This window comes from Meriones unguiculatus, chromosome 16, assembly GCF_030254825.1.
Source record: "Meriones unguiculatus strain TT.TT164.6M chromosome 16, Bangor_MerUng_6.1, whole genome shotgun sequence".
Lineage (NCBI taxonomy): Eukaryota > Metazoa > Chordata > Mammalia > Rodentia > Muridae > Meriones > Meriones unguiculatus.
This window is the reverse complement of record NC_083363.1, coordinates 5338513-5409574: the sequence shown is the minus strand read 5'-3', so window position 1 is coordinate 5409574 and position 71062 is coordinate 5338513. Positions and strand designations below refer to the sequence as shown.

General features: G+C 51.6%; 1 long non-coding RNA gene across 1 annotated transcript; it reads left to right on the top strand.

Annotated features, from left to right (window-relative positions):
• The first annotated feature begins 39188 nt into the window (after window positions 1–39188).
• Window positions 39189–44899, top strand: LOC132648324 (uncharacterized). Its single transcript, XR_009586696.1, has 2 exons — window positions 39189–42409; window positions 44698–44899. It is a non-coding gene; the product is annotated as an uncharacterized LOC132648324 (long non-coding RNA).
• The last annotated feature ends 26163 nt before the right edge of the window (window positions 44900–71062 follow it).

The following is a 71062-nucleotide window of genomic DNA, read 5'->3' as shown; positions in this document are numbered from 1 at the left end:
CAGCCCAGTGAGAGAGCTTACCTAGCTCCATTCCTAGTACTGAAAGACAAACTCTATTTTAAAATAACGACTTTTTGAAGCAATATTTTGTCTTCTTCAAGAAGGTCCTTGCACAGAGTGTGGTGACTCATGCCTCTGAGCCCAGCACTCAGGATCTCTGTAAGTTCAGTGGCAAGCCTGGTCTACATAGTGATACCATGTCTCAGAAAAATACAAAAAGAAGATGCTTGCATAAATTGATTTCCAGATTTCAGGCGTGGGGGTGGAGGCGCATCCCAAGTGTCAGAGGGCTCTTGCCTAACATGTACGAGGCCCTGGATTCTTTTCCCAACACTAGAAATAAGTAACCATAACTAGATGAATGAAAGGATGGCCAGTTTCCTAAAGAAAAGGCCTGGAGAGCAGGTGTGGTCAGATGAAGAAGTGGTGCTACCTGAGTATGCTCCTAGACTTCTGAGGCAGAGGCAGGAGGGTCAGGAGATTAAGATTATCTGTGGCTACAGCAGGAGTTGGTCAGCCACAGCCCAGACGACACAGCAGCACCCTCTTTAAACAAGCAACCAAACAAACAAAACCAGTAAGATCTAACTTTTTGGAGGGTGAGGGGTTGGGGCAGGGTCTCACCTCATTGCAGCTGACCTAGAAATCACTACGTAGACCAAGCTGACGTGGACTGACAGCATGCAGTTCTCCTGTCTTTGCCTTCCCCCGGAATCATCACTGGTTACAGGTGAACGCCGCCACGTCCGGCTGCTAGCTAATATTAGCCGTGCGTTAATTAATCATTTTATACGGCACATATGGCACATGCATATTCATGTGTTTCCATATGGCACATATGTGCATATTTTTCTCTAATTCTCTTAATTGCTAGCATACCTAGAAAATGAAAGAACTTGCCAAAGGACCATAGGTGGGGACGCGGCAAGCTGTCCTTCATCCCTGGGAGATGCCTGGGGTGTGGCTGTTTTGTTAGAAGGCACACGCAGATCACAGACAGCAATGGGGGCACCTTCAAGAGAATCGGAAAGTGAGATAATACATGAAAAGACAATATGGTGCCCAAGGAAAATGGCACCTAGAACAATACCAAAAACCAGGGTGGACACTAACCTAGCATCTGTCAAGCTGTGGGTCCTGGACAATGCATAAGAAGCCTCACAGGGCAGAGGCAGGCAATTAGATCTCTGTGAGTTCAAGGCCATCCTAGTCCACATAGGAGTTCCAGGACAGTCAGGACTACACAGAGAGATCCTGTATGAAGAAGAGGGTGAGAAGGAGGAAAAAGAGAGAAGGAAGAGCTGCAGTGGCTCACGCCTATAATCCCGTGGATCTCTGTGAGTTCAAGGGCAGCCTGGTCTACCAAGTAAGTCCAGGACAGCCAGGGCTACACAGAGAACCCCCCCCCCCAAAAAAAAAAAGCTTAGTGAGGGAGCACCAAGCCACGGAGACACGGGTGACTTGTCAAGGTTCTGCCTATGGCTGCGATGCCATGCCGTAACCATTTTGGTTGCTGGCCCAGGCTGCACTCCCTCACAGACACGCTGCTGGCGAAGGCCAGGGGTGAGATGATGGTGGTACAGGCAGTGCAGGCTGTTTCCGGTAAACTGGTTACAGGTCTGAGAGCGGCGATGAGCAGAACTTTTTCTGGGGAATTTTCAGGTGCGTGGGGACTTTCCAGGCCTCTCCTCGGCTGCAGATATGGAAAATGGCCTTGCTTTGTTCCACTCACCCGCCAGCCTCACCCTGGTCACGGGTGGAGGGGATGGTTCTGAAAGTGTGTGGTTCTCAGAGGCCCCAGCACCTGGAAGCCTGTCAGAAATGCAAATCTGGGGCCATTCCAGACCCACAGGGTCAGAAACTGAAGTGGGGCGGGGTGGCAACCATCTGCTTGTTTTTTTGTTTTTGTATTTTATTTGTTGTGGCTTTTGGCCTCTCGATACAGAATTGCTTTGTGCAACCCAGCAAGGCTGGCGTGTATCTTTCTGGCTCACCCTCCTTAAATGCTGGGATTATCAGCTTGCCTTACTCCTTCAAATAGATTTATTTCTTTTCTTTTTAAAGACTTATTTATTTATCATTTATACAATATCCTGCCTGCATGCCAGAAGAAGTCACCAGATCTCACTATAGATGGTTGTGAGCCACCATGTGGTTGCTGGGAATTGAACTCAGGACCTTTGGAAGAACAGCCAGTGTTCTTAACCTCTGAGCCATCTCTCCAGCCTTTCTTTTCTTTTCTTATTTCTCTTCTTTTCTTCTCTTTTCTGTTTACTAGATTTATTTCTTTTATGTGTGTGCCTGGACACACAGACTCTAGCTCTCTCATGTGTATCAACCATCCTGTTTCTTTTCTTTTCTTTTCTTTTGGGGGGAGGGGAAGTGGAGATGGTTGAGACAAGATCTCACTATGTAGCTGTGGCTTTTCTGGAACTCACTATGTAGACCAGGCTGGCCGGGAACTCAGAGATCTGTGACTGTCTCCCAAGTGCTGGGATTAAAGGTGTGCCACGGTCCTGTGGAGATCCGAGGAGAGCTTTCAAGAGTCAGTTCTCTCCTATCTTCTGGACTCTGACCAAGCCAATGCAGGTCATCAGGCTTGGCAGCAAATGCTTTTACCCACCAAGGGATCTCATGGTCCCCCCTCCCCAACATGCACGTACTTTTAAAAATCTGTTTGTTCAAGACAGAGCCTCAATGTGCCTAGTCTGGCCTGGAACTCACAGTAATCTTCTAAGTCAGCCTCCTCTATTCTGGGATTCCCTAGGTTGTAGTGTTCTTTAAACCCAGAGATAGATGAGGATGGATGTATGGAGTTCAGGGCCAGCCTGTTTAGTACAGGACCTTGCCTCAAGAATAGTGAGGTAGGGGTAGGGTGGAGGGAGGGTTCAGACACAGAGAGACAACCTCGGGAAGACAAGACACTGTCTCCCCACCAGCTGTGGGGAGAGGCCTGGAAAGAAAGCAGCCCTGCTCTGTTGCTGATTTCAGACTTCGAGCATCCTGAGCTAAGAAGGAATCTGGCTTCTGTTGTTCATGGAGCCCAGGTTTCAGCTCTTCATTCTGAAGCCCTCGCAGGCTAAAGAGTTTTCCACAAGTTGAGGCTGGAGGATTGGAGAATCTCAAATTCAAGGTAATCCATTGAAACTCTGCCTCAAGATTCCTATGAGAAAGGAAAGAAGGGCTACAGAGATGGTTCAGTGGCTAAGAGCACTTGCTGAGTTTGCTGAGGACCTGGGTTCTGTCCCTAACACCCACAAGATGGCTTTCATCTCCTAACTCTAGCTCCAGGGGATCTTTCCTCTGGCCTCCAAGGACACCTACACAACACACACACACAGCTAACTACAGAATGAATTATAAGCTAGCCATGGCTACACAGTAAGACCCTATCTAAAAAAAAAAAAAAAATTAATAGTTTATTTATCTTTATTTTATTTTATTTGTTTTTTTAAGACAAGGTTTCTCTGTGTAGCACTGGCTGTCATGGACTCACTCTGTAGACCAGGCTGGCCTTGAACTCACAGAGATCCACCTGCCTCTGCCTCTTGAGTGCTGGGATTACATATATATATATATTATATATATATATATATATTTTTTTTTTTTTTAACAAGGGAAGGTTCTGTAGCTCTGGGGTGGATTACTTGCCCGAGTATATGCAAGCCTTGGGGGGAGGGGGAACGACACAAAAAACAAAACTTGAATTTGAAATCCAGGCCCTTCCAAGGCTATGGCCAGGCAACTTCCTTTTTAGATGACTCGGGCTAGGTCATAGTTGATTTGTCCAGCCTTTGAGGAGTCACTGTTTCACGCTTCCCGTGAGCTCCTATTTCACCTCCGTCCTGACTCAGCCAGTTGGAGGTTGCGCAAGCTGAACCTCTGAAGACTCAGTTTCCTTGCCTGTAATTTGAGGCTAATAATAGCTCCCTCCTAGATACAACTCAATGATTGCCAAGCACATCATCGGGACTCGGCAACTTAGCCTGGTCATTAACAGGCTTGTTCGCAGTGGCATACCCTCACTGAAGGTCTGGCTGTAACGCTTACACCTGTCAAGCACACATACAGTATGAGGATGAATATTTTTTATTTTACTTATTTTTTTACATGTGTTTTATTTTTGTTTGTGTGTTCTGAGACAGAGTCTCACTCTAACTCTTGAACTCACTATGTGGTCCAGGCTGGTCTTGAACTCATAGAGACCTGACTGCCTCTGTCCCCGAGTGCTGGGGTTACAGATACTTGGCACAGTAACAGGCCACAGTAGCAGGCTATAGGATCCTCTTCTCCTTCCCTCTCCTGGGCTGGTCTTGTGCTCAGCCACAAGGTAACGGATGGTTCTACCCCTTCATGGTCCCATCACCCCAGACTTCTGGCCCTGGAAGTGTCCTGTGTCCACTTGCCCCCACCTGGTGGCTTTCTTCGGATGCAGGGAGCGCTGCTGAGAGCAACAATTAGCTTTCCGAAGCACCTTGCGCGCAAGGGTAAGTGATACATTCAGGCCCATCCGTGAGGGAAGATATTTTAAGCGGGGGATTTCCTCAAACCCATCAAATTACACCACGTAGACAGCTGCCTGTCCCACATGACCGGGCAACCTTCCAGACACACAGTTAGCAAGACTTCAGGAGGATGGAGGGAGCAGCTCCGCCCCTCCCCTCCACGAGGCTGAGAAGTGGGGACTGCACCTTTTGAGTTACTTCAGGTGAAATGTCCTCTGCCTCAGGTTGTAAGAATGAGAGAGATGTTCAGTTGAACTCAGAAACCCATTAGTGAGTTCCCAGTTAAACTGTTGCAAAGTGAACTCTCTGAAAACAATGTTTCAGGTTTTAGGATTTTAGCCAAGCTTCGTGGCATATGCCACTAATCCCAGCACTCAAGGCAGAGGCAGGCAGATCTCTCTCTGTCAGTTCAAGGCCAGCCTGGTCTACAGAGTGGCTTCTCCAGAACAGCCAGGCATACATAGTGAGGCCCCGTGTCAAAAGAAGAGGGGGTGGAGGAGTGGAGTGGCTGGGGAATTATCTAGGGAGACTGGCATAGCTGGTACCAAGATTGGTCAAAATGAAAAGAGGCTCACGATTTCCTCTGAGAAGGGACAAGTGTGAATTTAGCGGGTGAAAAGCTCTCAGAAAGGCTGAGGATCCAGCTCAATTTCACAAGACCCTGATTCTTACAGGGAGGGACTTTGAATCCAAGCACTTGGGACTTAGGAAGCAGAGGCAGATGGATTTGTGAGTTCGAGGCCATTCTGGTCTACCTAGTTCCAAACTCAGTCCCTCAAGCTTGTACTGTAAACACTATCCACTGAGCCCTCTGGGACTTTTTGATTTTGCTTTTTTTATTTGTTTGTTTGTTTTGTTTTGTTTTTGTTGTTTTTGTGTGTGTGTGTGTTTTGTTTTTTCAAGATAGGCTTTCTTTGTGTAGTCAGCCTGGGCTCCAACTCAGAGATCTACCTGCCTCTGCCTCCCTCCAGAATGCCAGGATTAAAGGCACGTGTCACTCATTGTTTGTGGCTTTTCTTTATTTTTGTTTTTTCTAGACAAGGTTTCTCTGTGTAGCCTTGGCTGTCCTGGACTCCCTTTGTAGACCAGGCTGGCCACGAACTCAGAGATCCACCTACCTCAGCCTCCCAGAGTGCTAGAATTACAGGCGTGCGCAACCTCGCCCAGCATGTGGCTTTTATTTTTGAGTCAAAGTTTTTTTATTTATTTTAGAAAAAAGGAAAAAGAGCAAAATTGGTCTTATTTGTTCCGCCTGAAGACTGGGGCACTTCAAAGGGGAGATGGAGGCATCTTATGTTCATCTGAAAACTTGAAAAGGAGCAGGAGAAGAGCAGTGGCAGGGGATAAACTCACGTTTCAGGGATAGGGAACAGCACGGGCACAGGCTATGGTATGGATCCCCCTTGCAGCCAGGAGAGAAGGATGGGCTTGAAGTTGCTCCCAGAATTCTTTGGGGCGAGGAGTATAGATCAATTGTTAGAAAACTGCTAGCGTGTGTGAAGTCCTGGTTCCAGTGTCACATAAACTGGGTGCAGTGGCACTCCATATGCTGTATACTTGAGCTACATGGCAACCCCGGGGGCCAGCCTGGGCTACATCAAACCCAGAGAGTCTTAGTTAGGCTTATGGTTGCCATGATGAATCACCGTGACCAAAACAACTTAGGGAGGAAAGGGTTTACGTGGCTTAGGGTTTACACTTCCAAATTACCGTTCATCATTAAAGGAAACCTGGACAGGAACTCAAGCAGGGCAGGAACCCGGAGGCAGGCACTGATGCAGAGGCCATGGCAGGTGCTGCTCACTGGCTTGCTCCTCATGGATTGCTCAGCTTGTTTCTTATAGAACCCAGGACGGCCAGCCCAGGGGTGACACCACCCACAATCAGTATGTAAGAAAATGCCTCACGGCTGGATCTTATGGAGCTGTTTTCTCAACTGAGGTTTCCGACTCTTCAAACGACACTTGTCTGTGTCAAGGTGAGGTAAAAACTAACCCACACAATTGACCCCTTGTCAATCTGAGACACAGACATATCACTGCTAAACTATACTTTTCTTGTTCATCCCCAAGATCACACATTAACATCAACATTACAACGTAAACATTCCAAATTCTTAAAGTCCCACAGTCCTTAATTTTGTCTCTTTAAAATATCCAGTCCTGAGCCGGCCGTGGTGGCGTATGCCTGAAATCCCAGCCCTCGGGAGGTGGAGGCAGGTGGAGCTCTGTGAGGTTGAGGCCAGCCTGGTCTATAAAGTGAGTCCAGGACAGCCAAGGCTACACAGAGAAACCTTGTCTCAAAAAACAAAAACAACAAACCAAACCAACCAACCAAACAAACAAACAAAAAATCCAGTCTTGTTTGTTTTCTAAGCATTTCTCTGTGTAGTCCTGGCTGTCATGGACTCACTTTGTAGACCAGGTTGGCCTCAAACTCACAAACATTGCCTGTTTCTGCCTCCCAAATGCTGAGATTAAAGGCATGTACCACCACATCTAGCCTACAGGTATTTCTGTTTGTTTTACTTCTTGAGACAGGGTTTCTCCATGTAGCCTTGGCTGTCCTGGACTCGCCTTGTAGTCCAGGCTGTCCTGGAACTCACAGCGACCTGCCTGCCTCTACCTCCCTGAGTGCTGGGCTTATATGCGTGTACCACCAGGCTGGGCTCCAGCCTCCAGCCATTTTTTAAAATCTAAAATCTCTATTAAACATAAAACTCCAACATCTCTTATAAAGTTTAAAGTCTCTCAGCGGTGGACTCCTGTGATAACAAAAATAAATTAAGTATTTTTTTTTTACTAGAACCAGGGCGCAGTCACAGTCCTACAATGTAAATAACTCAATGTCCAATGTGTGGAATCCAGTCATGAATTTCTGGGCTCCTCCAGAGGGCCTGGGTTGCTTCTCCAGCTCTGCCCTTTGAAGCACGCACAGACTGTGTCCTGGGTCCAGGCTGTCTCCACTCCACCTGCTACTGTCCTCAGCAGTGTCCCATCGCTAAAATGTGGGGGTCTTCTGTCACAACCGGGCTGCATCTTCATCAGTAGCCTCTCCTTGGGTCCCTTCAGGGACCAACCCTGACACACAGAGCCCAGCCTCGACTACTCTGAGAAAACCTTCCCAGAAGACAGACAGATTTCACCTTAAGGATGTTGGCCTCTATCTATCTACTCTATCTATCTATCTATCTATCTATCTATCTATCTATCTATCTATCTATCTATCTTCTCCTTGAGACAGGGTTTCTCTGTGTAGACTTGGCTGCCCTGGACTGTCTTTGTAGACCAGGCCGGGCCTCTAACTCACAGAGATCCACCTGCATCTGCCTCCCTGAGTGCTGGGATTAAAGGTGTGTGCCAGCCACCAAGCTTGGTGGCTAAAACTAAAGATTCTTAATTGAAAATAGGCAAAAGCCCCAGTAGAGTCATTAAGTGACTCTCAAACTTCCCTCTGGACGTCACAAACCCAGCTTTCATCCCCTTGGAGTCCTCTCAATAGCCTTATCTTCCAGGCTCCCACAGAACGGCTCACCACGCTTTGAACGCTCAATGGCTTTCCTAACTCCGTAATCCAAAGTCCTTCCACATTCCTTCCCAAAACAGCATGGTCAGGTCTGTCACCACAGTGCCGGACTCCTGGTACCAACTTCTGTCAGAGTTAAGGTTACCACTGCTGTGATAAAAGAGATATTTCCTGCTTAAAACTATAAGAACCGCAAAACAAAGAATCAAAACAAATAAGCAGAGGTATGTAGGAGAGACGGGCCAGGCATGTTGAGTTGTTAAAGGCAGATTTCTTTAGTCCCAGTACTTGAGAGTCAGAGGCAAGTGGATCTCTGTGAGTTCCAAGCCAGCCTTGTCTCCATTATGAGTTCCAGGCTAGCCAGGGCTACATAGTGAGATCCTGCCACAAAACAAAAACTCAGAAACCACAAGAAAAAAGAAAGAAAGAAATTCAAAACAACAAGAACAATAAACACACACTCAACTGTAACCACGATGCAACTGATTCACCAAGATCATTATGAGGCAGGCATGGTGGACCACGCCTGTAATCCCATCACTCAAGGAGGCAGAGGCAGGCAGAGCTCTGAGTTTGAGGCCAGCCTGGTCTACAAAGTGAGTCCAAGACAGCCAAGGCTACACAGAAAAACCCTGTCTCAAACCACCCCGAAAGAAGATCGTTACGAAAGCTAATTTCTCTGTCAACACCCCAATCAGAGCTCTGAACCTCCGGCCCCCAGTCTCTATGGTAGTCTAAGGGGCGGTACGTAGGTCCTTCAGAGACCAACCCAGACAGTTGAAGTCCTCCCTCCCTACTCCAGGCCGGTGGGTTTCCACGTGGCACTGGGCAGAATTACAAAGGCAGGGAGCCCCCGGGGAGCCAAGTCGTAGGTGGGCCTCGATGCCTTAGTTTTCTCTGGGCTGTCCTTTTCTCAAGGGAGGATGGCTGGAGCGTTCTGGAGTTGCCCAGGCTCTTTATTATCTACGGGTTTGGTGTGTTTTGACATTCTCCTAATACGGGTGGATCGCAAAGCCCGCTAGACAAAACACGAACCAGACCTGTTCCATGGAACTCTGAAGTCAGTTTTCTTTGGCTTTGCTTTGGCCATCTTAAAAAAAAAAAAAGATTGCTTCATGGGCTCCTGGTCTCTGAACTTTTCCCTTTTCTAGTAAAAGTCCAAATTCCAGCTGGAGTCCTGACCCACAGACAGCAGCACCCTTCTTCAGAAGCTGCTGTCTGTCCCCCACGCTTTGCTGAGTTCCAGAGATAAGATAAATAATTTACCAAATGTAGGTTTCTGGCTATTCACCCGGCTAGCATTTAGAGTGCAGCGCTCTGGCCCCAGGGGAATTTGATTTGTTCAGATTCAATCCATCTGCTTTTTTTTTTTTTCCTGGGGAGTCCCCCCCCCTTGGGGTGTAGGGAGAGGGTTGGGGTTGCCTGGAAAATCCTGGGAGCTCCCAGCATCCCACACATACTTTGGGGATGAGCTGCCCCGATCTTACGGGTTTTACTGGAAATTCTGGAGAAGGCTGTTTTATTACTTAAAAAAACACACAGCTGCTGGGCCCCCACCTCCCCCCATCATACCTCCACCCTTTAAGTTGAGTAAAAACAAAACTCCTGATAAAAGACACCACATCTGTAATCCCAGCACTTGGGAGTTTGAAGCAGGGGGATTGCTTCTACTTCCAGGCTAGCCTGGGCAAAAACCAGGAACAACAGCAACACCACACACACACACACACACACACACACACACGATGTACATGCTGTTTTCAAAACTTCCACAGAAGAAGCTATCAGAAGGGTAATTTCAGTGTTGCGCAATCCTTTCATCCTAAATTCCTGGCGCACAGCATCAGAGTCATTTCAGGGAATTTTAGGGAAGACATCACAGGGTTTCTCCAAAATCAAGGGACACTGGGGGAGAAGGGGGCCTGTGCATTCTGTGCAGGATGCACACAGTTCTCACCCAGTTCATGGAGAGCAGGAAGGTGGAGGGGCAGAGAGTTCCACCTGCTACCCCGAAGCTCTTCCTCAGTGATCAGAGCCCTCAAGGAGCAATCCACACAGAAAATGGAGCAAATTAGCAGATGCTGAGGACCATCCAAGTCACGAGAAGAGAGGAGAAAGCAGGAGAAAACAACTGCATACTGGATGTAGAACCTTCTCTTTTCTTTCCTTCTTCTTCCCCAACCCCTAAGATAGATTTTCTCTGTGTAGCTGTGACTGTCCTGGAACTAGCCTTTAGCCCAGGCTGGCCTGGAACTCCCAGAGATCCACCTGCCTCTGCTTCTCGGGTGCCCGGATTAAAGGTGTGCACCAACGCCCAGCAGTCTTTCACGTTTTTAATGGTTAATTACTTTATTATTTCACTTTAGATGTTTGACTATCCCAAGACAGCCTGGAAATTTCTGTGTCGCTGAGAACGACCTTAAATCCCTGGTTCTTCCAAATGCGGGCAGGTGCGTTAAACACAGCAGCTCAGGCTTTGTCTTTTTTTCCTTCTTTCTTAGTGCGTTTATTTATGTAACTGTGTGTCTGTGCGTGTGTGTATTTGCAGAGAACTGCTCGCGGGGTTCCATTCTGTCCTTGCACCAGAAGTGTCCTGGGATGGAACTTAGGCGGTCAGGCTTGGCAGCAGTCTCTACCCTCCCTGCCATCTCCCCGACAGCTGTTTTTGAAACGGAAGATCGAACGAAGGTGGCATTTTTTACAGCGTTGTGCGCCGATCCGCTGACCCCCAGAGGAAAAGAAATTGGGGCGGGAGTGTGGCCCAGTGTACAAGAGACTGTCTCAGAACTACAAACAAAAGACAAAGTGGGGTTTGGTCTTTAACCCCAGTGCTGAGGCGGCAAAGGCAGGCAAAGAACTCAGTTCGAGGCCAGCCTGGTCTACATATCTGGTTCCAGATTAGCTGGTACTACATAGTGAGACTGTCTCCAAAAAAGATTAATATATATATAAAGGAATTGAGGAATATATCCACCATGCATGTGAAAGGGTGAGGTGAGGACAAGAGGAGGAATCCTTTGCGCTCCACAGCCCTGGGTCTGAAGCAATTAAGGAGTGAGCGAGATACATATTTTAAAGGTACCGCCACCTCTTCTCTGGGAGATTAACCTACTTTCCTAGCTCGTTTTCTCCTCTCTCCTACATCACTGAGTGTAAAGGCTGCGGGAGCTCGCAGCCTCCAAGGGCTCCGGAAGCGTCTGCGACGCTGGCTGGGGCCTCTCGGGGACCCGCAGAAGCCATTCCCCCTTATTCCTCCTGCTTCCTTTCTTCAGCAGGGTTAAAAACAAAACAAAACAAACAAACAAACAAGCCTCCGCCGGGGCTCAGCCACGTTCTCCCCATCTCAAGGCTGGGCCCCGCACAGCCTGGCCTGTCTGGTTCTCTGAGATGGGGAAAGCGGAGAGGCCACGCGGACACCCACCCGGGTGGGCCCAGCGTCCGCCCAGGTCCAACCTTCAGCCTGGAGCTGGAGGCCTCGGGCTGCTCCCGCCTGCAAGGTTTCGCTTGGTTGCAGGGCTGAATGGAACCCAACTACCCCCCCCGCCCCCCGCAGACATCAAAGCCTGTCAACAGCCGTAGCCAGCTCGGGCCCCCAGCCTTCCGTCTCCCCGGTACATTCCAATTTAGCCCAGGCCGCCTTGCATGATAATGAGGCCTAATTATCGCTTTATCCCCCGGTGGAGGTGCTGAAGTTTTGAGACGGCGGGCTGGGCCTCCCTCGCCCTCCCTGCGCTCCTTTAGCACACCCCTGGCCGAGCTTCAGCCTGTGGGTAGGAAAGTGCCCGGCTGGGCCTGGAGGACAGCACGCGGGTTGCACGGAGCCGCTCTCGGCGTTCCCAGCACCCGCACCACCAGCACCACCACCGCGAGCGCGCGGGATGCTCCGAATGCCACGGGAGCGCCAGGAGAGGACTGACTAGGTGAAAGAGTGAACCAAAGGGCCAGGCCACACTATCCTCATTCCCCGAGGGGGCGGCGCGGTTCCTCAGCCCTCCCTCCTCACACATACACACACACACACACACACACACACAGGCATTTCTAACATACCGAGAGCCGACTGCACGCCAGCTCGCAGGAGGCAAAGGCAGGAGGCTCCTGGCCAAGTTCGAGGCCAGCCTGCTCTGCGTGGCTCTTCCGGGTGAGCCATGGCAGCACGGGGGGACTCTTCCTCACAATAAAATAACAAAGATGTAGGGGCCGGAGAGACCGGGATGTAAGCCAGGCGTGTATGGGGGGGGGGTGTGTTCTTTAACCGCTGTGTTCAGACACCTCCACCGCCCGCACTGTAAAAGAAATCAACAGGTGTGAAATTTGCACTTTGTTTTCGTCCTCCAGGGCTGGGGACCCAACCCTGAGCCCCGATACCGGAGGCACGGGGCTCTTCCTGCCGAGCCACGACTCACAACCCGGAATTTACATTTTACTTGTACTTTCACCTTTTCCGGAGGCTGCTGAGCTGAGAGCCCTTTCCAGGACGCCGAAGCCCTTGGTTTGAGCCCCAGCATAGCCACCACCTCCTCCAGAGTGTTTGTGTAGGGAGTGCTGGTAGGTACCACCAAACCTGGCAAGTTCATAGGTGAATATACATGTGTGTGTACGTATATACACACATCATGTATACGTATGTATGTGTGTGTATGTATGTATATTTTTATGTATATATACCATTACACTAATGATCAATGCGACACCACAACATACTTGGTATAAAGGAGGTTTGTTGTGGGAAGGGGGAATGGGGAAGAGAGAAAGAAGAGGGGCACCCGTCACCGAGGGACACAGAGGGATAGAGAGAGGGAGTGAGAGCTGGGGAAGCTGGCACACACCTGGTGGGCACCTGGCAGCAGCAAATGATGATGTCAGAGGTTGCCAGGGCCCTGGCAGGCTAGAACGCCTGTATGCTAACACACACACACATATATTTGTTTGTTTGTTTTGTTTTGTTGAGACAGAGTTTCTCTGTGTAGCCCTGGCTGTCCTGAACTCACTTTGTAAACCAGGCTGACCTTGAACTCAAGGTCTGCCTGCCTCTGCCTCCTTGAGTGCTGGGATTATAAGCGAGTGCCACAGCGCCCGGCTTTGTTATATTTTTAATTTTACATTATTATTTTGGGGATGTTTGGGCATAGATGTCCCACACCATGGAGGTAGAGGTCAGAGAACAACTTTTGGGGATCAGTTTTCTCCTTTCACTGTGGGTACCAGGGGTTTAATTCTGGCCACTAGGTTTTCAAGGCCTGTACTCGGGGTTTTTGTTTTGTTTTGTTGTTTGTTTGTTAACACAGGGTCTCTTCAGGTAGCTCTGGCAATCCTGGAACTCACTCTGTAGACCTGCCTCTGCTTCCTGAGTGTTGGGATTTAAAGGGATGTGCCTCCACCACCACCCAGTTTAAGTCCGTTTTCCCATTGAGCAATCTCTCCAGCCTAGGAAGACTTTGGACTAACCAGTGATCCTCCTGCCTTTGAGTCCCAGTTGCTGGGATTGGAACGGTGGGCCTCCATGCACAGCTGGATTAATATATATATATATAATATATATATATGTATATATATTATATATATATACATATTTACTGCCTTGGTCCCTTGGACCTGGAGTAGTAGGCCACTGTGAGCCATCTGACTTGGGTGCTGGGAATGGAACCTGGGTCCTCTGCCAAAGCAGTATGTGCCTTGAAATGTTGAACCATTTCTCCACCTCTGCTGAAGCTAAATTTTTCATTCATTATTATTGGTTTGTGTGTGTATGTGAGGCTGGGGGTTGAACTCAGGGCTCCGTGCGTGCTCCTAGCCTAGACTGATTAGCTCCTATGGAGTCAGACTTCCGGAGTTAAGACTCTGAAGAGGCAGGAGGACAGATACTTGGTAGAGGACAGAAACGTCCTGGAACTCACCGAGATCAGAGAATTTCTGAGCGGCCCAAGAGAACCTGCCAGATCCACTGTCTAGACCGCTGCATCTGAGAGGCTGTGTGTGTGTGCGGTCTGGTGTGTATGCTTGCATACCGTGCCACAGAGATGGCAATCTAATTTTTGAAAAGTCTGGTCTTGTACCGTGTGGGTCCTGGAGATTGAGCACAGGTTATGAGGCCTAGCTAGAAGCAAGCGTCTTCACTCACTGAGCCGTCTCGATGGCCCACGGCCTGTTGTTTCCTTATTCTTGTTGCTACAATCTCCAGGTCTGGCCCCTGGAATTTTTCTTGAAATTCCACAGGACTTCTTGGGCAATGTAAGTAGGACCGTTGACGGCAGGACCTTCTGTTCTAACAGGAGCCTGCGTTTTTTATCATGTGTTTTTGGTGAAATGCTGGGAGATTGAGCAAGGAAGCTAATTATCCTGAATAGAGAGAGAGAAAAACAAATAACAATATGGATTAGTAATCTATTACATAGACTCCCTAATATCAGGACTGGGGAGCCAGCTCCCCTTAAAACAGGAAATCCTGCTTCATGCAAAGCCGGAAATGCCAGGAACTGATTATTCTGAGCCGGTACAGATTCAAAACAGCTTCTTGGCCCTCCTTGAAGGATGGCTGAGGTAGTTAATCACACCCGGAGAAAAGGAATTCTTGGAGGGAGGTGGGGCTACTTCCTAACCTTTCCGGGTTGAGGTCAGAGGAGCTGTCCCTGATCTCTGTTTGCCTGTCTGTGCCAGAACTTCAGACGGGGCCCGAAAGAAGTGACCCCTGGGCTTGTGCAGTAATAGCTAACTTCCAGGTAGCTGAAACTCAAGAAATTTACAAAGGAAAAAAAAAAAATAGAACCACATTGCCAGGAGGCTGGAAGTTTTGCTGAAGTTAGAACACTCACCTTGCACGTGACCCCTTCCCCTGCCTTTCACCCCTCAGCCCCACAGAGAACAAAAACTATCTAAATCCAAACAAAACTGAACCTTTTTTTTTTTCGTTGTTGTGTGTATATGTATACAAGCTTAAGTATGCAGGTCGGTTGTCTGCTGCCGTGTCCTGGGAAACGCAAGTCAAGTCGTCAGGTTCCTTGCATGAATTTACCTGCACCACGCGTGTTGGGTCCCCTGGAACTGGGCTGGGAGCCCCACCGTGGGTGAGGAGACTTGAACCTGGCTCCTCTGCACGGGCAGCAGGTGCTCTTTAACCGAGAGCCTTTCTCAGCCTTTAAGCCCCGTCCCCCCCTCCCTTTTTAACGTGGCCTGGAAACAACCCTCAGGAAGAGGTGTCCCCAGGTTGGATCACCAGGGGCAGGCGGTGTCTCTTTGAGGCCTCGCTTGTAGCGGCACTATCTTATCCCGTAGCTCCAAAGACACTTTTTTACCCCTCTGAGCCCCTTTATCTGGAAGAACTGAAGAGGAGACGGATGAACGGCTCTGAGGCTCTCTTTACGGGGCAGACCAGGTCTGGTCTGAAAGGCTTGATGGCTTACGGCTTTCCTTAAAACCAAGAGTCCCGGGAAAATTATTATTATTATTATTTTGCCAGAACACAGGGACTTGGGCTTGGGCGAGGGCGAGGAGTCAGGACGTAGCTGGCTCTAGGGAGGTGGGGCGCGTTGGGGAGGGGGCCTCCCAGGAGCTCTTTCAGTAATCTGCTCTGTGAATGGGGCTGGGGGAGGAGGAGGGGTTAGGGGCGCACATGCCTGGAATTCCTTCATCTGGGTGGGCTTCTTCTCTCCAAACTTTCAGGATGTGGGAAACGGAAGATGAAGGAGACTGGATTTCCAGCCTCTCGGGTTACAGCGTGTAAAATGGAAAGAGAGAGGCAGGGAGTGCGAGAGGGGGGCGGGGAAGCCCTCCCCAGAGGGGCCCCGGGAAACCCGGTTTGAGGACTGGCTGGAGAGAGAGAAGAAGAGAGGACGAGAACGTGTGGATCACGTTTCAAATCACATCAGGGCTGTGGAATTTCCTCTCTTGGGTGGGTGGGTGGGGGCTGTGAGGACACCGTCGGTTTAAGGTTGGTTGGTGATGGATGGTGGCCCATGGGCGCCCGATTGAGGATCTGACCGAGGGGGTTGCTGTTGACAAGCCAAGCCGTCCTGGAAGGGTGCTGGGGCCTTTCTCCGGCCGGGTGCTTAGCTAAAGCCGGTGACCCTTGAGCCGCATCCATGTATGGATTGTGTTTGTGTCTGACCTCTGTGGTATGCAGAGAGCGCACACAGGGCCCGGGAAGGGGAGCGGCGGGGACCGGGAGGGGGCGGCGAAGGCGGTGTGGGATCCTGGGCCTGCTCCGTGTCCCGGGTGTCCCCGAGGCGTCCTGTCCCCGAAGGATCTGTCTCTCCTCTCTCTTAACGCCGCCCCGCCGACTCCTGACCGCCCGGCATCCCCGCAGAGGGCAGGTTTTGAACACTCATCCCTCCTTCCCCCGAAGGCCCCTCCTGCAGGACAGACACTTGTGTGTGAAACCCGTGACGCCGGGCCCTCCTTCCTCAGGCTGGCCACCGGTGGAGGACGTCCTGGGATCCAGGCCACCTGGGGCTTCATATCCAAGATCCCGTCTCAAAAGCACCAAACCAAGCAACGACCAAAGCCCCGCGCTGTCATAGAAAGCAGGAGCGCATCTGGGGCAGCCTCCTCTGGCCTCACCCTTAGGTAGCCCGCTGTAGCTTCGAACCCCTCATCCTCCGAATGTGCGGCCCAACGAAAAGGAATCAGTTCTCTGAGATCAGGTCTCACGTAGCCCAGGCTGCCCTGCAGCCCCGGGCTACCCTCAGACTGCGTAGCCACGCGTGATCCTCCCGCCCCCACCTGCTGTTGTGTGTCTGCGTGTGTGGTAGCCGCGTGGATACCTGACACACACAGCGCCGGCCCTCCAACCCAGGGCTGCACACACGCTAAGGCAAGCACTCTCCCCACTGAGCTCCATCCCCGACGCAGAGAAGAATATTTATTAAGCACTCAGTCCCGCCATGATTGGACAATGTATTGTCTTGATGTTACGATGGGCTGGGAGTGACTGAGGCACTCCATAACCCGTGCCACACCGCACACGGCAAGAAAATAAAAATAAAAAATAAATTATATATACATATATAATAAAAATAAAAAATAAATTATATATAACTATATATATTATATATAGTTATATCTTGTTTAAAAAAAATGAGAATACAATAAAATGCGCCTGTCACAGACTAGCCTGAGCTTCTTTTCATCTTCCCTCCACTCCTGCTCAGAAAAGACGCTCGAGTGTGTGTGTGTGTGGGAATTCTCGGTCTATCGGGGTCATCATCTTCAAACATCTATCAGTGCCATCTCCCAGTCGCGGGAGAGAGTCAGTTAATAAAGATTTCTGCCTGATAGAGCCGAGCCGTCTATCAGAGCCGCCACCAAGCAGCCACAACCCGGTCCACGCTCACCGCGTCGCAGAGCGCGTGCGCGTGCGCAGTCCTCTCCGTCCCAGTCCTGCCGCCTGGGAGAGCTTTGCGTATACATTACCTATGTCTTTTTCCTTATTTAATTGTGTGTCTGTGTGAGGGTGTGCGCGCTGGGGGCTACTTAAGGCCTCGGGGTGTCACCAGCTGTGGCTTCTGGGAACCGAACTCAGGTCTTCTGCAAGAGCAGTGCATGCTATTAACGGCCTACGCCACCTCGCGCAGCTTATATGTGTGCGTTTGACAGGAGTTTAACAATGATCTCTCCTTTGTGGTTTTGTTTTGTTTTGTCTGACTGTTTGTTTGTTTCAGGCTGCTCCTGAACTCACTGTGTTGCCTGAGGATGATTTTGAACTTCTGACCCTCCTGCTGAAGTCACTGGCCTGCACTCATCCCTGGCCTAGGGCAAGCTGAGGATGGAAGCCCGGGTCTGGTGCTGCCCTGGGGAGCACAGGACCTGCCGAAGCCCCTCCCTAGCTCTGGTTCTGGTTTGAGTTGACTCTGCCTCACTTCCCAAAGATGACCTGTGACCTTGAGCGCTTCTAGACTTTGTTGACAAGTGGAGTCTTTCTTCTAAGACTGACTTTTATGTTTTTAAAAAATATTTATTTAGCGGGGCTGGAGAGACGCTCAGCAGTTAAAACCTGAGTTCAATTTCCAGCACCCACACAGTTGCTCACAACCGTTCATAACCCCAGTTCCTGGAGGTGTAACGCCCTCTTCCAACCTCCTCAGGCACCAGGTACACACATGGGCACACATACATACATACATGTAGGCAAAACACGCAAACACATAAAGTGAATTTTTATTTACATTTAGTTTTTATTTGTTTTGTTTTTCCTGACAGGGTTTCTCTGTGTAGCCATGGCTGTCCTGGACTCAGTTTGTAGAGGGGACTGGCCTTGAACTCACAGAGATCAGCCTGCCTCTGCCTCTGCCTCTGCCTCTGCCTCTGCCTCTGCCTCTGCCTCTGCCTCTGCCTCTGCCTCTGCCTCTGCCTCTGCCTCCAGAGTGCTGGGATGACAGAGTTGCGCCACTGCACCCAGCTAAAGGGAGTATTTTTATTTCACGTGCACTGGTGTTTTGCCTGCGTGTATGTCTGTGTGAGGGTAAGTTGGACCCTCTGGGGGAGCTGAGCCATCTCTCCAGCCCCCAAAGAAAAGTTTTGTTTTTTTTTAACTGCTCTTTAAAATTATTTACGTGTTCTCAGGAGAAATTCATTCACTGTATGTGTGGCAAAGATAATGAGGTAGAAGAAATAAATGATACACTTTGTGTGGAAAAAAATTGTTTACGTGTGTGTGTGTGTGTGTGTGTGTGTGTGTGTGTGTGAGATGTTTGACAGCTGTATGGAGTCCCTTTCCTTTCCCCCTTTTCCATGTGTCAGGCCGTAGGATTCATGTCTGCAGACTTGCTTTGCAAGCACCTCTCCCCTCTGGCCTCTTTCCTGTTTGGTTGGGTTTTGTGGGTTTTGTGTTGTTGTCCTCGTCTCATTTTGTTTTGTCTTTCGGGGCCAGGCCTCATGCAGCCCACATGTCTGTGCCACGGGGACTGGCTCTGGATGCCTGATGCTCCTGCCTCCCCTGCCTAAGTGTCGGGGTTACAGACAGGTGTGTCACTCTGCCCGGCCTGACTTTAAAAAAAAAAAAAGAGACCTAAGGAGTCAGGGAAAGGCGCAAAATCTGAACTAATCCTCCTGGGATTCTCCGTGGTTTCCCAAGAACAGGGACGTTTCGGAGCCAGAATGCTATTTTCTGTGCATACGAGTAAAATAAGTCAGCGTGGATTTCTATTCTCGGTTGAAATGCAAATCAATTTTTGAAAGTCCGGCAGTCCCTCAGCCCATAGTGTCCTGCTGCTGACCTCAGTGGCCGAGAGCCCGAGGATTCAAATGTTAAAATTAGAATTGGCTTTGGGGACTGTCCCTATTTACCAGCCAGGCAGCCTGTTTTTATTTACCTAACACTTAATACGGCAGTTCGCCGTGGGCCTAGCGCTGCCGTAAGCATTTCTCAAATATTTGCCGGGCTGTTCTTCAAACTGGGGATTCTATTATATAAGACTGCCAGGACGCTGGGCTATCATCTTCGCCTCACCCCACGAATGAGGAACCCCAGACTGTGGGCGTGGGGTGGGGTGGGGTGCAGTGGCTTCCATCAACCCAGGCCTCTGAGCCTCGGCTCCCTTCCACCGCACGCCCGGGGTGAGCTGGGTGATCCAGCCATTTTGATACCAAAGCATTGCCCCCAGGGCAAGGGCGGCAGGCAGGCAGGCAGGCGACAAGGGACGCCAGCCTCACAGGGGCAAGAAAGACCCCAATCCGTTTGGCACGGTGGGTTTAGGAAGTCTCAGGAAAGAGAGAGTTCTCTCCCACCGGCTTCCTCGTGTACTGGCTCTCCAGAACCTTCTTGTTATTCAGCCCACAGCCCCCGTCTCGTGCCGTTTCCTTGAACAGCAGGCATCTAGACATGATGCTGGTCCCCACAGCTTCTGACCTCATTACTCATTCTGTTTACGGCGAAGCCTCACCCTCCAGACTGCCCTGATTTCCCAGTCAGGAATTTGGCTGCCCTTGTTGACTATGATTCAGATTTTCGCCCCAGCGATATTGCAACCGGGCAGGCCCTGCCTCCCTTGTACACACCCCTCTTGACAGACATCCCCGGGGACCCATTCGGGAGGAAGGCAGGTGTCTGTGAAGCGCGGCCCACATCAGAGGTTTTGGAAAGGGTTGGGGTCGGGGAAGCAGGAGGGCTGTGGTGGTGCAGAGCCAGAAGAGAAATTGAGGGTTGTGCCCGGGGACACTTGGCCACTGCAGGTCCCCACACCAAGCACCTGAGGAGCTGGTGTCTTGAAAGGGTTCTGAGGAGAAGCAGGAGAGTGGGGCCCGCCATCCCATCCTCAAGTGGTGGCTTGACAGATGTCGACAGTACTCGGCCTATTTATATCACATCTCTGGATACCTCTCACGCTCACGATTGTTCATTTCCTTTCTTATTTATTCGAGACAGGGTTTTGAGAGAGGCTCAGGTTAGCTGAAAACCCACTACGTGGCCGGCCGACAGTGACTGTTGAACACTTTTTGAAATTACACTTATTATTGTATATGCGTTCTGTTCATGGTGTACGGTACCTGCAGCTGGCAGAGCACAGCTTTTGGGAATTGGCCTGCTTGCACCATGGGGGTCCTGAGGGTCCAGGGGTCAAACTCGGGTCCTCTGCTTGCCAAGCCATCCCTGGCTCCTTCGGCCTCTACTTTCCTAATTGCTGGGAATCCGGGCATCCATTACTTCCTGAGGAACCCCAGTGGTCTAGAATTCTAGGTCCTCAGCCTCATTCACTCATTCACTTGTCTTACTTTCTTCCCTTCCTGGGTTACAAAGCAGTCAGACAAAAAAAAAAAAAAAAAACAGTGCAGACCCAGGCAGGCTCTGACTGAAAGCAGTAGAATTCCAAGCTTCAGTTTGCACAGCCGGGACTCATTAAAGTTGAAAAGAACCTGCTTGTGGTTTGGTTTTGCCCCTGAAGTGGTCTCTGGAAGGGTTAGGATGAGGATGGGGACCCCTCAGATTCCAGCCGATTAGCATCTGTGAAGGGAGGTGCTGGAGCCCCTCAGTGTTGTGAGAACCATTCTGGAAGCTCTCATAGCTCCTAGCCCTGCTGGGGGGTGAGGGGGGGGAGTCCCAGCTGCAGGCAGGCAGCTAGCAGCAGCACCCTCCCCGATCCTCAGCCACCTTGGATGGACGGGCAGCAACTGTGTGACATCAAGGGGACATTTTCTTCTGTGTGAGCTCAGCGCTTCCATTTCAAAATTCCTCAGTCACAAGACAGAAGAAGCCCAGGCACACACTTGTGGCTGCAGCAGGTGACCCGGAGCCTGCTCCAAGCCTTGCAGAGGCTGTGTAATCCCCGGGATTCCAGCGGCCGGCTGCCTGGATGGCCATGTAAGGTGCGGAGGCTGGCCTTCCTTATCCCAGGACCTGACAGCTCCGGGATGGCCTGCCCAGAAGGAACTGGTCCCATTGGCTGGCTCCCAGGAGCCACAGGCTTCCCCAGGCCTAGCAGTTCCTCCTGTTTGTCCCTTCTTGTCTTTATTTTATGCCTGGGTTTGAAGTTACACGAGCAAGTCTAGTGCTTTGGGGCACGCTTGCCATCCGAGCACTTGGGGAGACTAAGGCAAGAGAGCTGCTTGAGAGTTTGAGGCCAGCCTAGGGCTGCACAGTGTGCTCCGCAGAAGCACAGGGTGGGGCTCTGCCTCGAAATACAACCGAAAAGACCCCCCTCCTCAGAGACAGAGAGAACAAAATTTCAAAGTAGGATGCAATTAAGTGGTCAAAGTTACTCAAACACATATTCCCTTGATTTTTTCGATTTACTGATGTGGCTGAGTGTTTCCTGTTCCTATGTCTGGATATCACATTCCTGCCCACGGGATCAGAGAAGATCAGTGGAAGCCCTGGAAGGAGAAATTACAGGTGGTTCTCAGCCACCACGTGGGTGCTAGGGACTGAACCAGGGTCCTCCGTAGGAACAGAAAGTGCTCTTAACTGCTGAGCCATCTCTCCAGCATTCTGCCCTGCTCGCAGTGCCTTTGATCCCAGCATTTGAGAGGCGGAGGCTCTCTGTGACTTTCAGATTGGTTTGGTCTACCTCGTAAGTTTCAGGACAGCCAGGGCTATGTAGAGAGACTCTTGCTTCAAACAAACAGGCAAAACAAACAAATAAATACACAGAACATTCTAATATAATCTAAGAGAAAGATGAATTCTTTGTCTGTGCTGGGGGAATGACAGTTGGAAAGTGAGAAAGACTTAAATCTTACTCTTCCATTGGAGCAGAAAACATGTCGGTACAGTGAAACACTGCAGTTCACCAGGCACAAAAGCGTGGATCCAGAGCGGAGGGGTTTCAGGGAGGGCTGGTCCTAGCGGGACAGCCTCAGCGCCAGGACGCTGCTAGGAATGGAGGATGAGTGAAAACATCCACTCCAGTGGTTCCCCGGCGTGCTTCTGGATGGAGTTTCGGTGGTTGTGCCCTCAGAAACCTTCCACTGTAGCCTGACTTTTCACGACACCCTTCCCCCACACACACCTTTCCTTAGTCAGTTCCCGAACCCCACATGCTGTCCTGACTCATGATTTAAGAAGCGTGGCCCGGAGCTGGAGGGATGACTCAGTGGCTAAGAGCCCTGGCTGCTCCTCCAGAGGACCTGGATTCCATTCCCAGCACCCACAAGTCAACTGACAACCTTCCCAGTGGCCCCAGTCCCAGGAGACCCTCCCGCCCTCTGAAGGCACCAGGCACCTGTGGTGCACAGACACATACGCAGGCAAAACACTCCTACACATAAAATGAATGAATAAAAATAAACCTTCAAAAACAAATAAGATTAGGCCAGGCACGGAGGCACACGCCTTCGATCCTAGCACTCCTGAGGCAGAGGCAGGTGGATCTCAAGTTCAAGACCAGCCTCATCTACATGGAGTTTCAAGCCTCTTCCAAGGCCACAGATTAGATGCCCTTGAATTTGACCCTTGTCTCCCAATGAATGTTGGGGGTCGGGGCTCAGTCTGGGGAGAACCAGGACGGACGCACCTTTCACAATTACAAATAAAGACTCCAAGTGGTCAGTTGAGGGTGTGTCCCGGTGAGTTCCCTGGTAGCCGAAGCTCTGTGGCACCCACCCATCTGTCGTCATCACCGAGAAGCTGGGCTGTGCACATCTCAGAGCACGGATTCCCCGGAGCAGCGCTTGGACGCTGTCCGACAGGCTCGCGTCTCAAGTTCGGGTGCTAAAATATCTGCTGGCTCCTGCTGTGAGCCCTGCTCCCCATGCCACCTCCAGCTGGCCAGCAGTGACCCTGACAGGAGGTGGAGCTGGCACAGCAGCTGAAAATGCAGAATGAGTACCTTGTGACTTTTGCATTCAGAGACCTGCCAGGAGCTGGGATTCCGCTTGAGCAGGTGCTCCCCGGGGCCAGAGGGCCGTGTGACTAGGGGGTGGCCCTTGGGAGGTAGCTGTCCAGAGGCCCTCGGGGATGAAGGCCATCTAAAAAGGTTATTTTTAGTGCGCGTGTGTGTCTACTGCTGTGTGCACGTGTTTGCGAGAATGCCTGTGGAGATCAGAGGCCCACATCTGGTGCGCTCCTCAGTCACTAAGGAATTCACCTAGACTGTCTAACCTGCCAGCTTTAGGGCCCTTCCCCGCAGCTCTGAGATTACAGGCGCGCACTCACGCTTTTATGTGGTTGCTGCTGATGAATGCAGGCTAGCTGCCTGGCTCTCTTCTCTCTTTCTCTCTCGCTCTCTCTCTCTGAGACAGGGTTTCTCTGTGTAGCCTTGACTGCCCTGGACTGGCTTTCTAGACAAGGCTGGCCTCGGACTCACAGAGATCCGTCTGTCCCTCCCTCCCAAGCACTGAAGGCTGTGGTTAAAGACCTGTGCCACCCCACCGGGATTTCCTTGCTTGCTTCCTGGGGCAGAAACACTTTGTCAACAACAATGCCATCTCTTCAGCCCCCTGTTTATTTGTTTGCTGTTTACTTAGTGTGTGTGTGTGTGTGTGTGTGTGCGTGCGTGTTGAGACCTGTCTGGGCAGTTTAATTGAGGGTAACTTTAAATTCCCATCCTCCTGCCTCTACTTCCCAAGGGCTGAGACCACACTTGGCCACTTGGCCACAAAGTGATTTCTTTGATATTTCCTAAAGCCCTACTGGGGGCTGGAGTGATGACTTGGAGGTTAATAGTACTGGCTGTCCTTTCCAGTGGACCTTAGCTCAATGCAGATGTTCTGTGGTTCACAAAGGATTGTAACTCCAGCTCCAGGGGATCTGATGCCCTCTTCTGGCCTATGTGGGTAACTGCACTCTAGTACATATACCCACACAGAGATATACAGATAAACAGATTTTTCTTTTTTAAGACAGGATCTCACTATGTAGCCCTGGCTGTCCCGGAACGTGCTCTAACTTGCTCTGTAGATCAGGCTGGCCTTGAACTCATAGATCTGCCTGCCTTTTCCTCCCCAGTGCTGGGATCAAAGGCATGTGCTACCACCACCTGGCTCTAGCCTTTTACTTTAAAAATAATAATAATTTATTTTCATTTATATGCATTGGTGTTTTGCTTGCTTCACACATGCACGCCTGTGTGAAGGCGTCAGAGCGTGGAGCTGCGGACTCAGAGATCTGCCTGCTTCTGCTGAGATTAGAGGCATGTGGCACCGCCCTTGGCTCCATTTGTATCTTCTAAACCCGTATTCCTGCAACTCCTTTTCCTACTTTCTACAGATTTATTACTCTAGCCAGGTGCAGTGGAGCACGCCTGTGATCCCAGCACTCAGGGAGGCAGAGGCAGGCGGATCTCTGTGACTTCGAAGTCAGCCTGGTCTTACAAAGCCAAGTGGACAGCCAAGGCTACACAGAGAAACCTTGCCTTGAAAACCAAAACCAAACCAAACCAAACAAACTTTCAAACATTGTGCACTACAGGCCTGCCAGATAGCCTCAGAGGTCAGACATCCCTGGCACGGGGTTCTGGGTGATTGTGAACCACCTGACATGGGTGCTGGGACCAAACCCAGGTCTCTGCAGAAGCAGCCTGTGCTCGTTAACAGAGTCATCTCTCCAGACTATTTTATTCATTTTATTTTATTTATTTATTATCTATACAGAGTTCTGCTTACATGTACACCTGCATGACACAAGAGGACACCAGATCTCATTACAGATGGCTGTGAGCCACCATGTGGTTGCTGGGAGTTGAACTCGGGACCTTTGGAAGAGCAGTCAATCCTCTTAACCTCTGAGCCATCTCTCCAGACTATTATTTTTATTATTATTTTTTGTTTGTTTTTGTTTTTCTCTGTGTAACAGCCCTGGCTGTCCTGGAACTGTCTTTGTACAGCAGGCTGGCCTGGAACTCTGCCTGCCTCTGCCTCCCGAGTGCTGGGATTAAAGGCATGTGCCACCGCACCCAGCTTTTATTATTTTATTTTTGTTTTGTTTTGTTTTTGAGAGCAGGTCCCCTCCCAACACACACACACACTTCTTTCTCAAGACAGTCCTATCTCTTTGTGACCCTGGTTGTCTTGGAACTCACTGTGTAGACTCGGCTGGCCTAGAACACAGAGATCTGCCTGCCTCTGCCTCCCGGCTCCTGAGAACTGAGATTAAAGGGGTGCAAACACGCCTGCCAGTCCTGTTCCAATCGTTTTACATTATGTGTTTGTACCGGTAGGCGCCCAGGGAGCTTAGTCGGGCGGTGTGAAGCCTGGGAGCTGGAGATACCCGAGGCTGTGAGCAGCCCAGCTACTGACTGCGGAGAAAACATCCCCAGACCCTCAGCCGGAGCAGCGTGCTGCGTGCCATGGACCACGGAATGGCTGTTCCTTGAAACCGGGTCTCACACAGCCCTTCGAAGTCCTCCAAGTCTCCCCCGGAGCTCGATCGGCCTCGAGCCACCACATCCAGTTTGCAATTCGTGTGTTGGGAGGCCCCAGGTCAGTCACCGGTTGCCTCGACCCAGCGAAAACACGAGGGCTTGCTTGCCCTTGAGTCAAAAGCGCAGCCCTTCCGTGACCCGGAGGCGACTCCAAACTTGGCGAAAGGCTTCTGCGTCTCTTCAGGCCACAGTCTAAAAAAAGCAGCCGCCCCCCTCTCCCGGCCCCCCTCTAATGAACTATATCTAATAGCCTCTCCAGCGAGAGTCCTCGGAGGAGGAGGCGGTGCTTGGCTTTGACCTCATTATCCACGCACCCCCCCCCCCCGTCCCCTCCGGGGCAGGTACATTCCTTGCATTCCTGCCTGCCGGAGCTGCTGGGCCGTCGTTAACCCGGGCGGGCCTGGGAAAGTGCGGCCGGCTGCCCCCGGGAGTCCTCGGGGGAGCGGGGCGCGAGATAACGAGGGGTGACGGGGTCAGCGTGGAAGCCCCTTTCATCTTTTCAGCTCGCTTCCAACTCGGACAAAAGGTTCTGTCCAGGGGTGCCGGTACCCCTCGGCTTTATGTGATGCTTTGGCTCTGGAAGGGGGCTGGGAGGCCCGGTCGTGTCTGGGTATTGTTTTTTGGGGGGGTGGGAGGGGAGCGAATTCCTTGCTCTCGGGACGCCCCGGACCCCTGAGGGAATGCTAAGTGGATGGAGGGTACTGGAGCAAAAGAGACCACCCAGCTCCTGGGAGGAGGGTGTGGAGGGCCTGAAAGGAAGCTGCCGCCGAGCCGGGCTCACCATTTAGACAGCCAGCTAGAGGGCGAGGCTGGGAGGCCGAGGGGGAACCCGGCTAGCTTTTGCCGCCAAAAAAGAGAGGGGGCGTGGCCACGGGAGGGCCTCCTCCCCCCGCTGGCCTTTAATGAGTACCTCTCTGCTTTTCCACCCCTAAAAGGGAGCCCTGGGGTGCTGGGAGCAAGCCTTGGGGGAGGGAGGAGGGACAGTCTGCCGCCATTTGTGGAGTGTGTGTGTGTGTGTGTGTGTGTGTGTGTGTGCGCGCGCGCGCGAACATTTTTTCTCTCCTGTGCTACGTCTTATCAGAACAGAATTCCGCACTGAAAGTCAGTGGAATTACTCAGGCGGAGGCAAGAGGGATGGAGAGTTGGAGGCCAGCTGGGCTACACTGGGGGATTTTTGCCCCCAAAACAAGAACGAAAAGCAAAACAAACAAACACAAATACAAAGTTTGAAAGTCAAACTGGGGGGAGGGGTGGCCCACAGCTTTAATCCCAACACTGAGGGGCAGAGGCAGGCAGGCAGGCTGAGGAGACTGGAGCCCACTGTGATGGTTAACCACCTTTGCAGGACAGAGATCCCTGAGCCCTGGGAAACTTCCCTCAGAGGGCCATAGCTGCACGCTGACCCAAACAGAAACAAAATCTTGGGGCCAGTGACATGGTTCAGCAGATAAGAGTGTTTCCACGAGGCCTAGAGATCTCTAAGACCATGTAGTAGAGAGAACCAGCTCCAACAGTTGACTCCGTGTGTGTGTGTGTGCGCACGTGCGCGCACACGCCATGATACATGTGTGACAACTCCCACATAACTGTGTGGTTTTAGGGCTGGAGAGAGAGGTGGCTCCATTCCCAGCACCCACTGCAACTCACAGCCTCTATAACTCCCATTCCAGGAGACCCAATGCCCTCAATGCCTGACCTCCACAGGCATCAGGCACACACGGGGCATACAGATGGTGCACACTCATGCACATAATAATAACTCAATAAATGTTTAAACAATATATGTGGGGTCTGCAGGAAATGGCTCAGTGGTTAAGAGCATGTACGGCTCTTCCAGAGGACCTGAGTTCAATTCCCAGCGCCCACATCATGCACACACACACACACACACACACACACACATATAAAGTAATACGATAAATTTTAAGTAAACAAAAGCAGTGCTTAGATGCTTGAAGGCATCTGGCCGTCCACACTGCTGTCCCTTAAACATCATTTCCATTTGCTATAGAACACTAAGATCTAGCTAGGGAGGACCAGTAACATGTCCCGGGCTCACGTAGCTGCTAGGTAGATCCTGGGCTTGTTAGAGTAGTTCAGGGCCATAGAGGAGACCACCACTCCGACTGAAGTGTCTGGACAAGGCAAAGGTTACTCTCGATCAAGAGGGTGCACAAAGGAGAGGGAACACACAGGAAAGAAGAGCCTTCAGTTTTTAAGTCAGGCATTGATTATGTCTTTTCCCAGTTGGCTGGGGTCCAATCCTATAGTCTTTTTTTTTCCCCTTCAGGTTTTTTGAGACAGAGTTTCTCTGTGTATCCTCAGTTGTCCTGAAACTCACTCTGTAGACCAGGCTGGCCTCAGACTCACAGAGATCCACCTGCCTCTGCCTCCCGTGTGCTGGGACTAAAGGTGTGGGCCACCACCTGACTTGACACTGTAGTCTTATCTGACTGGCTGGTCTGAAAAGAATTGGCACACAAGAAACAAAAGAGGCATTTGGGAGGCAGAGGCAGGTGGAACTCTGAGTTCAAGGCCAGCCCGGTATACAGAGTGAGTTCCGGGACAGCCAAGGTTACACAGAGATACCCTGTCTCATATAAAATAAAATAAAAATAAAGGAGAGGGAGGAGGAAAAGTGATGTCTGAGCCAAGAGGAAAGGGTCACTGCTCCAGGCATCAAGTTCTTGGAAGGCATCAGAAGGCCTGTACTGAGCAGGGGTTATTAAAACATCTTACACGAAGGTCCTTCAAGGCACAGGAGATAAAAATATTCGAATTCCTTGCCCTACACACAAGTTTTATAGTATTTTAGAGAGGCATACTTAGTATTTTTCACAGTCAAAGGGAGGCAGGAGCTGGTCATGACGCATACAGGACAAAGCCCTGATTGGACAGCGGGCACAGGCATCACACTTAGACCAAGATCAGGCCAAGGCGTGTGGACTCCCACTGGGCCAGACCGTTGGCTCCCTGGAGCTGGAGCTACAGAAGGTCCTGAGCTCCCTGACCTGGGTGCCTGCCGGGAACGGAACTCCAGTCCTCTGAAAGAGAGGTGTGTGCTCTTAACCCCAGCTCCCCTGCAAGGAAACCCAGGATCTACCGTAGCCTGCCCTGGTTCTAAACTCTCTAGGCTTCTGATCCTCCCACCTGATGGGGTTGCAAGGCAAAAGCTATCACACCCAGCTGAGAGTCTGTTCAAACCAAGATGGACGAAACTGGGAAACTGGGGTCAGTTATTTAGGTGTAGAAGTGACTGATTCAGCGAAGAGGGGAGGCATGCAGTCAGAGTGGGGGTGGTGAGAAGGGATGAACAGGAGGGGCTGGCCCTGGAGGCTGTGAGCCTAAGATAGGAGCCTTATCCCAGACTGCAGGAGAGAAAGCAGAGTTTGGACAAGCTTCCACATCCCTGTGAGTCATCGGCTGCCGGCCCCCCCCAAGACAGTTTCAGACCTGATTCTGTGCCTCCCACTGTGCCTTCTGGTTGAAGATAAGGGACCTGAGCGGGATACACCTTCAGTGTGAAGCTTGGTAAGCTGGAAGTGAGGCCTTCTTCCCTGCCAGGGAGAGTGCTGAGCATCACAAATGCGCGTGAAGAGGAAAATGGAGACTCATGTGCGCCTCGGAGCAGGATGAACAGGGGTGGGGATTAACTAATTGGAAAGTCAGCCTAAGGCAGAGTCTCCTCCGGGAGCCCAGGCTAGCCTCAAAGTGGCCATGGAGCCAAGGGTGGCTTAGAACTCTGTTTTGTTCCATTTTTGAGACAGGCGCCTCAAAACACAAGGCCCCCTCTGTCTCCACCTCCAGGGAACTAAGACTGAAGTTGCACACACACACACACACACACACACACACACACACACGCACGCACACACCCCGTGAGGTGGGATTTCTGAGGATCTGTCCTTGCTATTTTTAAATCCTGTGTACGTCTGCACGGGTATGTACAGTTGCCCACAGAAGCCAGAGGCCTCCGGTTGCCGCAGAGCTGGAGTTCCAGGTGACTGTGGACCTCCAGACATGGGTGTGGGGACCAAACTCAGGTCCCCTGCTAGAGAGGTGCTCAGCCATCTGGGCAGCCCCCACGGCTCCACCTCCTGGTGCTGGGGGTGTGGTGCTGGGGGTGCGGGAGCTCCATCAAGGTTGCTGGGATTGAACCCAGGGATTGAAGTGTGCTAGGGCAGGCACTTCACCAGCTGACCTAGACCCTGTCGCCGGTGTGTGTGTGAAGGGGTGAGGCAAGGATCGTCTAGCCGATGCTGGCCTCGAACTCCTGAAGTTCCTGCCTGTCATCCCATCCCGGTGCCACAACACACTCACAACACACAAACAACCAAACAAAACCACACCCACACACAAAACAGGCCAGCAGCACCACACCTGCCTGGATTTTATTTTTGTGTTTTGCCCACCTCCCCCCCTTAAGATTTTCTTACTGTAGCCCAGACTGGCCCAGAATTCAATGTGTAGTCCAATTTTGCCTGACACAGCAATCCTGCTGCCTCAGTCTCCTTAGTGCTGGGTCACAGGCATGAGCCACCACGGTGAGCAAATTCATTGACAAGCCTCCTGGTATCTTCAAGGGGTTGTCCGAAGCTGTGAACTGGCAAACTGGCTTAAGAAAACTCAATAAGGAGATAGTTTAAATCCCAAATGCTCAGGCCCTTCAGGGAGAAGGATTCCAGGGGTCAAGCGTCCATCAAGCCTTTCCTTTTCTTTGTTTGTGTGTGTGTGTGTGTGTGTGTGTGTGTGTGTGCAATGGACACTTGTGTAGGTCAGAAAGCAACTTGTGAGAGTCGGTTCTCTCTTTCCACCCTGTGGCTCTCTGGGGTTAGAGGTCAGGTTTCTAGGTGAGTGTCTAAGGTTGTGTTTGTTTTTTATTTTCTTCATGGGTTGAGGGTTGGACCTATCGGCTCTTCCTATGTGCTAGCCAGATGGTTACCACTGAGATACACCCCACCCAGCCCAAGCATCTGTCCCTCTCTCTTTCCCTCTATCCTGGTTTTTAAAATAGAGTCTGTTTGTTTGTTTTTGTCTTGTTTGTTTTTGGAGACAGGGTCTCTCTGTGTAGCCTTGGTTGCCCTAGACTCACTTTGTAGACCAGGCTGGCCTCGAACTCAGAGATCCACCTACCTCAAGTGCTTACAGGCATGCCCTGAAACGTCCTGCTTGGATAGGGTCTTAAGTTGCCCAGTTCAGGCTGACCTTGAACTTGCCATGTAGTCAAAGATGGCCTTGAACTTCTGATCCTCCTGCCTTCACTCGCAAATGATCTCGGGATTGGCGGGATGCACCCTTAGGCCCAGTTTGTGGGGTCCTGAGAATTTAGGGCTTTGGGCATGCGTAGAGAGCACGCTACGCGCTGAGCTGCGCTCTGGCCCCAAGCCTTGCTCCTGAATTTGGGGTCCGCAGACAGAGGCCCTGCCCACTCGACGACGAGAGGAACACGGCACGGGATGGGGACAGCAAATGAATCTTCAGAGGGGAGGTCCAAGGCGGAAGAGAACCGAGCAACTGGGCCCCGCCGAGGAGCTATGGCCATGCTCGCTCCGACCTCTCGGAGCTTGGCACACGGGGCTCATGCCTCTTCCTCCTCATTTCCTTTGCCTTAAGGAGAATGGGGCTACACAGAACTGCGAACGGCGGGAGGGGGCAGCGCGCACAGCCCGGGGCAGCGAGAGGTCCTGCCCTGCGTTTTCCTGTCACAGGACCGAGCCGTTCAAGCGTGCGCCTGAGATTTCAGGCCCGCTGCCCTGTCTCCTGACTGTGCTTTCTGCCTCCCCATTATCTCCTGGACAGGAGGGGGGTGTGGAGCTCGGGGGAGGCTGTCTCTTGTCACTGGGAAGATAACTCCCTGGCTGTAGCTTCAAAAATATAAATTATAAAGTGCTCTCCGGTACAAATTATTCCCCTGGGAGCTTGTAGGGTGTGTGATTCACTTATCTGCAGGGCGGATCGCTAGTTAAGCCCTGCCCGAGTAGCTGAAAGCCTGTTTGCTTTATGACAAACAGTACAAAGGAGCCCAGCAAGGGTTCAGGGGTGGCGCCCCCCCTTAAGCCCATGTAGAAAACGTCCGCTTGGGAATTCTAAGCAGGTATAGGCTGGATGGGAACCCTCTCTTAGGCCTCTGTGCCAAAGCAGAAGAGTGTGTGCGCTACGGTGTGATCCTGTGCAATCCTCCAATTTGAAAGATGGAGGCAGGAGGGTCAGGAGTTCAAGACCATGCTGGGATACAAGACATTCTGCTTGCGATAGATACATAGATAGATAGATAGATAGATAGATAGATAGATAGATAGATAGATAAAAAGCGGGGTGTGAGGACTGGAGAAATGCTCAGTGGTTAAGAGCACTGTCTGCTTTCTCAAAGGACCCAGGTTCAATTCCCAGCACCCACGTGGCAGCTCACAACTGTCTGTAACACCAATTCCAAGGGATCTGACACCTTCACACTAATGCACATAAAATTAAGTAAATTATTAAAAGAAAAAAGTAATGACCTTAAAAAAAAAAAAAAAAAGGTGGGTTATGATGGCACACGCCTTCGATCCCAGCACTCTGGAGACAGAGGCAGGTGGATCTTGTGAGCTAGAGGACAGCAAGTTCCTGACTATCCTGGGCTACATGGTGGGTCCCTGCTGAAAACAAACAGACAAAAGACTGTGTGCCAGAGTGAGTGCTTGTGTTTGTGTGTGTGTGCTGGGCGGGGGGGAGGGGGGGGATAGCTGAAGAGATGGTTCTGACACGGAGAGCTCCGTGCTCCTGCAGAGACCTGGGTTTGATACCCAGCGCCCACACGGCACCCCACAACTTCCTATAACTCGAGCTCCAGGGCATCTGGGGCCCCCTTCTGACCTCTGCAGACACCAGGCATGTGTGTGGTGCACAGCATGCTAGTGGCCAAAACATATCATATCATAGACAGAAATAGATTTAAAAAGAAAGAAAGAAACCCTGAGAGCAGTAAGTGTCAGGAGGCTCCAGAGCTCCAGTTTCTGACTCTGACACCTCAGGCCCCGAAGACAAGCCGAGGAGCTGAGGGGCCTCGGCAAACAGAGCTCTGCTCCTTGCCTTTCCAGAGAAGCCGCCCGAGTCTGTTTCTGTTCCCCTTTGCAACTGGTTCCAAGCACTGCAGTGTCCCTGATTTCTTGGAACCCTCACATCACCCCTGAGGTAGGTGGAGTAGTTTATTATCAGGGCTCCCATGCATGTGACCGGCTAAGAAGCTGAGCTGGCCTCTTCACCAGCGTGGATTTCCCAGGCCTCAGGGAGGCATTGCTCAGCTGCCAGCCCCCAGACCGGCCAGGGGAGGGGACCTGCTACAGCCCCTGACCACCATGGGAGGAGTCCCAGTAGTAGGTCACCTGTCTAATGGTCTCTTTGCTTCTGATTTCTCACCCACCGAACGGGACAGAAAATAGTGCCGCTGCACAAAGGGAGATGTGCGCACGCGCTTTGGGCACGTGGAGTGGAACCTGGAGAGCTTGCTGAGCCTCCGGGTGACCCGTGAGATCCTACACAGAGGAGGCTGGGCACGGGGGTCTGAGGTGGTGCCAGATACCCACGGAGGCTGTCTGTCCTCTGAGGTCCAACGCAAGGCAGAAAGAGCCTTTGACAAGGTCTACCCTGCCTCTGGCCGTGAACACACTCTCCATTCTTCCGGTTTTAAAATTAGCTAATTTTAATTAGCTGGTTAGTTGTTTGTTTGTTTGCAGTCCTGGCTGCCTTGCGGCAATCCTACCGCGTCGTTGCTCTTTGTCTGAGGCAGGGTCTCGCCACACAGACCCACCTGGCCTGAGCTCGCCGAGATTTGCTAGCGCCTCTGCCTCCCATGCGCCGCCATGCCGGGCTTTGCAATCTTTATTTTTTAGTTTCTGGGTGTGAGTGTTTTGCCTGCAGTGCATGTGTAAGTACCTCGTGTGTGCCTGTCGAGGGAGACCCGAAGAATGCTTCAAATCACCTGGTGTTGTAGGTATAGCTGGTCGGGGGCTGAAGGTGCTGGGGGTTGAATTTGGGTCGTGGAGGAGCGACCAGCAGGCTTAACTGCTGAGCCCTTGCTGCTGTTGCTGCTGTAGCCCAGGCTAGCCTTGAAGTTTTACAAATGTTTCATTTCTTTTCAGGTATGTGTATGTGTATTCCTGGAGAGTGCCCACGGAGGCCAGAAGTAGGCATCCAGATACAGGTGGTTCTAAACTGCCCTGCGTAGTTGCTGAGGATCGAACCCCTGCAAGAGCAGCCAGTGCTCTTAACCGTGGAGCAGTTTTTCTAGGCCTGACCTTGATTTACTTTTTATTTTTTTCTTTTCTTCTCTTTCTTTTGTTTTGAGACAGGGTCTCTGTGTGTACTTTGCCTGTCCTGGAACTTGCTCTGTAGATCAAGCTGGCCTGGAGCTCACAGAGATCCACCTGCCTCTGCCTCCATCTCTCCAGAGCTTGGCGTACAGGGACATACTGTTTATATGAGCATGGAACCTAGGGCTTTGAGCATTCTAGGCAAGCACTCTACCACCTGAGGCATAGCCAGCCTCAGGTCTATCTATCTTTCCTGGTTCCTTTCAACTCCACCTCTCTCCCAGCCCCCCTCCCCCCCAGTACCTAAGATTGCACCCAGAGCCTTGCACAGGCTAAGGGGGCAATCTACCACAGACCTGTACCCCAAAGCCCAACACTTAACTTTTCAAAGTGCTTCCTTAACTGTTCACCTCGGGAGAGCCTGACATTGCGTGTAAGGAGAATGGTACCCAGCCACGGATGGAGGAACACACCTGTAACCCCAACACTCAAGAGTCCAAAGCAGGAGGCTCCTCGGCTGGAGGTCAGCGGGCTAAGGCCTGAGGCCTGAGCCGGTTTCCTCCATGGCTGCTCTGAGGCAGGGGACACTGTCATAAAGACCAGGTTGTCCCAAGAATGTAGCCCAAGGATGGTCTGGATCTCCTGAGGCTCCTGTTCTCCCAGGTCAAGAGATGACCAGCGCTCACAACCACACCCCTGGCTTCCCCCAGTGCTTTCAGTTTTCTGTTACTGGAAATCCTGGCTGGGCTGTGCCACTTTCTCTTTCTACCTCCCAACTATAGTGCTAGGGAAGCTACAAGACCCAAGCGAGACTCTATAGGCTCCCGGTCGCCTTCAAGAACAGACGGCGGAGTGTGGGAGGTTGGGGGGGGAGTTTAGGCTTAGAGCACTAGCCCACCTTGATCAGGAATGGGGTGGGGGACAAAGCAGGCAAGCAATGGGGAGCAGCCCAGGGACCCCAGCCTCAGCCCACTCAGCCTTCTAAACAAGAGGAAGGCCTTGCCTGGAGGTTCAGCACGGACCTAGCTCAGGCCAACCCAGGCTCTGATTCTAGTAACAAACTGAAAAAAGAGGCCTGGGGGGTGGAATAAGGGGCCCAGCAGCAGCCTGAGACCAGCTAAGCGCTGACACCCACAAGCAGGGGAGGGTTCAAAGGTCAAAGGGTGCTGTTCTCCAGAGATTCCAGCATCCACTCAGTCCCTGAACATCTCAGAACACGTAGACTGAGCCAGAGCCAGGGTGCGCCTCAGTTTCCTCATTTATGACAGGAAACCAGATTAGATAATAACCTGCCGCCCTCTTGATAACTCCAAAGGGATTGGCTTGAGGACAACAGGGACACGGGAAGACGCTTTCCATCCCAGGGACCCGCAGGCAGGGTCTCTCCTTGTAGCTCTGGTTGTCAAAGACTTTAACATCTCTCTTGGCCTCAGCCTCGAGGAAACAAGGATAGTAGACCCATGCTACCACACCTGGCACTTATAGGAAACTTTATCTTATTTTATTTTGTTTTGAGACAGGGTTTCTTTGTGTAGCCCTGGAACTCACTCTGTAGACCGGGCTGGCATCGAACTCCTGAGTGCTAGAATTAGAGGCGTGTGTCACCAACTGTTCAGCTTGGGAATTTTACTAAAACTTTGTGGTGTACGCCTGCCTTTAATCCTAGCATTCCAGCAGTGCAGAGGCAGAGTTCAAGGCCAGCCTGGTCTGCGAAGCAGTTTCCTGGCCAGCCAGGGCTACGCAGTCCACAATGAACAACAACAAGAAGAAAAAGTACAGAGATCTGGCTAGCGGAACTGGGGGGGGGGGGTGCAGCTCATTTGTAGTGCGTTTTCCTACCTTGCAGGAAGGCCAGCACACCTGTGGTCCCAGCACCGAGGGTTGTCAGCACATAGGGAGAAGCTGAATGAATGAATGAATGAATGAATGAATGAATGAAAGAACGAATGAACGCAGAGGAGGGCTCCTTCTGGAGCCACCTATGCTGCAGTAATGGTGTCCTGCTCTATGAAGGAGTCTGTCCACCTTGCTGTCTGTGACCACATCCTTCTCTGCATCAAGCGAGGAGATATTCATCTGTCCCCTTGGAAGCCATGGCATTAGAAAGGAAGGGGGCTGGTTTCCTGGCAAAATATGACCCAGAGGACCTCCTCCCCCCATCTCCCGATACACACACACACAGACACACACACCAGCACTGGCTATCATCGATGCTTCCTGTTTTTCTCTCCTGAAAGTATCCTAGATGGATAAAAGTGAGGGATCAAAGAGACTGCCTGCCTCAGGGGACCGGCCGGATGGCTTTTAACCCTCTGCTGTCTCCCACATAAGAGCTGCATAGACAGCCAGGCTCGGATGTCTCTGGTGGATTGTATGCGCAGCTGGGGTTTGAACCCAGGGTTTCCCCGAGCACTTGATAAGCACTCCAAGGACTGAGCTACAGACTTTAACTCTTAAGGGTTCATTCATTCATTCATCAGTGATGCCTTCTGCTAGCACCAACAAGATCTGAGGATGTAAAGACATCCATGATGGGGATCCCCCGTTCTCGATGAGCATAATGATCCCCAATTTCGGACACGACGAAGCCCCACACACTAGATGCTAAGAGAGAGCACATGGGTGTGACTTTTCCACCTCAGACCAGGACGGCCAGGATCATGCTGGTAAAATAGCTTCCCACAGGCTATTTTCACTGGTGGGTTCAAGCACTGTGGTTGCAGCCCAGCACCCGGGTGCCCCTTGGAGACCTGCCTTTCTGTCTGCGGCATGTGACTGACTCACCTCTGGTCGCTCTCACAGAGGCCATTTATCCCTGGGCGTGGCTAAGGAGCCTCCTCTGGGCGTGGCTAAGGAGCCTCCGATGCGGCTTTGTTTATGCCTCATTGTACCTGTCTAGAGCGAAGGTGAGGGGGCCCAGCTCCAAGGCTCCGGGGAAGGGGGGACTAGAACAGGCTTGCAGCTACCCAAAGGTCACCTTTGGCTGTCCCCGGATGGACGCTGTCAGACTCTGCCTCTTCCCGAAATAGAGCCAGTTCCCTAGCTTTTGTTTTGTTTGACAGGGTAGGAATCCCGGAGTTCATTCCGGTCTTGAACTTACTATATAAGGAGAGACGACCTTGAACTGATAGACCCTCTACCTCTGCAGTGCTGGGATCACAGGGTTTTTTTGCGGTGTTGGAGAGGAAGCCAAGGGCTTCTTGGATGTCAGGCAAGCACCTTAGGAACTGAGTCAGCCCAGCTGATTGTTTTGCTCCCCCCCCCGCCCGCCCCCAAAGTCCTAGGTTAAGGCTCTGACTGGTTGGTGAACAAGACTTGAGTCACACAGAGCTAGGCTCTGCCAGGGTGTCATTCTAGGTTTGACTAACTCCAAAACTCCTCTGCTGCTAAAGTTGATGGAGGGAAGAAGGAATTCCCTTCCTGCCCAGGTCCAGGGCCGGGTAACCTTGAGATCCACTGCTTAGAGGGGCCTGAGACAGGAAGCTTGCTGCTGCTGTTGTTTTGCTTTCTTAAGGTTAATTTTATTTTATGTTTATCGGTGTTTCTCCTGCACGTATGTGTGTGTGCCCTGTGTGTTCCTGTTTCCTGCTGAGGTCAGGAGAAGACATTAGGTCCCCTGGAGCTGGAGTCACAGATGGTTGTGAGCCGCCCCATACGGGTGCTGGGAACTGAACCCAGGTCGGGTCTGCAAAAGCAGCCAGTGCTCTTAATTGTTGAGCCAGACACGGAGGGCTTTTAAGGTGATTCTGAAGTTCTGTCTCTTTAAGACCGGAGACTCTTGTGCACAAGCAAGGCGGCAGGATCTTCAGAGCTTTCAGGGAGGGGGAAACGGAGCCGAGCGTGCTGACAAACAAGCAGAAAAAGTGCTCATCATTTCAGTTGGCCTCCGTGGCTCTGCCCCCCCCAACCCCTCATTTATTTATTGCAATGCTGTTCCAGGGCTCCGCTGCTGTGTCAATACTGATAAAAGCAATCTTCCTACAAACAGGTGCAGCTGGGAACTGCCTCTTGGACAGCTGCCAGGGAAATGTGATCGCTCAGCTGGGGTGACCTGCCTCTGCCCAGCCCCCTCCCGGGTTCCAGTCAAGGCAAATGTCCTTGGGCGGTGCCTGTGGGCTGAAGGTCCAGCCTGGCATCTCACTTGGCATCATGGGCTCCTTCCGGTGCCTGCAGTTGGAATTGGGCGTGTGTGTTCCCGGAAGGAGTAAGGGCTCCAAGGGTTATTATCTATCCTATCTATTTTCTCTTTCAGTTTCTTCTAATTCCATAAACCAACTCCCCTGCAAGTGTTTGATAATATTTTCCCCCTAAACTCCACCAGCAGGTATTTCTACGTAGGAAATGTTTTTGGTTTTGGTTTTGTTTTAATGGGGGTGTGACCATGATCAGAATATATCCTACAATGTATGAAAATATCATGATGGAACTTATTATGTATAATAAATATATGTTGTGAAGACATAAAAAAAAAAAGCTCTCCAAGAAAAAAATACAACGTTTTGAATAGTAATAACAAACAAATGAACAAGTGCTGGATGGCGTAGTGACACCGGCTTTTAATTCCAGCACTTAGAAAGCAAAAGTAGGTGGGTTTCTCTGAGTTCAAGGCCAGCCTGGTCTACATAGCAAGTTTCAAGCCAGCAAGGCCTACACGAGATTGTAGCAAAAAAACCAAATAATTATTAATATTATTATTATTATTATCATTATTTTTACCCAAGCCACCAGTTTCCAAATTCACACATCCTACACCAATGACCTGACCCCAAAGGTTTTTTTTAATTTTTTTTATTTTTTATTTTTTTTTGAGTATCCAAGAGGGCCACGGTACCGGATTACCTAAATAAACGTTTGTGAGCCATTACCCGCAATGCACAGGGATGCTACCAGACTCGCGTTTGAAAGATTGTATTTCACCACCCCTCCCCCATTTGTGTTTTGTCCCGTCCTCTCCTCCTCCCCCCCCCCAACAGCATCACTTCCCCTGGTCTCCAGGGTACCAAGTCTCTCCGGAAATGCCCTGGATGGGCGTGTAGCCGCTGCTCCCAGAGGAAGGGCCGCAGGAGCTAAGCCGCGGGGCGGGCCTGGCGGAGGACAGGGGCGGGCGCCCCGGCTGTCGCAGGTCGCCGTTGCTCGTGGGAGGGAGGAGGTTGCTATGCAAATGGTGCGGCCTGCGGAGGCCCCCTTACCCAGGGGCCCTCCGGTTGCCAAAACAGACCATTCCCCCCGAACAGTCGCCTGGAAACGGGGCGCTGTCATAGCAGCCTCGGGGTAATGGTGAGCCAGCCTGCTGCCAGGAGGAGCTGGGTCACGATGTGCCGAACTCGGCCGCGTCGCCCTCTCCCTTCCCACCAGTCTTCACCTCCGGGAAGGGCGTGGCGGTTCGGCCTCCGCCGGAGAGGAGGGGGAGTAATTGGATTGGAGAGCTCCAGAAACCCATCAGCTGCTGCTCTCTGGGGACGGGGAGGCGGGCGGCCGCAGCCCGGCTTTGTGATGGGTCTCAGCCCCTCGCGGCCCTGCAGCCCGGCCCTGACCTGGTGTGCTGGGTCTAGGACGCGGTGCGGGCTCCCTACGAGGCCAGAGGACGCAGACATCCGTCAGATGATCGGCAGAATGGAATTCGGCTCTGATGGGGAACGCGGAGGACGCTGGGGAGACCTGACCCGGGTTGGAGGGTCTGGGAAGACCGGGGTGGCCGGCCCGTGGTCACTCAGTGCCTAGCTGCTTCAGTCTTTGAAGACCTTGTCTGTGTGTGTGTGTGTGTGTGTGTGTGTGAACGTCTGGGGCGGGGGTGGACGTATATACGTGAATGCAGGCCTGTGGGAGGCCAGACACGTGAGATTCCCGGAGCGCTGGAGTAATTGGCAGTTGGGAGCCGCTGGGAATTGAGCTGGGGTCCTATACATGGCCGGTGGTGTGCTGGTTAACGGCTGTGCCATCTCTTCAGCCGCCACGGTTTGGGAGTTGGGGTTTTGTTATTGTTTGGTTTGGTTTGATACAGGGTCTTTCCTTGCATCCCCCATTGGTCTAGAACTTACTCACTTTGTAGACCAGGCTGATCTCAAACTCACAGAAACCCACCTGCCTCTGCCTCCTGAGTGCTGGGATTACAGGCGTGTGCTGCCGCGCCTGGCTTGTGAGGCATTTCCTGTGGGTGCTGGGAACCAAACTGCTGGCCAGCAACAAGAGCCAGCGCTCCTCCATACCCAGGTTACACCCTTCACCCGCCGCCACAGCCCCACACAACCCAGGGCAGGCACGGAGGTTCAGGCCTCTGATTCCAGCAGAAGCAGGTAGGCGGATCAAGAGTTCAGGGTCATCCCAAACTACAACGCGAGTTTGAGGTCACTCTGGCCGGTCTGAGACTGTTGCAATAATGTAATGACGTCATCCTGTATTTGTAGGGGGACAGCCAAGCCATAGTTCAGGTGACACCCATCATGTCTATCTTGTGAGCACCAGCATCCTTTGATCAACTTTTCCGTGCGTCCGTGGGTGGGGTTTTCCGAAGTCATAAATCACACTTCTCCAAAACGAAGGGCAGAGATTCACTTCCCCAGAAACCCTCGCAGTTAAGGTGTAGGCATGGGACCTAGGTTCCCCAGTCAGCTACAGGCATATGAGGTTTTGATCTGGGGGAGAGCAGCTGAGCAGAAAGATAATCTGTAGGGGAAGAATTTCCGGAGCTTGGGCCTCCAGAACAGCAGGAAGGCCGTCCCGGCTCGGGAGAGGAGAGGCAGTTTGCAGGGAAGGAGGTAGACCAGGCTGGCCTTGAACTCGGAGCTGAAGTTAGAGGCCGTTGTGAGCAGCCCTCTCTGGGTGATGGGGGCTGAATTTGGATCCTCTGCAAAGCTCTTACTGTTGAACCATTGCTCCAGCCCCAGGAACGTGTGTTTCTCCTTCTTTTTCTCGGTGTGGAGGAGCTAACCCGGGTCTCCATCCTTGCGCAGCAGACACTCCACCAACTGAGCCCTCGCCCTCAGCTCCCCTGTTCCATTTTTTTTTCAATGTTGAGAACTAACAGTAACAAATGTTTGCGCTGACTGTGTTGGTGCACACTTGTAATCACAGTGCCCAGAAGCTGAGGCAGGAAGAGCCGTAGTTCAAGGTCAGCTTTGACTGCATAAGGAGCTCAGTCTGGGCTACCTGAGACCCTGTCTTAAAATAACACTATTACGTTAAAAACAGCAACAGCAAAACAAAAAAAGCCCTCAGAGCCAGGCGAGGTGGTGCACGCCTGTGATCCCAGCACTCGGGGAGACAGAAGCAGGCAGGTCTCTGTGAGTTCTAGGCCAGCCTGGTCTACAAAAGCAAGTCCAGGATAGCCAGGACTACACAGGTTAACTGTCTTGAAAAAAAAAACAAACCAAAACAACAACAACAACAGCACCTCAGAAGGCCAGGTGCAGAGTTGCTTGAAGTGTGGCGAGGTCAGCTGGGGAAGCCAGCTCCCCAACACTGGACTGCACCCTGCACTCAGCCGCCCTCTAGCACCATCGGTCCGAACGCCCTGCCCAGCCTGTCTTCTGAGTCCTGTGCCGGCCATCTGCCTGTCAGGCGTGCCTGGCTCATCCTGCCTTGTGACACTGCTCTGACAGTTACCCAACAGTCCCATTTTCCCTTGAGCAAGGATGACACTCGCACTGTGACTCGTCTGTTGCTCTGCCCTCTCTCAGCTCTGGCCTCCGTGGCACTGACTGTCCCTCGGCTGGCATGTGCCAGTGCCTGGCTCTAAGGCTATTTCTCATGGGCTGTGTCTGGTCATCTGTTGCCCAGAAGGGTTGAGAATCACAGATCGCGTAACCTTGGCAAACTGGACTTCTCACAGCCAGGGAAAAGTGGGGAAGTTTTGTTTATGGATGAGAATCAAGTTTATTTTTATGTTTAGTTGTGTGTATGGGTATATGTGGGTCTGGGTATGGGTATGTGCAGGGGAGTCCAGGTGCCCACCAAGGGAGGGCATCGGATCTCCTGGAGCTGGAGTTATGGGAGATTATGGAGTTGCTGTGGCTCCTGGGAGCTGAATTTAGGGCCCCTGCAAGAGCAGTGAGGGCTCTTAACCATAGAGCTGTTTTCTCGGGCATGGAAACCCTGTTCTTCATCCTCACACTGATGAGTTTCCCCACGGTGAAATGTCAAGATTTCCCAAGGAGAGTCTTTTGTTCCCGGCAGATGGCCTGTGGTGTGCCTGGCACCAAGTGGATTGCTATGGCCAGAACTGGATGAGGCCACAGTCCCCCTGCCCTTTTATAATATATTCATCCGATGATGAACCAGGACGAGATTCGTGGATATGTGGGTAAGTGGCACAAGGCCTCTGGTGGCTACAGGCTCGAGAAGAAAGCTTGATTGGGCAGCAAAAGCTGTTTTGCTATATGCATTTGTTTATTTGTCTGTTGGTTCTTTTGAGACAGGGTTTCTCTGTGTAGCCTTGGCTGTCCTGGACTTGCTTTGTAGACCAGGCTGGCCTTGAAATTATATTTATTTATTTATTTATGCACAAGCGTGTATATGTGTGTATTGCAGAGGTCAGGAGAGAGAGTTATAGGTGGTTGTGAACTCCCATGTAGGTATGTAGGTGCTGGGAACTGAACCCTAGTCCTCTGTAAGTGCAGTAAGCCCTCTAAACGCTGAGCCATCTCACCAGCCCCCAGTTGTTTTAAAGAAAAAACCCAGGAGCCGGGCATGGTGGTGCACGCCTGTGATCTCAGCACTTAGAGTGGCAAAGGCAGGTGGATCTCTGTGAGTTTGAGGACAGGACAGCCAAGGCTGTTACACAGAGAAACCCTGTCTCAAAAAGAAAAAGAAAAAGCCCAGTTAGTTATTTACTTTGAAACAGGGCCTCACGGATGTCAGGCTGGCTTCAAAATCACCGTCCATATCCTACCTATATGTCACTATGCCCTGAACTATATGACTAGCTATATCACTGTATGTCCCCAACTTCTGATCTCCTGCCTCCATTTTCCCCCTCTGGGCCGTCCTGCAGGCTCTTTGTTGTTTTGCTGAGAGATAGAAATTTTCCTCTGTTACCCTAGGCTAGCTCAGGATATCCCAGGGGGCCTCATACTCCTGGCAGTCCTCCTGCTTCAGCCTCCTGAGTGTTGGAATTACAGGTGTGAGCCTTCATACCTGTCATTAATTTCAAGATAATTTCAGATACCCGGCCAGGACTCCCTAGGCCTTCCACGCACATCTATTTGTTCCATGGTGAGTCGTCCTAGCACTGAAACGCAGCTAGCCAAACCAACCGGTACTGAATGGACCTCTCCCTAGGTGGACAGGAACAGGGGGCGCTGGGGCACACCTGTGAAAGCAGCGCTAGGGAGGCAGAAGCGAGAGCATCCCAAGTTCAAGGTCACCCTCCGATACTTAGGGAATTTTGAATCAGTCTTAGGTGCACAAGACCCTGACTGGAAAACAAACAAACAAGCACTGACTTTGTGGGGCCTGCTCAGAGGGACCCTGCCTCTGAGCAGCTGAGTGGCCCGGGCCAGGGCCCGAGGTGAGGTGTCTCTGAGCTTTGGTTTCTCCTCCGGTGAGTGAGGGTGATGAGTTTGCAGAGAAACCGTCAGAGTTGAAGGAGACAGAAGGGCGGAGCAGCGGGCCTGCCGGCACTGGCATCTATTTAGGTCCTTAACTCCTTATCTGTGACTCCAAATGCCTAGAAGTACTGAAGACAAAACTATATTTAGCACCGAGACCTGAACACAGCTGACAAAGCGCCTGCCTTATTCCCTCACGTGAACGTCCAGACTTCTCTTCAGAAATGTCAGTGTTTGATCGTGGTGTGCCATGCCCCGAGGGGCTGGCAGGAAGCGCTGTGTGGTCTGGCACTACGCTGCCTTTCTGAAATCCAAAAGACTTAATAATAAGCCAGGTGTGGTAGGGCCAGCCTGTATTTCCAGTACTTGGAAGGTGAAGGCAGGAGAATAAGAAAGTTCAAGGCTAGCCTAAGAGGTACAGCAAGTTGGAGGAGGCCGGCCTGAGCTCCCTGAGACCTGTTTTAAAAAACAAAAACAGGGGTGGAGGGATGGCTCCATTTTTAAGAGTACACACTGCTGTTACAGAAGCCCAGAGTTCAATTCCTAGTGCCCACTTTGGGTGGCTCACAAACTGGGGGGGGGGGGGTTAGGGGAGGGGAGAGGAGCACACGCCTTTAATACCAGCACTCAGGAGGCAGAGGCAGACAGATCTCTTAGTTTGAAGCCAGCCTGGTCTAGAATGTGAGTTCCAAGACAAGCAGGGCTGGCTACACAGAGAAACCCTGTCTCAAAAAATCCAAAGAGACTCTGAAAACGTGTCTCTTCCCAAAAGCACTGAAGAAGCGTGTGCCTCTCCCATACACCTTTGCTGGCACAGGCTCTCTCACTCTGCCATTTTCACTGGAATGCATCTTGTAGCCCAGGCTGGCCTCTACGAACTTCCATAAGGACCTAAAGCCCACTTATCACCCGCCTCCAGTGGAAGGCGGTGCTTTCCAGCTGGGGCTCCCCAAGGCCTGTCCCCCGCCCTTGCCTCTCTGCTCCTCTCCATTCCTCACCCTGTTGAACTTAAATGTTCCTTTTTCACCCATGCCCTGGTCAGGCAGATGGACTGCCCCAGCCATTGGACCCAGCCAGCAGTCACCTGCCTGAGGACGACGATGAATTATTGTAAGAAGCAAGCACCTGGATCTCTCCGGGCAGTTTGAACCTGGCACCCGCTTCAACACGCTGGGTTTTTTTTCTCACTAGAATCTCCCCAGCGGACCGAATCCTAAAAATAAATGCTCTTGTTTGCAAGACAGCACCAATCTCCAGGGAGAGAAAAAGGAGTCCTAGGTGCAGGTTGGAAGCCTCAGTCCGGGGCTGTCAAGACTGTGTGTCATTTCCCTTTGGTCCGGGGCTGTCATGGGACCCAGGGTCAAGTCACAACTCTTCCCCAGCAGCGGGGATAATCTTGGGGACATCCCCTTATGACTAGACCTCTGATTTCCCCAATCCCAGAGCAGAGATCTCTGAATGCTGCTTGGCAGGGTTAGTGGGAAAGATGTGGTGAGACAATGGGGGAGGGGCTTGAAAAGGGGGAAGCTTTACGCTAACTGAAGGTCTGGGTTGTTTTGCTCGAGAAAGTGTTTGTCAATTCCTAAGGGCGAGGCCTGGCCTCTTCTGTTTTCTTTCATTTCCCCCAAGCCTGCCCCTCCCTCCTCGAGTCTGAAAGCCACTGAGCAACCTGCCCAGGGATCCTGTAGATAGACAGAAGTTGCTTAGTCAGTGTTAGCCAACATGCCAGCATACACCAGCCAGACTGAGCGAGGCAGGACCCTGACACGGACGCAAGGCTCCGCTCAGGCCTTGGTACCAACCCTGTCTCTGCCATCTGCCAGGTTAACAGTGTGACCTGGAGTTAGGCTAGGGCGACAGGCGGTGGTGGTCATCAGACCTAACTTTCCAGGAGGCCATCGTGCGGGTGAAGGGGTTGGGTTGTCGTACGTAACCGTCCAGGTACGGATCAAGCCTGCTGACAGAGCATGGGTGGTTATTATTTCACTGTTACGATCTGAGCTTCTTCGGGGACGGACCATGAGATCAGCAGGCCTGGAGTGAGAGGCAGGGTGTCTGGTCTTTGGGAAAGGTTGACAAGTCTTCAGAGATGCTCAGGGTAGCCCCAGGGCCGGCAGAAGTAAGATAGCAGTAGGTTTGGACATCATTTGCCCCCAGGGGGTGTTGGCCACAGTTGCAGGCTAGACACTGTTGGGTAAGAGGTGTGTGGACTTCTCATTAGGACAGCCTGCTGACTGGTGGAGGATGCCCCCGGGGCCCAGACAGCTCACACTGTTTTCTTCTCTTCTGCTACTGGAGATTAAGGCTGGGGTCATGTGCTCAGCCAGCACTCTACTGCTGAGCTGTATCTTTAGCTCTATTTACAGCTCACTGTTTCCAGGCTGGCTCTGAACTCAATGCTCTAGCCCAGGCTAGCCTGAGGTTTCTCTCCTTCTACCTCAGCCTCCTGAGTGTTGGGATCTATAGGCCTGCACCACTAGATTCCACATTTGATTTTTCACAATTTTAACCGTATTGCCTAGGTGTTTTGCCTGTGTGTCTGTGCACCATGCGTGTGCAGTGACCGCAGAGGCCAGAAGGGGGCATTAGATCCCCTGGGACTGGAGTGACTGTTGTGAGTCACGGGTGAGTGTTGGAGACTGAACTGGTCCTCTGAGGAAGGGACTTCTGTAGGCTCTGGTCTTGTAAAACCTGCTTTATTTAGGGTTCTTGAACACTCTACCTCCCTTCCGACCTTTGGTGGAAGAGAAAGAAGGTTACTAGGGATGGGGGATGGGAGCCTCTTTAGAGAAGTTCCTCGGGGCAATTTTACTCTTCCTCATCTGGATATCCAGCAGTCCAACAAACCAGCCACCAGACAATAACGAAAGCAGCGACAATGACCACACCAGCAGCAGGACTCAGCAGAAATGAAGAGTTATCCGGAGCTTATCTCTCTAGGAGGGAAGCATCCTCTCTCTCTCTCTCTCTCTCTCTCTCTCTCTCTCAGCCCCTATTTATACCTTCTCAGAGTCCTTACCAGGATGTTTTTCAGCTGGCAGAAACCACGCCCCCTGCACGAGGCAGTTTTCTGTCGCTGAGAATCACCCTCTCAGGAGGCCGCCGTCAGTGATGGATACAGCATGCCCGCACGCCACACTTGGAACCTCAGCGAAAATATATCCACAGCACATCTAAAACTTCCGCTGCGTCGTTCTCTCAAACACCGCAAAATTTAAGGCAGGCGTGGTGGCGCACGCCTGTAATCTCAGCACTTGGGAGGCAGAGGCAGGTGAGCCTCTGAGTTCAAGGCCAGCCTGGTCTACAAAGTGAGTCCAGGACAGCCAGGGCTACACAGAGAAATCCTGTCAAAAAACAAAACAAACAAACAAACAAAAACAAAAACAAAACAACTACTATAGAACTTGTGATTGGGGCCTGGAATTAAAATCATTTTATCTTCTCCCACCTCTTTAAGACTTTTATGTAAATGTTTTAATCCCCTCATCCTGTAAAACTTTTGAAAGGCTTCTGGTGAATTTCAGGAATTTCATGGCCTGGAGGAGTGACTCCTTTCCTTTCCTCCTTTGTTTCCTGTTCATTTTTTTTTTTTTCAAGACTAGCCAATCTGATAAAGCTGTGAGGTTGGATCCTAGCCAACAGGGAAGAGGCAATGTCTGCACCTGAGTTAGAATAAAAACCAAACCACTTCCTGCCTCTGTCCGAGACAGAGGGGTTTGAAGCTGGGCAGTAGCACACGACTTTAGTCCCAGCACTTGGAGGCAGAGGCAGACGGATCTGAGTTCAAGGCCAGCCTGGTCTACAGAGTGAGTTCCAGAACAGCCAGGGCTACATACAGGAAAAGTCTGTCATGAAAAAAAATGTCAGTGTTTTCATCCTTCCACCCATGAAAACCTTCCTTTACACAAAGGCCTCCTGCTTCATAAATTTGGTAACTTGGAATAGTGGCCCACCCTTACCCCTTCCTCCATTTCTTGTCAGTCTAGCCAACAGGACAAGAATGTGAGCCAATGGGAAAAAGACGCAGGCACCTTCAACACCAGAAAGAGCAGCCAGTGCTCTTCACTGATCCGTCATGCCAGTCCCTTATCTGTCTGTCTGCCTATCTATGTTTCTAACTATTTATGTATCTATCAATCTATCTATCATCTACATATCTGTCATCTATGTGTCTAACATCTATGTATTTATTGTCTATCATGTAACTATCATCTATTGTCTATCATCTGTGTATCTATGTCTATCAATCATCTATCTGTCATCTATGTATCTATCATCTATCACCTATGTATCTATATATCTATCATCTATTTATCTATCTATCTATCATCTATCTATCATCTCTGAGTCTATCATCTATCAACCTATCATCTATGTATCTGTCATCTATCTATGTATCTAATATCTATGTATCTATCATCTATTTTTCTATCATCTATGTACCTATGTCTATCATCTATCTGTCATCTATGTATCTATCATCTATCACCTATGTATATATCTATCATCTATTTACCTATCTCTGTGTCTATCATCTAAGTATCTATCATCTATCTATCATCTCTGTATGTATGTGTGCATGTTTGTTTGATTCTTTCTTTCTATCTGTATGTCAGAGAGGGGGTGGAGAGTAAGAGGACAACTTTCTCAATTCTGTTCTTCGTCAGGAGGCTCCTGGGAGTCCAACTTACGTCATCAGTCTTGGCTTCAACCCACTGAGCCATCCTGTTGGCTGCAGCCCTCACCCTCCTACCCCCAAACCTTTTTTTTTTTTTTTTTTTTTTTTTTTCATTTTTAAGACAGGGTCTTACTGTGCAGCTTGGAGCTTGGATTCACCTGGAACTAGTTATGTGGACCAGGCTAACCTTGAACTTGCAGAGATCCTCCTGCCTCTGCCTACTTGTGCTAGGGTTAAAGGCCTGCATTGACCGGTGACACCATAACAGAGAAGAAAGGAGTAGTTTATCCAGGGACATCTGAGTGTCTCTCTCCAGTCAGTCAAGTGTCCTCAGAAAGACAAACTTTGAAGTGGAGCTCCAGAATCGTCTTCGATCAATCTACCGTTTTATTCACAGAGGCAGGGCCCCAGTCAAGCCTCTGGCCAATGTAGCTAATCTCACTGGCCAGCCTGCTCTGGCGATCCTGAGTTTCCACCGCCTGAGCAGGGGAATCAGACAGCTCCCCTCATACCCTCCCACCCCAACCCCGGCACAGCCATCTCCCCGAACCTCTTGTATTGTTTCTGAGGCAGGGTCTCAGGTGGTCCACTGTGGCCTTGAACTCACAGTATTGTTCAGGCAGGTCATGGACTCCTGCTCTCCCGCCTTCACCTCGGCAGTGGCAGTACTGGGATTAAAGACTCACACCTCTGGAAAAGGGACAGGCGCTGGAACAATCTCACTGGTTTTTTGTTTGTTTGTTTTATGATGTAAACACAGACCCTTGGGGCAGAGTGTTGCATTTGAATGGACTCAAAGATAAAAACAGGAGACTTCAAACACATTTTGTGCTGTGGGGTGGGGTCAGGCGGTTGCTGCTGGGCCAGCCTCGTGCCTGCTCTGGGGGAAAAAAAAACACATCGGAGCTGGGAGAGACAGAGGGGAAGTTTACACTGCCCTGCGCCCTCTCCACATTCTCTTTTACCCTCCCGTCACCTGTTGACAGTCTACCCCAGCAGCTCTTCCTGCCCTGGAGTCAGGAGTCCCTGTCTGTCTGTCTGACCTTAAATCCATCACTCACCTCCCATGTTTGATTTCTTATAGTAAAAAAAAAAAAAAGTTCAGGACTAGGGCGATTCCGGGTATACTGATCAGGCTAATTCACATTCAAGTGTAGATGACTGATAACAGCTTAATGTCTTACCACTCCCGTGGGTGGGAGTGCTTTTACACTGCTGAAGTTTCTCATGGGGAAAGAATGCACATGCATGCTTGCAGTTTTAAGCTTGGGTGGGGACCGTGGGGGCGTGGGGTGGTCACTGTGACCCTAGGTCAGCTCCAGCCACGGGTTGGTGTGCCCTGAAAGGAAAAACCTGCCCGCCTTTCCTCTAGAGCTCACGCTACCTTCATTTTTCTGGGAAGTAGCCAAGAACAGGGTTGTTTTTTTTTTTTTTTTTTTTTTTCGGAAACAGAAAATGTCTCACCAGGAAAAGCCATGTGTGGATATATGTGTGGGGCATCTAGGCTGGAGGCCATCAGCTGGCTGCCAAAGCAGGTCCAGACACACCTGGGCCGAAGAGAGCCAAGCACTTTCCCCCAGGCAGAGAGGCTGCACCAAACGCTGCCTGGCTTGGTTTGCTTAAGGTCTGGTGCAGCTCCTCGGGTTTCCGGGGAAGCCTGAGACAGGGTGGTTCAGGGCATCCCAAACAGAAGGGTTCCGAGGCCGAGAAGCCTGCATCCTCCTGTTCGATGCAGTCATGGCTTCCCAGCCTGGTCCCCACCAGTCCCCTGGCCTCTGGGGTGTCACTCTTTTATCACTTATTGCTGGGGTCTCTCTTTAGTAACTGGCAAGGGAAGCGGCCATAGCTAGTGGTCCAGATCCTGTCTGCAGGGCTCAGAGCCTCTGAGTCCATCAGGGCTGGGGCGAGTCTTGCTTGATCTCCTCACAGCCAGCCAGGGCAGTTTCTTCCAATCTGCTGATGTTCGTCCCTAAACCTCACCTCGAGATGCCCTGAGCTCCAGACATTGTCACTCGGAGTCCAGGCTACTGTTTGCACAACTGAGCTTGGGAAGAGGAGAGGATGTGAGAGGATCTAGGCGGGGAAGATTCTACCATTTGGATGTTTGTTGTGGGAAGTTTTTGTTGTTGTTTAGGAAGGGCCTCACTATGTGGACGAGGCTGGCCTCAAACTCACAGAGATCCCCCTGCCTCTGCCTCCCAAGTGCTGGGATCAAATGTATGTTCCACCACCACCTGGCTAAAAAAAATAAATAAATAAAATTAAATTAAATTCTTACTTTATTTATATGTACTGTATGTCTGCAGAAGCCATCTCTCCAGCTCCAGCCTAGTAGCCCAGACTGTGAGCTTGCACATGTAAACCGTCTCCATCAGACACTTTCCAAAGTACAAGTGAGGGGTGGGGGTGGAGTTCCATGGTAGGGGGTTTATCTAGCATGTTCCAAACCCTGTTCATGTTTGCACCACATTAGCAGCATGCTAGCACATGCCTGGACCCCCTGGACCCTATTTTATTTTTATTTCTTCGATGGAGGTTCTAGCTATGTAGGCCAGACAGGCCTTGACCTCACAGAGATCTGGCTGCCTCTGCCTCCCAAGAGCCTATACCAGCCAGGCAGGGGTGGTACAAGCCTTTAGTCCTAGCACTCAGGAGGCAGAGGCAGGTGGGATTCCTGAGTTCAAGGCCAGCCTGGTCTACAGAGTGAGTTCCAGGACAGCCAGGCCAGGGCTACACAGAGAAACCCTGTCTTTTTGTTGTTGTCGTGGGAGCAGAGTTTCAGGCCTCTTGAGCACTGAGACTAAAGGGATTTCTTGGTGTGTGAGTGTATGTTCCGTGTGGGCTCGTGTGTGCGTGTGTGTGACAGTGTGCGAGTTAAGGCAATCACGTGGAGGTCAGAGTACACCCTTTCCTTCCGTCCTGTGGGCTCCAGAGATTGAAGACAGGTTGTCATGGACTGAAGCGAGAGCCTTTACCTGTGGAGTCATCTTCATTGTCCCGTGGTAGGATTTTTTTACAGTGATCTCCATTTAATTAGCTACTCACTACTTTTAGAAAGGGTCTCTAGCAGCCCAGGATGTCCTTGAACTCCCGATCCCCACACCCAGCTTACCAAAAGCGGGGATATTGACGCCGGGCCCTTTATCGTGAATGTAGAAGGTCAAGAAGCAGCTAGCTCAGCAGCGGGAAGGCGGGGCTCAGGCTGGGTGGACTGGTGGAGTGGCTAACAAGCAGGCTCAGCTTGTTAGCAGGTGTCACCGGGCAGGCTGGGCACGATGGCAGGGCCTCCGGGTCCAGGTTGAGAAACTGGGATTTCAGAGCCTCGTTGAGTCACTGGGCTAAAGCCTTTGTCCTGGTTAATAATAACAGCATCCCGGGGGGCGGGGCCACACGGGAGCGTCCAGTTTAGGCTACTAAATCCGTGCGCCTGGGGCTTAGGTCGGCTGTGCCTACTGGGCTTGTTCTCAGAGAGAAGGGGCAGGTGACACAGTCGCGGGGAAGGCAGGGTGTGTGAGGGCGATTGCCTAGCAGGCCGGAGGCCCTGGGTCCCATCCCCAGAACCGAAAGAATGCAGCGTGGTGGCACACACCTATGATTCCAGCACCACAGAGGTAGAGGCAGGAGGACCAGGGTCACCCTTCTCTGTAGAGCAAGATCCTGTCTTAAAACGGAAACGCTAGGAAGGGGCGGGCCGGGGGAGGGGAGAAGAAACCGCTCTTCCGATTCCCAGGACTCCAACATCTCTGGACGGTCCTCTTTCCGACACTGTCCCCTAGCTGTCTTGCCCCCTCGGCTTCAGATGTACATTGGATATAGAAATGACCTTGTGAACTGATGTGTAATGGGAATAAACCAAACCAACCAAACAAAAAACCCAGAGTTTAAAGCTAAATATTTATTGGCTCGCTTTCTTTCTTTCTTTCTTTCTTTCTCTTTCTTTCTTTCTTTCTTTCTTTCTTTCTTCCTTCCTTCCTTCCTTCCTTCCTTTTTCTCTCTTTCTCTTTCTTTCTCTCCTTCCTTCCTTCCTTCCTTCCTTCCTTTCTTTTCTTTCTCTTTCTTTCTCTCCTTCCTTCCTTCCTTCCTTCCTTCCTTCCTTCCTTCCTTTCCTTTCCTTTCCTTTTTCTTCTTCTTCCTTTTTCCTACAGAAGGGATGGATGTAAAAAGTCCATTTAGGATGTGTTGCAGGTGAGCGGAGGCAGGCAAACCCACAGTGGTTAGATTTTCTTTTTTTCTCTCTCTTTCTCTTTTTCACTTTCTCTCTCTTTCTTTCTTTTGACAGTGTCTCACTAAGTAGACTTCATGGGCCTGGAACTCTCAGAAAATCCTCCTGCATCTGCCTTCCAAGTGTTGAGGTTATGGGTTCAATTTATTTAAATTAGAAAGAACAGGGACAGCTGCTGCTGAACCTGATGGCCTGACTCCCTGCATGCACAGTGGCAGAAGAGAACTGATTTCTGCAACTTGTCTCCTGACCTCGACACACCCACTGTGCCAGTCACGACCACACATATTAATAATTGTAATAATTAATTGACACACAATTAATAAATGTAAAAAAAGAAAAATTAAAGCTGGGCATGGTGGTGCACACCTGTGATCTTAGCACTCAGGGAGGCAGAGGCCAGCCTGGTCTACAAAGCCAAGGCTACACACAGAAACCCTGCCTTGCAACAAAATAAAACAAAAAAAATTAAGGTCAGGCATGATGGCTCCTGTCTTGAGTCCCAGCAGAGGCAGGTGGATCACTGTGAGTTCCAGGACAGCCAAGGCTACACAGTGAGATCCTATCTAATAAAAGAATGAATGAGGCAGCCGTGGGCTACATGCCTGAAATCCCAGCAGGTTCTGGAAAAGACCCATGCTGTGACTTTCCGACAGCACTGGTTTCTGAACTACCCCTGCGTGCTGGGGTGGGCCTCCAGGTGACTCCCTAGGTCAGAGGTCCCATTTGCAGAAGTCTGACACACTAGAGGGCTCAGCCCATGTCCCGGGGGGTTTGAGGACAAGGCCGTTCTTGGTCCTGTGGAGAGAGCTCCACGTTCAGCAGGCTGGAGGCCTTCCAAGAGACTGGCCCTGGAGCTGCTTAGAGGAACGTAGGCACCTCCCTCCTCCCCTCCCTCTGTGGTAGCCACTAGTCACAGGTGTTTCAATTAACACACACACACACACACACACACACACATATTCACACACACACACACACACACACACACCCAGATATGAAGGCATAAGCCTTTAGTCCTGGTACTTGCGAGGCAGAAGCAAACAGATTTCTGTGAGTTCAAAGCCAGCCTGGTCTACATAGTGAGTTCCAGGGCAGCCAAGAGCTACAAACGAGGCCTCCTTTCAAAAACAACAAAAACCCATGGGTAGAAGAAGATGGGTACGAGAGAAAGCGGGAATGAGGGAGGGAGTTGGGGGAGGAGATAAATAAAAAGGAAGAATAATGACACATAAAAAGGAAAGCCACTACTTCGTAATATAACTAAAGAAAATTAATTTGAACAGTGCCCCTCTCAAGGCCAGCAGGAAGGCTCAGTGTTTGCCATCGAGTCCGACAGCCTGTATTTAATTCTTGGGACAAAGGTGCCGAAAGGAGAGAAGTGACTCCCACAGGTGTCCTGGTCTACAGAGTGAGTTCCAGGACTGCCAGGGCTATACTGAGAAACCAAGAAAGAGGAGGAGGAGGAGGAGAGAAAAAAGTAAATCACTAAAGCAATAAAATAGATCCAAGGAAAATAGAAGAAAAGCGAAAACACATTTACGTTAAAGTTTGGTTTTTGTTGTTTATTTTTTTTTGTAACTCGTAATGTAGACCAGGCTGACCTTGGACCCAGAGGTACACCTGCCTCTGGCCTTGAACCCATAGACACACCTGCCTCTGTCTCCCAAGCGCTGGGATAGCTTAAAGCTTAGTTCTTGATGGCAGCAGCCACCAGGACTAGACAGGTCCCGCGCTGGCTGGTGACTGGCATGTTACACCAGGCAGGCCAATATTTCCATTGGCTCATCAGACTCTAGTGGGCAGCTTGGATTTGGTTGTTTATATTCTGAGTGCTCTTTACAGGGGCTGGGGCAGCAGAGGACAGCAAGGCCGCCTGGTAGGCCAGTGCCCTCCGTGTGGACACAGCGGGAGGCCAGGCGTGGGCAGAATCAGGTCAGGAGAGGTGCTGGCTGGCTAAGTGAAGCCTCTGTGCCAGCTCCGGGCCCAGATAGGACAGAGGTGGGAAGGAGGGGTTGGAGCAGTGATCACAGGAGCACAGAGCTCTTGAGTAAGGAGGCAGCCCGAGGAAGAGTGATTCCCTCTGTCCTCTTAGCAATATGTCGTTATCTGACCTGCTTAATCGGAGACTCTCTCGTGCCCTTCTGTTCTCGGATACAAATTCCAAACCCTAGCTGCAATTACAGGATATTATTGTCTGGGTACAAGTGCCGACTGACAGCATCGTGGGTGGGTGCCAGGCCCTGAGCCGTGCATGCCATAGGCTGGTGGGCTGTGAGCCAGGCGCTGCAGAAGGTCAGTACCCCCTGGAACCCAGGTACCATGGGGTCTCGGAGCAGAGAGAGCGCGCTGGCTGTGCTGGTTGGTCCAAGGCTCACTGAGCAAGCCTGAGCCCCAGAGTTCCTCGTACGATTCTTTTAAGTCAGCGGTCAGAACTACGTGTGTTGGCACACATCTGTAACCCCAATATCGTTGAGGCGGGAGGGTAGTTTTGGCTGCGTCACCAGGGAGGCAGGGAGGCCTGCCTGGAACATATGAGACACACACCCCCCCCGTCTCAAAAAATAAATAACAAACAGCAAAGATCTGCTTCGGATGTCGGTTCTCTCTGAGGGTGAGACGGACTTCGGGATGTGCTCTCTCCATCTGATTTGGTGTTTAAACCCATTTCTGGGAATTATAGCTGTGTGCACACCACACGTCTGGCTCCTACGTTAAAGCTTTTAACCTTTGTTTTTCGTGTATGTGGTTGTTTCCCCTGTACGCACATGTGTATGCCACGTGTGCACAGTGCCAGGAGTTACAGAGGGTTGCGAGCTAGCCTCCTGCCCTGCCTTTCTGAGACAGTTTTGTTGTGTGTGGGGAGGGTACCTGTACTTAATTAAACATTATTGCCTCAGCTGCTTGGGGTGTTAGCATGTGGGGTTTGCTGTCCTTCTCTTCTTTTTTCCTGTTTTCCTTTCTTCTTTCCTTCTTTCTCATCCCTTCCCCCCCTCTTTCACGGAGCCCCAGTTGGCCTCAAACTCACCAGGTAAGCATGGCTAGCCCCGAACTTGAGATTTTCCTGCCTTGGCTTTCTAAGCATTAGGATTGCAAGTACGTGCCACAGTGCCTGGCTGCCATTCCCCATACATTGTGTGTGTGTGTGTGTGTGTGTGTGTGTGTGTGTGTGTGAGAGAGAGAGAGAGAGAGAGAGAGAGAGAGAGAGATGGGGGGTCTCACTTTGTAGTCCCTGGCTGGTCTGGAACAGCCCAGTCTGGCCCAGAACTAATAGAGACCTTCGTGTTTCTGCCTCCTGAGCACAGGATTAAAGGTGAGCCCCACCATTCCTGGCCTGTTTCTTTGGAAGGATGATGCAGGGACTCCTGTGGCCCAGGCTGGCCTCAAACCTGTTACATAATCCTGGCTGGCTTTGAACTTCTGATTCTCCTGCCTTGGCAGGAACCATCGTGACTGGTCTGCTTACCAGGTTTTGAAGGAGAAATCTCATAAACATGGATCCACAGTCCTTCACCTGGAATTCCCGGGGGGCCGGGGAGGCCTCCAGGATCAGTCCACCTTTCGGGAGCATCGGGTGGTAGTGTTGTGTACTGTCAATGGCCAGGCAGGTTCTGGGACAGCACTGGGCAGACAGAGAGCTTTCTCGGCAACATCTATGAAGATTCACGTGCTGAGAGGCACTGCCAGGGCCTGTAAATAACCTCACCTTGGTCCGGGGCCCATTTTCTTGCCAACCGAGTTCACTTGAGGTCAAAGTTTCCTCAGCCAAGCACGCTGTGATAACGTGTGCCTGTGCCTTATCTAGCCTGTGGCTTTCGAAGCCTCCCAGGATTTTGAAATTGAGAAAGAAGGATGGCTGATAGAAGGGCCTGCTAGCTCCAGTCAATTCTGTGACTCCATGGGAGGCAAACATAAGTACTTCCCGTGCCCCCCCTTCAGATCCATGGGCTGGTGCTGTATCCCGGCCATGGGCATGGCTCCTTACGATGATGGGAGTCTGCCAAAGCCCATGGGCATGTGGCCTGAGCAGGGTCCTGGACGGAGCTCCACTCCTTTGCTGTGGAAAGCAAGCAAGCAAGCGTGTGCCAGCCCAGTTGCTGTGTAGCCCTGAAATCACAACACTCAGAAGGCTGAGTCGGGAGGACAGGAGTTCAAGGGAAGCCGGGACTACATGAGTCTTTTCTTAAGACAGAACAGAAGTGGGTGAGGAAGGAGACTCACCCGGCCGGGAAGCACCCTTCCGGGGAAAGCGGGTCCTTAACCTCAAGCCTCTGCTCTGGACCGGATTTATTTGTCGGGGGCTCCAACAGCAGCAGTCCATGGTGGAGGGAGATGGGGGAGCAGAAGAAACATGAGGGGTGGGACATGGAGGCTGAGGGGAGAGAGGCTGCAGAGAAAACCTAGACTCCCCGCAGGGCGGAGCTGGCAGGGCCCAGGGGCCCTGCGGACAGGGATGAAGACCATCATTGCTGTGGGCCTTCCTCCCTCTCCTTCACAGACGAGGAGCACACTCCGAAAGCAAGGTGTCTGGGCCTCCACACCGCTGGGCTCTTTTCTCTACCCTCAGTCATAATGCCCTGGTCTTTGGAGCTGGAGGGACGGCTCAGCAGTTGAGGGCACTGACGGTTCTTGCAGAGGTCACAGTTTCCATTCCCAGCACCCACATGGTGGCTCACATAACCCAAGACCCAGGGCACCCTATATGCCCTTTTCTCACCTCTGTGGGCATGTGGTACGTGTATGTACATACAGGCAGGCAAAGCATTCATACATGTAAAAACACCTAAAACACCAACAAGCAGAAATGAAGCAAACCCCAGTGTTTCCTAGCACGAGCAGTGGTTACCTTTCTTTTCTTTTCTTTTTTTCTTTTGAGACACAGCCTTGTGTATCCCAGGCTAGCCTTAACTTACTGCCCAGCCAGGGGTGACCCTGAAGTTCTATTCTCCTGCCTCCACTTCCCACGTGCTGAGGTTAATTAGATAGATTTTTACTATTTTTATTACATCTCGTCTTAGTTAAGATCTCTATTACCGTGATAAAACAGTATGACCCAGAGCAACACGAAGAGGAAAGGGTTTATTTATTTGGCTTACACAACCTCAGTCACAGTCCCTTGAGGGAAGCCAGGACAGCACACAAGACCAGAACCTGGAGGCAGGGGCTGAAGCAGAGGCCACGGGGGAGTGCTGCTCACTGGCTTGCTCCCCACGGCTTGCTCAGCCTGCTTTCTGATAGTGCGATCCAGGACTCAGAGTGGCGGCTCCGATAGGTGCTGGGCCCTCCCCATCAATCGTTAATCAAGAAAATGTCCCCACAGATCCCCCACGTGCTAATCTGATGGAGGCATTTTCTCAATGAAGATTCCCTCTTCCTAGGGCTGGAGAGATGGCTCGGTAGCTAAGAGCACTGAAGACCTAGGTTCAATTCCCGGCACCCACTTGGCACAACTGTCTATAACTTCTATAACTCTAGTTCCGGAGCTCTGACACCCTGACACAGACATGCAGGCAGGCAAAAACCAATGCACAGAAGAAGAGAAAAACAGGGAAGGAGAAGATTCTTTCTTTCCTAGATAGGTCTAGGTTTGCATCAAATTGACACAAACAACTGCATTTAGTTGTAGACCAGGCTGGCCTCGAACTCACAGAGATCTGCCTGCCTCTGCCTCCCAGAGTGCCAGGATTAAAGGCGTGCGCCACCGACGCCCAGTTTAAATTGTGTTTTATCTCTGTTAGTGATTTCCACCACTGGGGGAAGAGGAAAACAACCGCTGCAACACCCGGCTGAGTGTGAGGAGAGGCTGAGGGACAGCTGCAGGCTCTGAGGGCTCCTGAGAGGCCAGGTCCTTATTTAGGCAGCAGCTTCTCCAGCTCAGCTCTCCCTTCAGGAATCCCTCCCCCGGCATCCCTCCCTCCCGCGAGGATCCCTCCCTCCCCCAGCATCCCTCCTCCAGCATCCCTCCCTCCCCCAGCATCCCTCCCTCCCCGAGCATCCCTCCCTCCCCCAGCATCCCTCCCTCCCCGAGCATCCCTCCCTCCCGCGAGCATCCCTCCCTCCCGCGAGTATCCCTCCCTCCTCCAGCATCCCTCCCTCCCGAGCATCCCTCCCTCCCCACGCGGCCAGCTGCAGCTTGCTCTCTCCCTGGGCCTCCCTTCTCCGTGGCGGCGGCGGGCCAGGCCGGGCCGCACATGTGAGCCTCGTTAGGGGCGGCCAGCACCAAAGCGGGCGCATCTGGCTGCGGCGAGCCGGAGCGCGCCGCGGGGCGGCGGAGGGGAAGGTGCGCGTCAGGACAGGGCCGCCGACGTGTGGGCGGCGCGGGGTGGCCGGCGTCCGGCGTCGCCCTGGCCAGCCTGGCCCGGGCCGCTCGGGGCGGCCGAGCCGAGCGGCTGCTGGCTGGCCTGGCCCCACCTGCGGGCTGCGGAGGCTGAAGCCTGCGAGGGATGCAGGGGGCGGGGCGGGGCGCGGCTGCTCGAGGAGGCTTGCGCTGCTCCAGGGCGGTGACAACAGGGGCAGCCGGCCTTGGCCAGGCTGCGGGCCGCTGGGGTTTAAGGTGCATGGGTGTGTCGGAAGGTACCTCCAGGACACCTGCCGGTCGGTCCCGTGCTGGCTCACGCGGCAGCTTCGTGGCCCGAGCGGCTCGGGGTCAGTAGTCTGCCCGCGCTGGCCTTCGGGCTGCGGCAGCTGCTCCTGAGGTCCTCCCTAAATTGGCCGGAGATGAAAGCCGCCGACCACCAATGGAAGGCCAGCGCGCGACAGGCCGGCCCAGCCCTTCCCCCGCCGCGGCTGCAGCCGTGGTCCTCAGCGAGGCTCTCCTGGAGGGCACCCCGTGGTCACCGGAACCCCCCAGCTCCACCAGCCCTGGGTCCCCGGCTCCCACCTCCTCCCACCCTCCTGTCCCTGCCCACTGCAGCGAACAGAGGTGGCTATCCCAAAAAGAGGACACGGGGTCTCCTGGGCGGGGGTCGCCGTTAGGGTAAAAGCTCAGAGGACAGTGGAGGGTGGGAGGGCTCAAGGCGCTCACTGTGGGATAGAATCCCAGCCCCCCCACCCTCATCTAACTCAGGCTGCTCTTGGACTCACTATGTAGCCCAGGCTACCCTTGAATTCCTTAACAACCCCCGCCCCCATGCTGGGATTACAGGCATGTGCCACCACAGCTAATTTCAGGGTGGAGCTTCTTATGACACTATTTTAACTTCTGTGTAGAGATGGCTGATCTTCCAGAGGACCTGGGTTCTGTTCCCAGCTACCACGTGATGGTGGACCTCCCTCTGGAACCCTAGTCCCAGAGGGTCCAACACCCTCTTCTGGCCTTGATGGAGGCAGAGCCATCAGAAGTTCAAGGTCAAAAAACAAAAAGCAAAAAAAGATTACTTGGTCTGTAATCTTAGCATTCAGGGAGGTAGAGGCAGGTGTAGGCTGTGAGTTTGAGGTCAGCCTGGTCTACAAAGGGAGTCCAGGGCAGCCAAGGCTACACAGATAAACCCTGTCTAGAAAAACAAAACAAGTTCAAGGTCATCCTAGGCTATATAAGGAGTCCATAGACAATCTGAGATACATAAGACTTTCTCAAAAATAAAAAGACATTGGGCTGGAGAGATGGCTAAGTGGTTAAGAGCACTTCAGAGGTCCTGAGTTCAATTCCCAGCAACCACGTGGTGGCTCACAACCATCTATAATGCACTCTGATGCCCTCTTCTGGCGTGCAGGTGTACATGCAGATAGAGCACTCATACACATAAAACAAACAAACCTTTTTTAAAAAACAAGATATTAAAAAAATAACAGAGATAAAATGTAATTACTATGTAACAGGAGGCGTTGTTGTTTTACACTTTTGGGAATAATTTTGGGCTTTTTTATTTTTTTGAGACAGGGTCTTACTGTGTAGCCCTGGTTGTCCTGGAACTTGCTATTTAAACCACACTGGCTTCAGACTCAGATCCATCTGTCTCTGTCTGTCTCCTGAGTGCTAGAATTAAAGGCATGCACCACATCAAACTCAGTTATTTTTTTTCTTTTTCTTATCTTTTTGTTTTGTTTTTTTGAGACAGGGTAACCTTGGCTGTCTTGAACTCACTTTGTAGGCCAGGCTGGCCTCAAACTCACAGAGAGCCACCTGCCTCTGCTCAGTTATTTTTTTTTTCTTGAGACAGTGTCTTTTACTATAGATTGGGTTGGCTTGAAACTCACCAGGTAGCCAGGCTAGCCCTGAAAAAGTGACAATTCCCCCTGCCTCAGCCTCCCAAGGGTTGGGATTCTAAACATTGAACTATTAGTTCTTGGTTACTGTTTTGATTTATAGAAAAGTTTCAGAGATACCCTCTAAACCTGTTGCCTGTTTCTTCAAAGATTAGGGAGTTACATAACCAGGGAGCATTTGCCAAAGCGAAGAAACTAACATTGGCACAGAACCATCAGCCAAACCAGACCTTTCCCGTCACCATTTCCCCCAATGCATATGTGACTTAACGCTCGCTAACAATCCACGTTAAGAAATTAGGGAAATTATACATTATATATAGTATATGTATACAAACATACGCACAGATATATACATTACATATGTACACATATACAATGGGATATGGAGGCAGAAAGGTCAGGAGTTCAGGGTCAGTTTCAACTACATGGGGAGTCTGAGGCCAGTCTGGTCTCCATGACTGGATTCTGGGGCCATCTGCAAGATTCCTGTGTTATGCGTGTAAACATACTCACGCAGGAAAGTGCTCACCTACAGGTCTGATCCCCAACGCTTCGAAAATGAAAAGGTAATTTTTTTTTTTTTTTCAAGACAGGGTTTTCTCTATGTAGCCCGTTGGCTGTCCTGGACTCACTTTGTAGACCAGGCTGGCCTCAAACTCACAGATATCCACCTGCCTCTGCCTCCCAGAGTGCTGGGATCACAGGCGTGTGTCACCAGGCCCAGCCGGAAAAGATAAATTTTACGATAAATAGAAACAAATTTTAAAACTAAATCCTAGAGGCCAGAAGAGGACATCAGACCCCCTGGGGCTTGTGAGCACTCTTTGCTCCTCTGCAAGGGCAGTTTCTGCCTTTCACTGCTGGGCCTCCTCCCAGCTCTCCCTTTACATGTTTTTGACAGCTGAATTGAGTTGCTGAATTGAAGATGAAATTCGTGGTCAGCCAGGTGGCTCAGCGTGTGATGGCGCTTGCTACCAAGGCGGGTGACCCAAGATTGATCCCAGGAACACACAGGACAGAAGGAGAGAGCTGATTCCTGCGAGTTTGCCCTCTTGCCTTGCGCTCACACAAGGCCCCTACCCTACCTGCCACCCCACAAACAGATAAACAGAAAAACGGTTTTCCAAAATGATATAGCGTTGAAAATTTTCGTTTTTATGATGGCACGACTCAGGTTTAGAGTCACTCCGGCTTTTGGCTACTGGCCACCCCGGTTGGCCAGCTCAGGTCCAAGGGACTGAATGAGGCTCTTGTCACCATTGGAGCCTAGGCCTGTTCTGGGCGAAATACAATCTATTTTTTAATTTTCATTTATTCGGTGTGTGTGTGTGTGTGTGTGTGTGTGTGTATAGACAGGGTCTCACTAGCTGACTTCGAATAAGCTACATGGACCAGGCTCAGAGATTCATCTGCCTCTGTCTCCTCAGTGCTGGGATTAAAGACAAGAGTTCCACAAAGCTTCTAATTTTTAAAACTACCGTGGCCAGTCCTATCTAGCCTTAACATTTTTTTAACATGTATTTGTTCAGCATGTGCGTGTGTGTGTATGTGTGTGTTTGCACACCTGCAAACATGCCACAGAAGTATGCATATGGAAAACAGAGGACACCTTGAGGACTTAATTCTCTCTGATACAAGGTTCCCTGGGATTGAATTTAGCTCCTCAGGCTCAGCAACAGATGCCTTTTTCACCTTGCTTTTGGAGGCAGAGTGTCCGAGTGGATCTGAGGCCTGTCGACTAGGTGTGACTGGCTGGGGCTGAGTGCCTCAGTGGATCAGAGGCCCTCCCGAGTAAGTGACTGGCTGGCCACTGCGCTGCAGCCATCCCCCTGCCTTTGACTTTGGCATTACAGGCATACGCTTCCACACCTGACCTTTCACCCCGGTGCTGGGAATTCAACTCTGGTCCTCCTCCCTCCATGGCAAGCACCTTACTAAAGGAGCTCTTTCTCCAGCCCCTGCTTGGTTTTGTTGAGACATGGTTTCATGTGGCTGCAGCCCAGGCTTCCACACAGTTCAATAAGTAAGCCAGAGCGGCCTTGAACTTGTGATCCTCCTGCTGACAGTTCAAGGCCAGGCATGAGCCACCAAAGCCTGTCTCACGCACACCCCCAAAGCGTGTTGCCGGCAGGCTCACATCTACACCCAGCTCGCTTGTCTTGCTCTCTGATGAATTATACTCATGTGCCAAGAAGTTTAACTTTTTTTTTTTTTAATTGCGTCTTCTTTTGCAGTTCTGAGACTCTACACCGAAGGCCTCATAAGTGCCGCGTAAGCACTCTCCCACTTGGTGACTTGTCCAGCCCTTGACATTTTAGCATTATTCAAATCAAGGCTGTTTGGCCGCCCCTCACCTTTCACAAAGCAGCCAATACCAACTTGCTTCTGAAGAGGAGGAGGCTGATTTTTCTATTCCTAGTAAATGTGGGCGTCCTCACGGAGTTAGTAATATCTCTGCCCACAGGTTGGGACACCCTCTTCCAGCCTTGAGGTACCTAGGAAACCTAATTAATTACAGAACCACGGAGCACGGTCGAGTTAATATAGAATCGAGGCCGAGGGAGTTTAGGTGTCTCGGGGGATGTTTGTGACAAGCCGTGGGGTGAGCTGTGAGTCACCACTCAGTTCTTTGAGAGGACACCATCGCCTCCCCCTGAGGCAGCAAGGCCAGAGATTCGAGCAGGGCATCTCTTCCAGGCTCCCCGGAGAGGCAGTACGTCCTGTCCATCCCTGTCAGTCACTTCCCAGTGAGCCACTTCCCAGGCTGCCGCTGTCCACTGACAGCGCTACAGACCGGCTGTCCCCTGGGGACATTCTCTCTGCAGAGAGTCCTTCTGGGAAGGCGTCCTGCGGTCAGGCCCAGCTGTGCACACAGGCCAGTTCGTGCGTCCAGAAAGGCCAAGGCTGGAGAGAGGGCAGAGCTGCAGAACCCTCCCTCCCCCGTGCCGGGCTCTCTGGGCAAGGACACTTGACATGCTTTACCTTGCTGAAGAGTCAGAGGAAGCTGTGTGGTTGGACACAGTGGTCAGGGCTTTTAGTACAGGGGCTTGGGAGGCAGAGGCAGCAGATCTCTGTGAGTTCAAAGCCAGCCCGGTCTGCATATTGAGTTCTAGGCCAGTCAGGGCCACAAAGTGACACCCCCCCTCAACCCCCGGCTCAAAATAAAAATTAGTAAAACAATATTCAATAAGTTTAAAGTCATTCTCAGGAACGTAGTGAGTTCAAGGCCAGCCCAGGCTGCAAGAGACTCTAAAACAAAACAAAACAAAAAAACACAAACACGCAGAAGAAAATCAAGTGAGACCCAGGGGTGAATTCAGAGGTCAGTTCTCTCTCTTGGGGAGAGACCAGTGACGGAAATCCCACAGCACAGGGAAGACACGGGGGCAGAGGCAGCTCCCGGGTGTGAAGAAGGCAGCCTGCTGTGGGGTCAGCAAGCCTGACCCTGAGGGGCTGCGGAGCAGAAGCTCAGGGTCCTGGGTCTTCCCTGAACACCACCGAGGGCCCCACAGTCTGTGGGTGAACCCGGACCACTCTGGCTAGTGCCAACAAGGAGGGAGGCCACTGAGGAGAGCTGAGCTGGAAAGGCAGGAAGCCAGGGAGGGACCCCAGGTGACACAGACCAGCATAGCCCCGCCCCCTCCTGCTCACTGAGGTCCTCCGGGTTCAGGCATCCCTAGTGGTTTTTGGAGGGCGTAGGGCATGGCGTCCTGTTGTGGCCATTTTTGTTTATGACGTGTAAACACGTTTTTGTTATAATCCTGAGTCCGGGGTTTCAGTTTGACCACCTGCTGATTGCCTCACGAGTGGTGTAGCCTCTGCCAGTTGGAATTAGTTGAACCCTAAGGATTTTGAGGGTATAAATGTGACAGCCCAGAGGAGGAAGGCAGCGGCTTAGAGGAGATGGAGGAGGAGGGCTGCTTGCTGGCTCGCTGGCTTGCTGATTACATGGATTTCTGGGCTTCCTGATGATGGATATTAGCATCCATCTTACAACCCTACCCAGCAGGAAGTAGCAAAGAGGGCTATATCCGCTTCCCCTGACAACCTTCTTTTCCCCCTACCTGGGGTTGGGGACTTGGAAGGGAGGTATAAGCTTTAAGGAACCCCTCCCCCGCAAATAAAGTAGCGTCTGAAAAACCAGCGCCCACAGGGTCCTGCTGGCTTGGGACATCATCGTCCAGTACAGAAGATCTCCAGTGCAGGCCTCAGAGACAGATGCCCTGTGTCAGGCCAAACCCTGGCTTGGGCTTGGTGGCTAGTGTGGGGCTCACACACCCAGCAGCACAAGGAGCGCCTGCGGGCACGGCGGGTGCAGCTCACCCCCAGAAGGAGCCCCGCTGTCCCTCCATGCAGAAGGAGGACTAAGGCAATCAGTGCGGCCAGGTACTGGCACCTACCCACAGTGGCCACCGCCTCTCACGTGCTGCCACGTGGACAGCTGCAGGCCCAGTGTCCCCCAGGCTTCTCACTGTCCCATGCACCCTGCCACATGCACATGGCTGCTGGCATTGCCAGGCCAGTCCACAGGCCCATGGCTCTGCCTGCTCTCAAAACACTGGACAGTTGGGCAAGCTCGGAGCCAGCTCACGTGTGTGTCAGGGGGCAGGGCTGCTTACCGGAAATGGGTAGCCCTCTGTGGCAGGCTGGATGACCTCATGTGATCGAGTCCCTGGAGAGATGCCTCGGCAGTTAGGAGCACTTAATGCTCTTGCAGAGGACCCAGGTTCAGTTCCCAGCACCAACCCACGTTGGGTGTCTCGTAACTCCACCACCTGTATGCACTCGGGCATCATGTCTCCCCCCCCCCAACACACACACACACACACACACAATTCAAAACTAAATCTTTTAAATCACAAGACCAAGGAGCATCTGAGGTATGTCACAATTGATAGAGGGCTTTAAGTGTCTGTGCCAAAGCCCCTGAGGGCGCCGTTCCCGACACCACAGAAACCCAGCATATGCCCTGTGTCTGGGATCCCAGCACTTGGGAGAAGCCCGAGGATTAGAGGTTCAAGGTCATCGTTGGCTACATAGTGAGTTCTGAGCAGCCCGGGCCACACGGGATTCTGTTTTAAAAGAACAAGATGAAACCAAGAACCACGGTGCCAGTTATCTGTGTGTCTCTGAATGTGTTTTCATACCAGTGGGATCCGGGAGACATGTGAGCATTTGTGTTTTTATTTATTTATTTATTTATTTTTTTGTCTTTAAGTATTTACTTAAATGCTTTTTAGATTTATTTATTTTAGGTGTGGGTGTTTTGCCTGAACGTATGTCTGCGCACCTTGTTTGTGTAGTGCCTGTGGCGGCCGCAACTGGAATCAGCTGCCGTGTGGCTGCTGGGAACTGAACCAGGGTCCTCTGGAAGAGCAGCCGGTACTCTTAACCCACCGCCGAGCCATCTCCCCAGCAGAGCTGGAAGGAGAAGGCACAATGGGTGCTGTCATTTTGCGCCTATGTGGGGATCTTGGCAGTTCTCAGTTCTTTACATTTTGGATACAAGATCCTTTTGTGATCAGGAGGGGAAATGTGAGGAAAGGGTCAAACGAATATCCTGCTGCCCCCTTCTGCAAACTGCTGGCCACAACCATCCATCGCTCGGGGCCAGAGTCTCCAGGTGCGGAATGAAGGGCAGCGAGCCTGCGGGTGGTGGGTTTGGTCCTCATCCTCTCCTCTCTGGCCCCCAAGGACCACAGACACAGTGAGCTCTCATAGCTCATCGTGGCCTGGTGCCCCAGCCTGAACCTCATCAGCACTAGCTACCAGGCCTCTTTGCTTATCTGGACCCCCCTGACCTTTCTGACCAGACCAGCCATTTTCTGGGCCTGGTGATGGCACGGGGTGGCACTCATTGGCTTGTCTGGGCACTCAGCGCTAACCCTCCATCTGGAGGGTCCGTCTCCCGCTGTCTGGATCAGGACCCACCCTGGTTTATTTGGCCTTGGGATGTCGCGCTGGGCCAGGTGGACACGGGTTCCTGAATCAGCCAGGCTCGGGAACCCCAGGAGGATGAGGCCGGTGGGGCTTTTTCTTTCCTCCAGGATGCAGAGCCCTGGCTCAGCTTTTTTTCTTTCACTGTGGCTGATTCCCCGATGGCAAAAAAGGTCAGTGGCTCCCACTGCCGGCAATTTGTGGGGAGAATCAGAGACAAATCTGTGCGTGCCCAGCTCAGTCACCAGGGGAAACTCCAGAGGGAGGAGGGAGTGGACCGAACATTTAAAAGTTGGTTTCAGCCAGGCACAGGGGCACATGCTCCTAATTTACCCAGCACGCGGCAAAGCAAGGCTAGCCTGCTCTACAGTGAATTCCGGGACAGCCAGGGCCATGTAGAGAGACACCATCTCAAACAAAACACCAAAGTAATAAGAAAAATAACAGTTGGGTGTGGTGGCACACGCCTCTAATCCCAGCACCCCGGGAGGCAGAGGCAGGTGGATCTCTGAATTTGAGGCTAACCTGGACTACAGAGTCCCAGGAAAGCCAAGGCTATGCAGAGAAACCTTGCTCAAAACAAACATCATCATCATCACCACCACCACCACCACCATCATCATTTTATATCATTTAAGTAATAATTTTATATCATTTAATTGGTTAAGTTACTTACGGATGGGTTTTTTAAGTGTATTTATATGCACTTCTGGTGATGAGGTCTTACTTTGTAGCCTTGGCCATCATGGGACTCGCTCTGTTCATAGACAAGGTTTGACTTCAAACTCTCAGAGAGCCAACTGTCTTGGCTTCCCGGCAGAGTGCTGGGATTAAAGGCATGTGCCACCACACCTGGCAAGTTTCCTTATCTTTAAAATTTAAATAACCGTTTCCAACCGGGAGCTGTTGGAAAGGTCGGTGTGGTTATTACCATAGCTACACAGTTAAGGACGCCGAGAACGGGACGTCACTCAGTCCGTGTCTTGCCGAACCGGGTGCAGCAGGCCCTGGGCTCTGTCTCCAGCACCCAGGAGTGGGAGGCAGAAGGGCCAGGAGTTCACAATCATTCTCAGTTGCATAGGGAACTCAAGGTTAGCCTAAGCTCCAGGAGACCCCGTGGACAGATGAATTGATGGATGGATGGATGGATAAATAACAGATGGATACACAAAGAGACCGAGGATGGATACATAGGTAAATGTGTGATCAGTACATGATAGGGAAAGACGGTTCTGATCAAAGCGCTGCCTCCTGGCCCTCTTCAAGTCTTTTTTTTTCCTGGATTCCTGTGGCTCTGAAGCTTGGGAAGAGTCCCACCTTCATCTGTCCTTCTCAATGAAAATGTCCCAGAGACAGAGACCCTGTGTTGGGGCTTTGAAGGTGCCCTGGTGCCTACCCCAGCCCAGAGAACTTGTGTGGTCAAGTGGCTGAAGGCTTGGGGCTCAGAAATGGAGACACTGGTTTCTAAAAGGCCCTGGCCTGGCTTCCGTCATTACTGCTTTGGGGGGGGGGGGTGTCATTGTGAGGTCCATGGTACTCTGAAGTTAACCTCAATTAACCTCAATTAACTCAATTAACCTCTTACTTCCCTTGGAAGTCTCCAGGCATACCTATCCTGGTAGGTCTGGAGCATCAGAACCCTCCTGTCCACTCTCTAGTGTCACGTGAGGATGTCACTGTTTCTATTTCCAGACACAACTTTTTCTTTGAAGATTTATTTATTATGCATGCACGCCTGCACACTATTAGAGGGAGAGGGCGCCGGATCTCACTATAGATGGTTGGGAGCCACCATGTGGTGGCTGGGAATTGAACTCAGGACCTCTGGAAGAACCGCCAGTGCTCTTAACCTCTGAGCCACCTCTCCAAGACACGGCTTTAAATAAGGCAAGGTGAAGGTGTTGGGACCGCTGAGCAGGAGCCAGGAAGGCAACTCGGGAGGCCATACACAGGATGGGTAGGTCTCACGGGCCATTCGGCTGGCCCTCAGCACCAGGGTCTGCCTCCTGGCTGGGAGGAGGAGGCAAGGCTCTGAGGGTAGCAGTGAGTGACGGTGACTCAGGAGATTTGCAAGGCCCCAGGGAACACCCTCGCTGGCCACAGAGCAGGACTTCTGCTCCTCATCAGGAAGCAGGGATTCTGAAAATTTACTTTGAGACTTTGGTAAAATTCTACAGAATCTTTCAGAAAAAAAAAAAAAAAAAAAAAAAAACATCAAGCAAGCTTTGGGTATTTGGGGGGAAGTTACTAAAAACAAAACAAAACCAAAACAAACTTCACCTTCACATCTGTGCATAAATTAAATTAGCTTCTTCTCCCTCAGTTTCAAATTATATCCATGTCTTATATCTTACACTTGTTTTTTTGTCATTGTTTTATACACACACACACACACTAATTTTTAGAATGACAACTCCCATTCCCTAGTCCTCCTGGCTTCATTTTCACTATAACACTACCTTCAAGAGCTTATTATGGGTTGGGCACGGTGATATAATGCCCTCAATCCCAGCACTCAGGAGGAAGAGCCAGGGGGAGGCCAGCCTGGTCTACACAGGACAGCCAACCACATACAGTGACCCTGTCTCAATAAAACCACAACAGGATTATGTGACTCGCTCATTTCTTATGCACACTTATTTTTGTTTCTGTTCAGCCAGGCCTGGGTCTCTGTGGTGTCTTCTCTGAGGGAGCTAGAATCGCACTCTCTTACTTGCTAACTTTCCCTGTGAGAATGTGCCTTCTGAGAGAGGAGGACTGGCCTCTCCCTGGTTCTTTCTGTATCTCTGCCATCTCCACCGCTAAGCTCAGTGCCTGACATGCAGCAGGTACTGGGTAAACACTTGTCGATCTGGGTGACTGGCGGGCTGTGCCCTGGGCATGAGGGAGGAGGGAGGGCAGAGAGAAGGACTCTGTGCCCATTGAGGTTTGCCTGCTTAGCTGGTTCCAGTGGCGGGCGGGGGAGGGGGACACGATGGGGGACAAGTCCCTGACAGCCAGGTGAGTTCTGGGTGAATCACCCCTAATGAGCCGGTTAGGGCCACGCCAAGCTGCTTCCCACACAGGGAGCCGGCAGGTCACTGCCTGTCCCCAGGAAGCTCCTCGGTGAGAAACGAGCAGGACCCTGGGCTGAGGTGGAAGAGGTGTCCGCCTTCTGTCAGACCTCACCCATTCCTGAGTCCTGAGTCGCTCCGCTGGCTCTTCTGCCTAGCCGAGCCTTGGCTCTGAGACCTCTCTAAAAGGAGTTTCGATCCATCATCCTGGGCCCATCCCAGGCCAGGCCCGTTTTCTCAGCTATTCCAGCTGGCCCCTAGGATAGCAGAGGAAAGAGGTGCAAGCAAGGAGGACAGGCCCTTGGAGCCCCAGCCCCAGCCTGATGAAGCCTCAGTCCACCCAAGCTCAGCACAGGACAGGGTGTGGGCCGCTGGGCCACACAGCCTTCTGAGCAGAATGGGGTACCCCACCACCACTATGCCACCCCTGACCTGTTGGCACCTGCCCAGGCCCCTCGATCTCACTCGGAAAGGAAGTTGTGCCCCAAGCAGTGGAATGGGACGAAGCCTCCTGCCCTGTTGGGTGAGATCTGGTCACACATGAGAGGAATGTAAGTGGGTAGCCTGGCCTCCTCCCTCCTACGGAAAAGATGTGACCTGAGTGACAGGTCCCTGAGGAGGAGATGGGCCAGGCTCCATCCCCGAGTGAATTGGCAGCGCACCAGCCCTCCCTCGTCTCATTGGGATGATTGAGGCTTCGGAACCCAAGTAGCCCAGCCCTTTCTGCGTGCAGAATTCTATCCACCCCACAATTGACAGCTTTTGGTTTCTTTGGGTGCCTGTGCCTTGCTGACCCAGATCTGTCACTCAGCTCCTCCTGGTCGCCAGGTATGGCCAGAGGCACAGGTATGGTCATGCCCGTTTTATGGATGACACAATCAAGGCTCCAAGAGGTCAAGAGACTCACCCACAGCTTCGGGATTGTAAGTGGCAGGTTCTGCGGCCAAGTGTACAAGCCAGTCCTGCCCAGGCAACTGTGAGCTGGCTGGACCCAGGACCTTCAAAAAGGCCGCAGGTGACCGTCTGGTTTGCCGATGTGCTTACCATGGACCAGACAATGGCAACTCCAGGGTCTGGCAGATAACCAGGAAGGCAGGGGACACGGTGGAACAATGAGTGGGGCCTGCAGAACCACGACAGCGTGAAAGGGAGTGCCGGCTGCAGGTGCCGTGTGAGACTGAGTGGAGACCACACGTGTGCAAAGGCCCTGAGGCTGGAATGAGGTCGGGGGGGGGGGGTTCCCGGAGGAGGAGAGGGAGCGGGGAGGAAGCAGAGGGAAGCTGGGAAGACCCTAAAGATGACAGCGAGA